At 50.7% G+C, this 70,294-nt stretch overlaps 1 protein-coding gene and 1 long non-coding RNA gene across 2 annotated transcripts; both read left to right on the top strand.

The window, feature by feature from the left end:
- The first annotated feature begins 11,216 nt into the window (after window positions 1–11,216).
- On the top strand, window positions 11,217–47,560 carry LOC125333120 (gamma-aminobutyric acid receptor subunit gamma-4). The gene is made up of 9 exons (XM_048318775.1): window positions 11,217–11,321; window positions 16,644–16,792; window positions 16,995–17,062; window positions 34,875–35,095; window positions 35,495–35,577; window positions 37,141–37,278; window positions 38,747–38,899; window positions 41,606–41,808; window positions 42,943–47,560. The coding sequence occupies exons 1-9, from the start codon at window positions 11,266–11,268 to the stop codon at window positions 43,234–43,236; spliced, it is 1,365 nt and encodes a 454-aa protein (XP_048174732.1). The 5' UTR covers window positions 11,217–11,265; the 3' UTR covers window positions 43,237–47,560.
- Window positions 47,561–63,792: 16,232 nt separating this feature from the next.
- LOC125333134 lies at window positions 63,793–65,489 on the top strand. Its single transcript, XR_007206779.1, has 2 exons — window positions 63,793–64,218; window positions 64,596–65,489. It is a non-coding gene; the product is annotated as an uncharacterized LOC125333134 (long non-coding RNA).
- The last annotated feature ends 4,805 nt before the right edge of the window (window positions 65,490–70,294 follow it).

Raw genomic sequence — 70,294 nt, 5'->3', positions numbered from 1 at the left:
GACCCCAGGAGACCCAGTGCCCTCATTGTCACGCAGCCATGGGCACAGCCACCAGCTGTCTCCCCTGGCAGAGGGATGCCAGGAGTGCTGCCGCTTCCAGCATTGTCCTCTCCACAGCGCTCTGGGGTTGGTTTATTTTCTCCCTCACAGATCCAGCCACCAAGATCCTAAAACGGGTCAGGCATATGGGATCGTGGCATGAGCAAATTCGGCTGGCTCGAGCTCAAATTTATAAGGAACTCAGTTGCCTTTTCATCTTTTTGTTGTTGTTGGTTTTTTTTACCCCCCCTCTCTCCCAACTCCAACCAAATCCCAAACATAAATTATGGCAACCAGGCGCTTCCTGGTGCCTGCAGCTGCTCAGCAAAATTGACTTTTCCGTCAGCGCTGCCGCTCGGAGCACAAACCTGGCAGCTGAGCACCGGACCCAGTTGGAGCCCTGCTTTTCCCATTCAACAAAAGTTCAGCCAACTCGGAGCATTTCAGACTCAGCGAATTATTTTCTGACAAAACCGTGGGTTTATTGGGAAATTTCCGGCTGGCTCTAATTGGGACAGCTGTTAAGGCGGCAGTTTTCACAAGAACTAAGAGTCGCTTTCAGATGAGCACAGCTCTTAAAACGGCTGCTGCTTTGATAGCTGCTCGTTGCCTTTCTTGTCTGATTATTGGGCTTAGTATCTCCCTGCAAGCTTAAAAAAAAATCCACTTTGCCTGTCTCATCTTTCTCTTCTCTTCACCCAATATTATCTCCTGCCTCTCCTCCTACTTCAAGGAGGCTCTGTCAGTTTGAATTTGACCCTAAATCTGAGCTTTGCAAAAATTAATGTGTAGAGCATTTCAGATTAAGAGAATTTCTCTCTCTCTTTAATTTTTAGCCCGCCCGGGGTCCACAAACACTGTTGAGAAGTCAAAGTAAACATTTGCCTTGTTGCTTTAAAATGGGAGATCCTGCCAAGAAAATTAACGGGGCCTATCTCCACAACGGGAGAAAACTCATCTCCTTCTGATGAGGATCCTGAGAGACTCGCTGGCGTTCTGTAATGACTTTGGTTTTCATTTAATTGTTTTTCTTTCCTAATCCCATATACATTTTTACCATTTAGCAAGGAAGCTGAATAAACCATATGAAGGTTCCTAAACAGCTAATTCAGTCCCAGAGTCTATGAGCTGGAAATTTTCTGTCCTTAGGGAGCTGTAAGGGCTTGAAGGAAGCCCTTGATAAAACAAGATTGAATCTTGCTCTGATCTGCTGGGAATTCCCACCAAACCCACCTTGCTCCCCACATGGCAATGGGAAGACCTGGAAGACCCAGGTATATCCTGCAATACACACTGCAGCTAGGAAAATTGCTTTGGAGCAAAGTGAGGAATGGATTAAATTTGGTTCATATTGAATAATTTTTTTTTTTTAATATGGTTTTCCAGTGGAAAAATGAAAAAAATTCATCTTGTCAATTCAGTATGTTGTTCAAACCAAAACAGTGGTTCTTTTTCTCCTCTTTTATTTAAAGAAAGGCAGGTTTTAAATGAACAATGGTGTGCTGAAGTGGAAGAGCTTGAAATATTTAATTTAGAACACGGATCGATGAAACATTTTGGCATTCTTAAGCAAAACATTTTATTTCAAAGCAGGTTGAAATAAAGTGCTTTGATTGCAGCTGTTTCTTCTTGGACTGTGGTTTTGTTTGTTTTTCTTCTCATTTAAACTAATTGCCAAATTCTGCCTATATTTGCCAGTTAATTTCCTGCCTCAGGACTGTGTTGTGCACCAGAATTGCGGTTTGTTTGAAACGAAAAATCTTTGCTCGCAAATCACGTGTGTCCAAGGAGCTAACGAAGGTCCCCTGACTTCTGGGTCCTGATGTGCAGGGTTTTTTTTTTTTTTTGCTTGTGCCTCCTGCCATTCCCCACGGGCAGTTCTGCTGCCGTTCATAACCAGGCTGCTGGAAAAAACACGCGATGCCAGTGCCAACGCAACGCCATCCCTCTGGGCTCTGTGCTGGTGCCTCGCGGCCCCTTCTCACCAGAAAAGGTGCCCAGACCCTTCTGCAGGCCCTGTGGAACTCAGGCCGTGCCTCCAGCTGCCAACCACAGCCCCACCCCTGGGTGGCAGAGGGAAGGAATTCAAATCGAGAGGAGCCAAGTTTATATTTAGAGCTGGAGGTTGCTCCTTCATCAGATTACGCCAGTTTTAAGTAGGTCAGGCGGGAGACCCGAGATATCCGAGTCCCCTTCAAAGGCATCCGTCCATCACTTATTATTCCAGGCATTTCCCTTTCACTCTGCCTTCCCTTCACAGCCCCTTTGTCGCTGCTGCTGGGCTGTGCTGGCTCTCGCTGTCCTTCCCAACACTTGCTCCTTTCATTGCCTTTCCCACTCCTCCTCCCTCCTGGCTCGGGTACAGCCCTGGGGACAGTGGTGGCCTCAGCTGTGTCACCAAGCCAAGGGGTGCTCAAGGCCACTGCTTTGGGGTGCAGCCAAGCAGCTGGAGGCCAGAGGGGAGGCTGCTGGTGTGGGGTGCTTCTCACAGCACCATGTCCTTCCACAGCTGGGTTTTTAACCTGAACACACATAGGGTTAGGGTAAAGCCAGCAATGATAGCGATAAAAACACCCAAAGTGCAAAAGAATTCCTCAAACCTCCCTGTTTAACCCTATTCTAGGAAAATAATTTCCTGCCCTGATCAGCCTGCTCTCCTCAGCAGCCCTGGCACTCAGGCACCCGTTCCAGCCAGTTTTGCCTGTAATCAATCCTAATAATAAAGGTTCTGGGCACATCCAGGGCTCTTCCTGCACGTTCCTGGGCTGCCACACAAACAAATGCACATGAGGAGAATGGCTCATGGGGTGCTGTCACAGGGCTCTGGGATGCAGCAGCCTGTCACCTTCATTACCCACCAAGGCTGAAATCCCCCTCCTTCAGCCCGGGCAGGTCCGACAGGGGCGAGGGGATCGCGCTGGAGCAGCCCCTGCGGCTGCTCCTCCAGCAAACACTTCACAACGCATTAAGTTGTGTTTTCCCAGCTGAATGGGGTCATTTGAGTGCTCATAATTACAGATTTTGCGGGGTGGTGGCAGGGACCTGGCACCTGGGAGAAGAAAGGCTTGGCTGATGATGGTCAGGTCAGCAGTGCCCCCTGGGTCACCCAGCCCAGCCTCCCAGTGGGTCCAGTACAAGCTGTACTGGGGCTAGAGATGGTCCAGACCCTCCTGTTGGTCATCCTAACATATTCACCAGCCAAAATCACCATCAAGTCATCCCCACTTGGGGTTTTTGGAGCCATATCCTTTGCTCATTCCCAGTCTATTACGTTTTTCGAGTCTCAGTGGAAATTTTTTTTTTTTTTAACTCAAGGCCTCCTTCAAGCTGATCACAAGGGAATGCTGAGTGCTTGTTTTTTAATATTCTGACAGGTGCTATTTTGCTATTTGCTTGTGATGATTCAGGACATTTGCATGTCTTTGTCCTTAATTAAAAAGCACTTCACCCTTGCTGCAGGGGTATGGAAGATTTCTCTTGATCTATTCATTTTGGGGGACTTTTAATCAACCTATCCACTCTGTAGATACGGGTGCCTTTCTGAGAGGAGGGTGAAGCAGTGTGAAAAGCTGCATGGGTGTAATTAAGGTTTACCCTTTATTTTTTTTTATTTTTGGTGGGGGGGGGAGAGGAGGGTGAATTTTACTGCAGTTGAAAGGCATTTTCTAACAGCCTCCTAGAAGACAGGAGTCCCCTGTCCACCAAGCACATGGGCAATGACAAAGGCAAAATTTGCTGCAAAGGCTGGAGCTGGCAGAGCTGCCTGGGGAGTCAGCGCTCTGCCTCCCTGACACAGGCTCTGGCCAAGAGCCTGCAGACAGACTGTCCCCCAGCCTGCAGGACCTTCTCTACACCCCACCCTGCTTGCACAGACAGGATCTGGCTCAGTTCACCTCCATCTCTGCAGTGCAAACCCCTCCTGCAAACCCCCAGGGCTGGGCACGTCCCTCTGCAGTGTGTGGGACAGAGGGGTGTGTGCCCCGTTTTCTGCACTGGGGTGCATTTGGAGCATGCCATGGATGATCCTTGGTCTCCTCCAAACCCCAGCATTTTTTGCAAGGTGAAAAGGCAGCACCTTTCACAGCAGGGCCTTTCTAAATGGCAGCACGTGTTGCCTGGGCAGTCAGGGAGGCTAAAAGTGAGTTTGGAGGAAGGGATTCAGCAGCAGCAGCTCGGCCAGCAGTGACAAGTGCAGCGCCTGAAAGCAGCTTCCACTGTAGGAACCTCCCAGGCCTTAGGGGAGGACATGAGGAGAGGGGAGACCCCACCATGGATGTCCCTTGTTTGGGGATGGGAGGGTGCTGGCACGGGACTTCAGGGATGCTGCGAGGCGAGGGGATGCAGAGGGGTGAGGCAGCCCCAGGCAGGGTGGCAGGAGCAAGGTGCTGTTCTGCCCTGGCTCCTTGCCCTGATGATGGGACCTAGGTAGAGGCCATCAGCCCAAGGAAACTCCTTCCATCTCCCTAGTACAGGTTATTTCTTTGCAGGTGTTCCCACCTGGCTGGATCTCTCTCATGGGTGGGGCAGTGGGAAGGGTCTGCGGATGCACCTGGAGGGTGTCACCCAGGAAAAAGCACCCAGCCCCTCCTGTGCTGCTGCTCTCTCTGGCCCTCACCCCCATGGGGAAATGGGAACCAGGCTCTGCCTGGGGGACCTGAGCCTGCCAAGCAGCAGAGACCTCAGGGGTGGGGCCCAAGGGAAGGTGGTCAAGCCCTGTGTGCTGAGATCCCAAACCTGCTCTCTGATACTCCAGCCTTAACGCTTCTGTCTCCTCCTAGAAAATACCAGACTGAAAAACAACTCCAGCAAGGCTCAGTGTTTATCTGTTCTGCTTTTCCAGGCTGGGGAGCACAGGCTCGTGGGAACCTTTGAAGATTATTTCTCTTCAGTTTTCTGAAGAGACTTCAGCCTCCTCTTGAATCTCTTTATTTTGCCTCCTTTCAACGCATCGGCCCGATTTCTCTGAGACTTAACAGCAATGAACAAGATTAAGATTGGAGCTTAGAGAGTATTAGGAGACGATCTCTCCTTCCCTGACGTGCTGGCAATTGCCAGATCCTAGTGGCAGCATCCCTCTCTTGGAGAGGCGCTCCGTGTGCAGGCGTTTCTGCTCCGATGGCTCTGGGAGTGCAGGAGCTGCAGGGCAGCTCGCAGTGTCTGCTCCTCTGCACTTCAGCTGCCACTGATTGCTTTCGGCAGAGGGGCTGGGATGGAGCAGGGAAAACCAGAGGGGACAGGGAAGGTGGGTGCTGGACCCAGCAGCACTGACTGCTGGCGGATGGGGTCTGGATTTCCACACGAGGAGGTGTGAAAGCAAAATCCCGGAGCAGGGGTACCTGGGTGAAGCTCGCTGTGCCCAGCAGCCACAGCAGCAGAGCCCTGTGCAGCAGAGGGTTGATCTAGGTCAGTGTTTCACGGGGGATCCTAGAGCTGAGGAACAGAGCAGTGCTGGCATTTCTCCATGAACTCCTGTGAGCATGGGCTGAGGAGCACCACGGACGTGCTGTGGGGGGAAAGGGTGCAAGCGGCAGTGCCAGCAGTGGAGAGCAGCTGGATGGGGTCTGGGCTGGGGAGTAGCTCTGCTCTGCCACGGACTCAGGGTGGGAGTGGGACAACACCCTGATGGCAGGAGCATGGGGGGCTCTCAGGGCTGCTGTGGGGTTCAGCTGTGCTGCTGTGTCCCACCTGGGCCAAGAGGGCGTGGAAGGTAAGGCAGTGCCGTTGATTCCCCCATCTGGGAGTGGATAACAGCGGCACAGCACGTGCTCCCTTCTCCCTGCATGAACGATGCTTTGGGGCAGGGGAGCAAGAGGATCTGCCAAGCTGCTCCAGGGAAGGAGCAGGCGCTGCCCCTGCCCTGAGCTGGGTGTGCTGGGGGGCCCACACAATTTGGGATGGGCAAAGTGCCTCTCGGGGTCTGCCAAGCCTGTTCTCAGCTGGCCGCCTCCCTGCTGAGCTCCTGTGGCACCCAGGTCCACAGTGACATAGTCCCAAGCACTGCCTCCCTAAAAAAATCAGCCCCTCCACAATGTGTCCCCGGAGTTCAGGCACTTGAAGGAGAAGGGCATCTCCCTCTTCGGCACAGGAGCTTCATGAGGAGGAAATTAAAGAGGCCTTGAAAATGTCTAACAGCTCCCAGGAATGAAAGAGGCGTGAAAAACTGGTCTTGCTGCAGGCATCACTCACAGAGCTTCAGAGTCAGTCCCATCACAGACAGCACAAAACAGCTCCTGGGACCCCAGATCAGGCAGCACCTGCAACAGGAGGGACTGTGCTCTGCCTCAGCTCGCCGAGAAAAGCTCCTTTCCCTGTTTTCTCCGCTTGTCAACAGTCCTGCATTATCCTCGGGCTGACGAAATGTCAAACTGCCAGGCAGACCGCAGAGCCGGGGCAGGGGAGGGCGGAGTGCAGGGCTCGGATCAGTGGCGGGAGAGGGCTGTAATTGAACATCCACACTCGGACACAGATGAGCGGTTCCCATTATTTACTGGTGTATAAACATTCCCGAGGCAGGGTAGAGAGGAGGCGTTGAAATCCCCGCGCCCCTGGGCAGAAATGCCTACGAGTATCAACAATAAAAGGCAAGTGCGCCTCCCTCTCTCCGTTTCTTAAATCCCGCGGGGTCAGCAGGTGCTGATGTGGCCTCAGCTGGGCCCTCAGGGCTGCAGCAGGGGAAGGGCCAGGCAGAGTCACTGCTGGCCACGGGGTTTGGATGGTCAGCACCACCTTCCACGTGTTGGCTCTGCTCTGAATCCCAGCCTGTCCTCTGGAGAGCCCCAAGTTCCTCCCAGCTGTTGAACAACCCTGTACCAAACACAGTTTGCATCCCAACGACAGTTCTCATTGGATCCATGACCTTCCTGGCTCCTTTTCCCCTTCCCTGACCCATTGTGGCATGGGGTGACAAGGAGTTGTGTACCTCCATGCAAAAGCAGCCAGATTTCTACAGTGAAGAGAAGCAGCTGTTCCTGCTCCTGCAGCTGCACGTCCCCAAAGTTTGTGTCAGCAGTGGCACAGTATTTAAAATAAGGATGGGAGTTATTCTGGGGTCTGAACTACCAGCTCATGGTCCTGTGCTGGATGCAGGACATCAGATGTACAGATGGCATAGCTGCAAATTCCACTTGAAAAAAGTACTGAAACACCTGCTCAATTTGCTGAGATTTTTCCCCTTTTTTGTCAAATGCTGCCTATTCTCTTCCCCTTCCCAACCTTTCCCATGTATATTTTCCCTTTTTACACGTCAGTCCCTAGGAGAAATGTAACATGTTCAGCCCTGGGCTGGGGAAGGTTTCAGAGCCATAAAAGCACAGGAAATGGCACCTTTCCCATCCCCAGGGTGACAGCAAGAACTCTTCTGACACACGGGATCAGATCACCTAGCATTTGGTGATCTCTTTCCACTAAAAAACTAATTCTGAAGAGGGGCTGCCTGCAATGGAAGGAAAGTAGAGACTCCTTCAGGCCTGACGCAGCAGCAGAGGATGAAGGTAAAGTTCTCACTCCCATCAACGCTCTCGTCACCCCCGGGACAGCTTGCACCAGCTCCTGCTACGGCCTGGGCTGTCCTCCCACACCCTTCACTCTCCTTGGAAAATATTCACGTCACATTTGTTCAGGCTCCAAACACATTTTTTTAATCTGTCAGCACTGCAAGTTCACTCCAGCACCTAAAAACCAAACTGTGCCCTGTCTGCTTCATCTATCATTGCTGTCCATAAAGGTGGGAAGGCAGAGCCCAGCTGAAGCTGTTATTGATGTCATGTGAGCCCAGATACAGCATCTGCTGCTGTGCCTGGTGAGCCTGAAAGAGACAAAACCTGGGTTATGTTGAACAAATGCCCTGGTAGAGTAAACAAATGTTTCTACCGTGCAGGACATGCCCCAAGTCAGAGAAAAGGGTCAAGCCTTACAGACGGTTTTTCATCCCCCAAGTTTTGCAAAGGGACCCTGTAGGCATCTTCTCCTCGGCTGTCCTTCCCCACTCTCATCCAGGTGTGTCAGTGCTCATCCTCATGGATGCTGCTGCAGGAGAGTGACCAGCCCCTGCCTTCTGCCTGGACACACGGCCCTGGCCATGGGGAGAGGGCTTGGCCTGACCCTGCGCTGCTCCCAGGGGATGCTCTGGCTCGGTGACAGCTCGAGGACCAGTTCATTACCAGGAGGACAGAGAGCATCAAGGACAGCGGCTCTAACTGTGCTCTGTCCTCAGCCTTATGACGTGGAGAGTGAGGGAGGAGGGGAAGGCAGGTTCACCTCCATGCAGCCCTTCAGAGCAGTCTGCTGCATGGCCCTGGCACTGCTGCCTGCAAATGCCCTGGCAGCTCCTTGTCCTGGAGTGCCCAGCTCTGCCAGCAGTGCTCTCAAACCTGACCTGCTCCTGCAGAGTCCCAGTGGGATCTGCCTCTGCCTGGGCTCCTCCGGTCCTGCTGCAGGAGCTCCTCCACCCTTGAGAGAGACATATCTGTCTGAGGGAGATTGTGCAAATGCCAAGAGCCTGAGCTTTCTCAGGAATGAGCTCCTGAACACCTTAGGATAATAATTTTCTCCACTTGTATCAGTTTTCCCTCTGATGCAGCCTGGAAGAAGAGCAGTCTCCTTGGAGAGAGACACCCCTTGAATCTGGCATTGCCTGAGGCAAGGAGTGCCCAGCCCTTTGCACGGGTAAGAGGCAGAAGAGCTTTGCCTTCTGCCTTCCCCCCTGCTCCAGCCCGAGCCACAAACACACTCGCAGTGCAGGAGCAGGCAGCACACAACCCGAGAAGGGGCTCTGAGAAAGCACAGAGGGGTTTGGAAAGGGCTGCAGATGTGCCCAGGCTCATCCCTCCGAGAGCACTGCCATCCTTTCAAGGCTTGGGATCCTTGGTCCAGGGCTGGAATTGTCTCCTTTTCTCCCAGACCTAAATCCTGCAGTGAGGACTGCACAACCAAACCCTCATTTGCTGTGGCAGCTTGGCCCCCCAGGCTCTGGGCTCATGAGGACTCTGTAAATAATAGGTTTTATTAGTTTGCTGGTTAAACTGAAATACCAGAAGGGATAAAAAACATCTTGAATAAAACATTGCCTCTCCTGTTTAAGTTCTGAATCCCATGACAGTAGACCTCAAAACAAATGTCTCTTCAAAGTGGAAAATAGGGCCTGCTTCCTGCCAAAACACAAGTGCAGGACATTTTGTCCATCTTAGCATTGGGACTGAGGGTGGTTTTCCTGGTCAGAACCATTCACTGTGAATTTGAAATGAGTTTCTCCCCAGCTAAGCCTGTGCTGCTGGTAAATAAGGTGTTTGCTTGAAAAGCAGTGCCCTGGCTCTCCAACTCCATCAACAGGCTTCATTCTTATCCTTGGCTGAAGGGAAAGACTCAGCACCAGTCACAAAATGAAACCCCTGCAAATGAAGAAGACCAGAGAGGAGAGCTGCTTGGAAGCTCCTGGTGCATGAAACTGCCTGCAGGGTGTCCCTGGAACAGCATCATGAGGGGATGCTGTGATTCCCTAACATTTCCCAGTCCACCTCCACCGCTCCAAGCACAGCCCTCGCCAGTTCTCTCAGTTCTCAGGCAACAGAACGGGGTGGTCAAAATAAATGAGTCCTGTGAATTTCCCCACATACCACTTCACATCCTGCGTCTTGAGGGGGAGCTGAGAGCACGTGCATGAACCCCTGGATTTTCTGTGGTCTGCTCATGACCAGAATCCTTGACAGCTGCATCTTCCCTGCAGCTATTCTTGCACCTTTCCCAACTTCAGCTTCATCTGGATCCCTGAAGAACTTCTGGAACAATCCAGTGGCTTGCTTTGAAGCTTAAAGAGCTCTTTCCACCTTCACTGCTGCTTTGATATTCATTATTTACTCTCTTGACATGTGCTTCCTGTAAACTCTGCCATCCAGAGCTGGCTTCTTTGCATGAAGTAAAGGCAACATAATCTGCAGCTGCTTCATTCCAGGGAAATGCCATCTCGGAGCCCTGATGCCTGGCTCTTGTGGCTTTGAGGCTGCCTCAGATCTCACGCTCAAGGGCTTGAGGTGATCATTGCAGCAATCAGCAAGGGAGAGAGCCTTGACAAACCACCCAGGTGTGCTGCTGTTACCGCCTGCTTGTGCTCCTGTGGCATCCCCACCACCACCGAGACTGCTCCTGGCTGTGGGGGGTGTGCCTGGGGAACGGGAATCTCCCTGCCCTGAACAGATGAGGCAGCAGCACCAGCACCCTGCAGATGGAGAGCAGAGCTGTGACAGGCCCAGGAGTGAGAGAGTCAACTCTCAGCACCAGGGATGGTCCCACTCTGGTCCAGAGGAGCTGGATTTGCCATCAGTATTACCAGACCTCCAGGAGATGCAGGACCAGGCCTCTCTGGGGACCAGCTCCCACACCTCAGCCTGTAACTACATCGGCACCTCGTGTAGGTCTGACAAAGTTTGTTCTGAGCAGCTCTCACCCAAAGCTCACCAAGAAGGAATCTGTTACTCCTTTTTGCCAGTCGGATGGCAGCAGAGTAAAGAAATGCCCGAGTGCAGCTTGGCAAACGGTGAAGGCAGAGAGCGACAGGCTGGGAGCCCACAGCCCACCCGCGACCCCCAGCTGTCCCACAGCTCCTCCCAAAGCACCCTCCTGGCTCTTTTTGCGAGACAGCAGCCCCAATAGGTGGGAAAGGACCCTCTCCCGGCTGCATCTCGCTGGCAGCTCAGCCCAGAGAGGCCTGACGCCTTGCGTAATTTAGCAATAATTACCCACTCTTTCTTTTTTTAGACAAACACCCCAACTGTCGTGCATGGGAAGAGGGAAAGAAAAAAAAAAAAAAAAAAAAGGCGAGTATTAAGAGAAATCAAACGCCTTATTACGCAGAGGGGGAGCGAGAGCTGCTCGCACCAGCTGACGATGCTCGCTCCCCGGCAGCGCGGCTCCGGCAGATGCGCGGGTGCCTCTCGGCGCGCCCCCCCGCCGGCGCTCAGCCCCGGGGGTGCGGGGGAGGCCGGCCCCTGCGCGGGGAGGTAGGAGCCGCTGCGAGCCCCTCCCCGCCGCGGACCGGAGAAGAGATGCTCAACTTTGCGGTCCGTGGCCGGCGGCGCGGAGCGCGGGGCCGCGCGGGCGGCGGCGGGGCCGGAGCGCGGCGCAGCGGGCAGCGGGGGGGCCCCGTCGCCGCCCCCGGCCCGGCCCCGCGCTGAGCCCCGCCGGGAGGGAGCACGGCCGCCGCCGCCCCCCGGGGCCGCCGCTCGCCTCGCAGAGATGCCCGGGACGGTGCTGCTGCTCTGCCTGGCCCTCGGGCCGGTCCTGCGCGCCAGGTGAGAGCCCCCTCCCCACCCCCCCACCCCTCCCCCCGACCACCGGGACGACCCTCCCCGCCTCAGTTTACCCGTCGGGGCAATAGGAGGGGAGGGGGTTGGAGTCGCAGCGCCTCTCCCCACGCTCGCCGCCCCGGCTCCAGCGGGGTTTTGGCAGCTCCGTGCCCCCAGCTGTTCCTTCCAGCGGGTCCCGTCGCGGCAGCACCGAGTGCCTGCATGTCCTCTGCACCCCGAGCTCCCCCTTCGCATGCCGGAATAGAAAGGACATCCCGTTTTCCACCCTGCCATCACCTCGCGGGCTAATCCTGCCGGGGGCCGAGCCCCTTCCGGGGGTGCCCGGAGCAGGACCAGAGGGAGCTCGGCACCTCCGGGCAGCTCCAACCATCACCGGGGCATTTCCACGTGGAGGCGGGCTGGGTGGGAAGGAGCTTGCGTCCCTTTCCCCGCACTCCATCCCCTGGCCCCCCGAAGCCCCCGCAGGGCGTGCAGCCGGGCAGGGGGGAGGGCAACGGGGGCTCCTGCCCTGCTCTACAGGTTGGCCCCAGGTCGCGGCTCTGGGTGCCGGCGGGGAGCCCGGTGCCAGCCCGGTGCCCCCAGCGCGCTGGGCGAGGAGGCGAGCGGAGGCAGGGGCGGCAGGTGACAGCTCTTTCCCAGGGCCAGCCGCTCGTAGCGCTTCTCTGTAAACAGCGATGAAAGGGCCCACGCACAAGGGGGTTTCAAGTTTCTTTTTTTTTTTAATTTTTTTTTTTCTACAATTCCTAGCCCTGCTGATGAGTTTAATGGCTAGATGGGGAAAGAACATGTTGTCAGCAGATTGTTACCCCCAGGGCTTGGGGGAACAGGGATTTTACTGGCTGAAGCTAATTGGCAGAATAAGCCGCCTTAAAGCCCATCAAATCCCATTACAGATGCAGTTAGGGACAGGGAGCATGAATCCTGCTACTAATGGTCTGCCCTGCCAGTGCTTCCCGACCCCGGGGGTGGGCACAGAGTCCATCCCTGCCATGGTCCTCCGTGCCTTGGCCTTCCCAGGGTCGAGGAGCAAGAGCTGCCCCACGACTCGTGCCCTGACACCCAGCCTCTTCTGTGCCCTGACACAAAACCTCCCGGCAGGAGACCCATGCAGGGGCCAGGGGGCATTGGAGGGCTGAGAGGGGGATGGATCCCTGGTAGTCCTGGTTCCTGTGCCCAGCCGTCCCTGCGGCACATTGCCACAAGCCCTGCATTTTGAGAGGGTGAGTTGTAAGCTGCAAGATGACACAGAGAAGCAATTAAATCATGTATTCACATACCCTTGAGCAGGAATGTTCACCCCATAGCTGGCTCGGCCTCTCTTCTGCCCAGTCCCTCAAGTCTGCCTCTACCCTGAGCCCTGCTTTGCCAGGAGTGGTGGCTGTGGACATTGCAGGGTGGGCATGATGGAGTGGGAGAGGAATCCTGTGAGAGGAGAAAAAGAGCAAGTTATAGCAGGGTCTTGCTCTGCATCCACTGCATTTCTCCTGGATGCAGCTGTGGAGGGTGAATCTCCTGTTCCCTGCTCCTCGTGGTAGGTGCTGGGGTGAGGAGCTCTGTTCCGGTGCTGTGTGTGCGAGTTCTTCTCCCGGTACAAGCAGCAAGACCCTTCCCCTGGTGCTTTGTGCCAGGTGATTCAGCACTCCCCAGACAGTCCCCCCAGCACAGAGCCTTATTCAGCAGCATTTCCCAGGGCACTGCCTCGCCTGGAACCAAGGCACCCAACTTTGAGCCCTGAAGGCAGGATCGCTGCACAGCATCACACCAGATGCTGGGCTTGGCAGGTGCTTGAAACTGTGCAGACTTGACCACCGGGGCTCCGTGGAGTGTGTTGTCAGAGGTAGGAACATGTGTGAAATGGGTGGTAGGGGGCAGTTATAGCTCCCTGTCCTTCAATCCTCTGTCTGCTTCTAATTTAGATTCATCTGCCTGAACATCCCTGTGCCTACAACCCTAAGAGGCATCGGGATGGATGACTAGAAGGACACATTAGCATGTGGAAATTGGAATTGACCACAGTGCTTTTTAACCAGGGGAAATGTTGTTCTTGCATTTTGCTGCTCTCTTTTCCTTGGGAGCAGGGAAGGCTTTCAGCTGTGTTTGCAGCAGGGCTGGATACAGCCCCGGGATCTGCATCTGCGCTGGGAGGTTCCTGCCTCAGGGCCACCACGAGCTTGTGAATAATAGTGGGTGTGCATCCCAGTCAGGCACCACCAGCTGCCCCACCAGGCAAGGAGCAGGAGTGTCTTCAACAGCTCGTGGCACGTGTTGCTCTTCCCCTCCTCCTGCCAAGGGAAAACCTTGTCAGACAGCTTGGGCACTGGGGGAGGGAGCCAGCCAGCAGCTCTTCAGGTGACTTTCCCCAACCACAGGGTGTGTTTGGAAGCCTCAGCCAAACAGGTGTCTGCTTGAGTGAAAGGGAATTAGGGAGCCGAGGCACGGCACCGTCCTGCTGTAATGCCACGGGTTGCCCAGGGAGGATTGTCCAACCTCATCCATATTTGTGAGCACATCCGAAAGGACACCTCCCTGCCGTGCCAGCCTCCTGCTCTGGGCACCAGCAGGAGCTGCCATGCCCCCAACTCATCTGTCAAGACCAGAGATTTCCTTTCAACGCCCCCAGTTCTGCCCTGCTGACACCCCCCTGCCCACCTCCTGCCCACGCTGTGGCTGTGTCTCGGCCCCACAGCCCGGCCCTGAGGAGGGTGTTCTGACGTCTCAACAAGCAGAGGTGAGGAAACATGGCTCTGCCTTTCCCCCTGGCTGCACAGAGGCGTATGAGAACTGGCTGTCCCCTGTCACCAAGCCACTCACTGTGTGCCTGGAGATGGAGCCGCCAGGCCAGCGAGTGTTCACAGCGCGTTGGGGATCTCTGCAGGTCTGCAGTGTGACATTTCCATTAGCAGCTGGAGGGGGGATGCACATGTCACCTTAATACCTCTCTTCTGCAATAGATCTTGGGCCCTTCCCTTCTCAATTTTAAAGTGGGGCCACTGAGAAGAGAGACTGGGGAGGAGGCAGGAGCTTGCATAGGGTGGCATGAGAGTCACATTCTTCACCAGCAAAGGCTGGTGTGTGTCTGTGTGTGCATGTACACTCGGAAAAAGCACATTTTCTCCAGCAAAAGCTGGCTTGCTTATGCTAAGATGGCTTAGTATGGTTTAGTCGGCTGGGATTAGCTGCATTAGCAAAAAGCATATTTTTGGTAGTGTCCTTGCATCTGTAATAGGGATGTGACTCTCTGGAAATGCTACCCCAAGCCTTGGGGTGTTAACCAGTGACACTAAATGGGGGGAAACCAGAAGACTGAGAGCAGAGGAAGCAGCCAGGGTTTGTTCAGCCCCCAAAGGGATGTTTCAGACTCTAGTGCAGCCTTACATCCTGGAGGAACGGGATTTTTGGCAGGGCAGGGGGGTGTGCAGAGTTCAGTGCCGGCAGGGCAGGTGACTTCAAGTAAGGTCAGGGGAACACGGAGAAAAGGTTTCGGTGTTGCTGTTCCCACTTTCCAGAGGCAGCCTCCGTCCCCCAAAGCACCGGCAGCGAGGGACAGCAGTTAGTTAGGATTGCTTTCCCTTGCCCTGAGCTGCGCTGCCGGCACACGTCCCTCCTTGCTTCTCGCAGGAGCGGGGCCAGCCCCCGATTTCAGCCCCGTGCAGCTCTGGGGTGGGCTCTCGGTGGTCCCCTGTGCCTCCCGCAGCTGCTGGGTGATGCAGAGCTCCCTGCTCGGCTGCGCTTGGGAGGCAACGCCACAGCGAGAGCCCGGCGGGAGCGCTGGCTGGCGCTGCTCGGATGGGGAAGCGCATCCTGACAGCGTTGCTTAACACTCCTTAAGCATGGTTAGAAAGTGCAGCGCAATCAGACAGGAAACAATGAGCTGATGTACCAACACCTAATGTGCGGCGGCAGGCAGCCAGCTGCGCGCAGCCCAGCCCTTGGCGGGGGACACGTCCCGGCGCCTGAGAGCCGAGAAGATGCAAAGAGTTTTAAAGCGATTGTGAAAGCGAGTTTTGTCTGGGGTTTTGAAAGAGGAGCGTCTGATAAATCGGCCGCAACGTGTCGATTTAATGCTTTTTCGCCCTCTCCAAGCGGCTCGGCCAGGCTGTGCCTCCCCGGGCGCTGGAGGGAGATGCGCATCCGTGGTGCCTGACTGCACCTCGGAGCTGCGAGGCTCCAGCTGGGAAGTGTCAACACGGTGGCAGCTCCCGCTGCGAGACCCTTGCTGTCGCTGGAGCAGGTGACACGCTGCCACGGCAGACGTCGAGGGGGGTGTGCCGGCGGTGGGAGCGCTCGGCATCCTCTCCCACATACGGCTGTGTCATTCCGGGGACAGCCGTGTGAATGAGCTGCCCAGAGCAGCGGCAGGTGGTTAGAATTTCCCGGGTGGCCGCGTGGACCTAATCTAATTAGACGGCTTAGGAAAACTCCTTTAGGAAAAGGGAGGAGTACCAAAGGTTTAGAGAGGGCAGATATGAAAGGCAGTGAGAGAAGCTGTTGCTAAGTGGATCATGTCCAAAGGAGGACGGATAGGAGCTTTCCTTGCCTGCCTTGGAACTGGGAGATTGGGAAGATGGGACATCTTTAAATGGGAGCTCACGCCACAGGCTGGGGAGGAAGGGTTGGTGAGTGCAGGGAATGGGTTGTGGCAGGTCTTGGCCTGGAGACAGAGGAGTTTGCATAAGGCTTTTATTTCCAAGGATCTGTGCAGGGCAGATGGCTGGGCTCCTGGCACACCAGACGTGCAGGATGCCTGTAAGGTTGTGTTAGGACCTCTTTTCTCTGAAATGCATTTACTGCAAATGCCTTGCTCCCCAAAAACACTGTTTCGTCACTGTCTCCTTCCTCAGAGGAAGCCTGCTTCAGGTGTCAGCAGCAGGCAGAGTAGTGGAAGTATTTGGGGTTAACTTTTTAATTTGGGGTTAATTAGCTCTGGGGGCAGGAGCTGCTGGCAGAGGGAGTGGGATGAGCAGGAAGGCAGGGAAAGCAGGGACTGGCTCCCACACCTCGGGGATGAGCAGTGTGTCGCCAAAGGAAGCTAAGGAGGAGGTGGAACACCCCATGGCTGCTGGTCTTTCCCACTGGTGGCAAAGCCCCTGCATGCCTGGTGACCCTGAAGTGAGCAAAGGTGCCAGGTGAGTTGTGGCTTCTTAGCAGTGTGGCTGCAAGGAGATCCCCGAGCTCCTTATGCTCTGCCTTTTATCCGAGCTGCATCCTCCTCCTTTGGTATCTCTGAAACACAGCTGTGCCCCTGCTCCCAGGCAGTGCCAGAGAGCTGCCACAGCCATGTCTCTGCCCTTTGTCTCTCCTCTCCAGGTGTGAGAGCACAGAGGAATACGATTACGATTACCTCAGCATCAACAAAACCTGGGTCCTCACCCCCAAGGCACAGGAGACTGATGCCACGCAGATCCTCAACTCGCTGCTCAAGAACTATGACAACAAGCTGAGGCCTGACATTGGCAGTAAGTGTCCCCTGAAGCTCCCTGCGGCCACGGGTGGGGACCTGGCCTGGCTGTGTTTGTGTTTTCCGTGCTTTGGTGGCTGCTGTAGTTGGGAGTTTTGTTGCAATAGAGCCGTGCTCATCCCAGATGTTCCCCTTGTCTTCATCCCTCCACAAATGCTCCTGGCCCCAGCTTATTGGTCCCTGTTTCCTTGTCTTTGCAGTCAAGCCCACGTTCATTGATGTGGATATCTACGTGAACAGCATCGGGCCAGTGTCTGTCATCCAGATGGTGAGTGCTCGCGTGGCTGCAGGGTGTCCCCTCCCCGTGGCAGGGGCTGGCCCAGCGCTGGTGGCAGGTTGTCATGCTGGCTAGATGTGGTGTGAAGGTGGTGTTGGCATGACAGGAGGTCTCCTTTCCCTTGACAAGAGGTGCTCTGACCTGCTGGGAGCTGGAAAGGCTTGACCACCATCCCTGGTTAGGAGCAAGGTGTTCAAGTGCCCTCGGTGAGCTCAGCAACCCTTCCATGCTCGAGGGCTCAGGAGTGGGGTGATGGTGCTCTTTGGTCTCTACTGACAGTGGGTGGGCAGACACTTCTGCCTGGTGGCTTTGCCCTCTCCTCCCTGGGAAGTCTGTGGGCACCAGGATACTTGAAGCAGGGTTGAACCAGGGCAACATGTCCCAGGAGGACTGAGAGAGGTACCTGGAGATGGTTTCCATGGCAGTGTGCAACTTGGGCGCCCAGGCCTGGCCTGTGGTGGTGCTGAGCAAGGGGAAAGCAGGGGGGCCTCAGGTCCAATGTTTCTTCTTCATAATGTAGCACCTTAGAGAGATGCCACCAGCACTTGACAATTTCTCCTCAGCACCCAGCAGTACCCAGATGTACCACGAGCTGTGAAAACACTTAACAGAGACACTCTTTGATCTGGAGAGCAACTGTTGACTACTTATTTTTCACAGGAAACTTCCACTAGGATTATTTTTTTTTTTTCCCCTGAAAGGTCATCTTTTTTCTCTTTTCTAGCAAGGAACAAACCTGACTGCTGTCAGGTTTTGAAAGACTTCTCCAGTCCACTGGGCAGTGGGGTGGAGAGGACAAAGGCGAGGTACAGCCAGGATTATTTGGCTTTTCTTGTTTCTGTCAATGCGAAACAGAGCAGGAACAACACCAGCCCCCTTAAACTGAAAAAAACCCAAGTTCCCAGGATGGGCACATTATTTTTAGTTTCCAAAGTACAAAATTTCCAAGGGACAAACCCCTCTGGGGATGGAGGGATGGTACAGTAGCTGTAGTACCAGTTCCACTCCAAGGAGCATTTTGAAGCAGCCCTTCTGGCCGGCCACCACCGAGGATGTGCCCCCAAGCAGCTCCTGCTCACGAGCCACCAGATGGGCACCAGACCGGGCACTCGCTCGCACGATGAGGGCACCATCAGGAGGCCCAGCAGGGACAGCCTCGAGGCTCAAAATTTCCTTGCATTGTTCCAGCGTGCCCGGTCTCGAGGAGAAGAACCCCAGCCCGAGCCATGTGGATGGCACCCCTGGCTGCCAGCACCTGCCACAAGCCCCTCCAGCCCATGGGGGTGTGCGGCCGTGAAGCCAAAGTGACACAAGAGCAGCAGTGCAGGGGCTGGGTGTGCTGTGCCTGCAGGTAGAGCACAAGGGTCATGTTATAGCTGGTTGTTCTACCCGCTTTGCACTGCCCAAGGACGTGCCAAGAAACCCACACAAAACCCAGAGCACATCCTCGCTCCTTCTCTTTCCCTCTCATCCGTTTCCTTCACACCTTTCCAGCCCTGCTGGAAGCTCTGCTCCCCTCGCTGTCGTGGGAGCACTGCAGAACCGTGCAGGTGGTAGCAGCAGAGAGTGGTTTCTAAAATCCAGTCTGCATCCAGAGTTCATCTTTCCTCCTAAGCAGGGATGCTGCTGCTAGGCTGGTTTCCTAAGAAACACAGCTTATGCCATGGTGATGGGGATGTGAGAACGTCCATCCCAGTCTTTCAGGATTTCGGATCTACTGGGCTGACACTGGCCATAAATGGCTGCAGGTACAGGAGCTTCGGGCATGTTCAGCATCTTCAGTATTTTTGGTAAAAAGATGCCAGGCAGTGACAACAGCCACCCCCACCGAGGGGAAAAGCTGTTGTGTGAACTCAGCCCTTACTAGAGACCAGGGAATCACGTGGGAGAGCTCAACCCATGTGTTCAGCTCTTTCTAAGAGTCAGCAGAAGCTTTTTCTCCTCATGAAATGGGGCTCCACCAGTGCACAGGACCCCCAGGGGTCCCAGCACACAGGGGTGTGAAGGCAGCTGGCACTTGGAATTGCCAACACCTGCAGGGCTGTGCTGGGGAAGCTGCTGCCATGGGGCTGATCCACCCATCTGCAGCCTTCCCACCTGAGGAAGGGATTGTTGTTTGTGGGAATGGCACGGCCAGGAGCTGCTCAGGCAGGGAGGAAACTGCTCAGTGTGGACAATTTTGTGGGGTTTTGTTGCATCAGTCACAACTGGCTGTCCCTCTGAAGTGCCTTGGTGCTGCCAGTCCAGGGGTCCCTGCAGGGTCCCAACAGTCACCTGTGATCTGGAGACACCTCCATATGACACCCCAAGTAGACTCTCTAGGGATATCTCTCCTTCCTTTTTCCCCTTAGGTAACTTCTTAAGCTTGAATCTGTGATGCCCTTGAACTTTAAAACCTTCTCCCATGAGATTCTGAGGTGATATTAAAGGTACTGAGGGCAGCTAGACCCAGGTCTCAAAGCCTCAGATTTCTGCTATCTGTACCCTGAATACTTCCCCCTGCTCATGGGAGAGGCTGCATCCTGCTATGTTGTCTCCTGAAGCAAGAGGAAAGGGCAGTGACAAAGCTGCCACAGTGTCACCTCTAGACTTGGCTGCTTCCCCCAGTTGTTTCGTGTTCATTTGCTTTTCCATGCTGATGCAGTGAATTAAGTTATTCTGTGGGTCGTGCCAGCCCCTGGCAGGCTGGCATCAAACCTGTGATAGATGGTCTTTGCTGAGGGCATGTTATTCCCACTCTGTCCCTGTCAATACAGCTTCTCCCAGCCTGAGAACCTCTGCCCTCTCCCACCTGCCAGGCCCATCCCTGAGGCCATATCTTGCCTTTTTTCCCCACACACAACCTGAGGAAATGCACATTTCTGAAGGAGGGGAACTCAAATTTGTCTCAGAGCCAGATCTCTCTTGAGCCCATGGTGACATTTCGCTCTGCCACAGACGGAGAAGCTTGTATAGGCTGGAAGGTCCACTGGAGGGGAAATGTCCCATTGATCTCTTTTAGGTGCATTGCCATGACAGCGTCTTACGCAAATATTTCTCTCACATAGGCTGTGCAGAAGACAAAAAACCAAGTTCTGCTTTTAGGAGATACAGCAGCATTACTGTGGCTGTTAGCTTGGACCACTGTGGCCCATAAATCTGCAGCTGAACGCTGACATGCTGCTGGAGTAGAAGTCTCCAACTTCAGCAATCTGGCTTAAGTGCTGGTCTCCTGTGATCTTCTGCTCACCCTCAAAGGGTTAATGACTCACTGCTGTCTTCATCCTGCTATTGCTCTGTCAGGGATTGGAAGCTGGCCCTGCGTAGCCACCGCTCAGCCTCCAAATCATAAATCATGTCAGCATACAAAACCGATTCCGGTCCTTAAAAATGAATAGGTGATTCAAAAATGCCCTGTGCTGGGTGTGAATTCTGCGTCTCCCTCATCAATCACTTGTCATAAGTAACATTAACATTCAGCAGTCAGCAGAAGGTGGGCAGGTTTGGAGCGGGAAGAAATGTAAAGTGATTTCCTGATATCTTTTGTACACCAGAATGGCAGTCTTGTTTCCCGTTTAGGTGGCTGAGCAGGTTTTTCATCCTCTCCTCCCTGGGGAAAGGACCCTCTGTGCTCTCCAAGCCAAAGTTCTGGCAGTGACCAGAAACAGAGCTAGAAGATGGTTCAGTGATGAGAAGTGGGACAGGGCTTGGCTGAGAGGGAAAAGTGGGACCATCATGTCCCACAGTCGTTTACTCCAGTCACTGCATGGACTGGGATTTCCTCCCCAACCCCATGAATCTTTGGGTGGGATTGGGGCACTTGGCGCTCCTCAGGGTGGTGGGAAGCTGTGTTTACACCATCAGGGGAAGGATGCACTGGGCCATGAGCCCCTCCAGAGCTCGGGCTGCCGCTGAGTGCTGGCCAGCAGCCCCTGGAGCCAAATGAGTTACCACCCATAGTGCTGCAGCTTTCCAAGCTGTCTTGTGGAGCTGGATGCCCAGTCAGATTCCCATTAACACAGTGTTGAGGTGTCCTTGGCTTATCAGAAGCTCAGCCTGGTGCAAAGACCCACCTTGGTTCTCCAGGCATGTTTGTGGGAAGAGGTGCCAGGGCGGGCTGCAGCAGCGTGGAGCAAGGGGGAGGCTTTGGGTTCAAATTTTTCACTGACTGGTTGTTTGCTGGAGGGATTTGCTCCTGGTTTTGTTTTGTAATGGCTTTATTGCTATAGATTACAGCTTTAACTGGTGTCAAGGGCACCTAGAGCTCTGGATCACCTTCCTTTAGGCATGCTTAACTCTCAGGAAGTGATGCTGTAGAAGTAAAGCAGGTGCCAGCTATTGGGGCTGAGTGTCTTTCAGTCCTGAGGATGTCCCTGAAGTGTCCATGAGGGACAGCATGGCTGAGAGGGGGAAAAGTGCTTCTGTTCTGAGCTTGGGGATGGAGCAAGTCTTGCCCAGAGCTTCTCAGATTCCTCCCAGAGGACAGAGCTGAATGTCCTTTTCTTCCTTTCTTACACAAAACCAAGTGTGAGGCTCGAGGAGCCAAAGACTGAGAGCATGGTCCAGACACTGCGGTAGCCTCCTGGCAAAGGTGAATGGAGATGTTTCAGTCATCCAGGGACCTGCCTTAGTTACCTGCTTCAGGTGTCTGGGATCAGAGGCACTGCAGTAAGGGCTGGTTTAGATGCTGAAGACTCCTGCATTTGCTGTGTGTGAGGAGATGCCCTTGTGTGCCAAATTTTGTAGCAAAACAGGATGACAGCTCTTCTGCTGGAGCTGTACACCACCTCAATCTCATTACTTAATGATAATAAAGATGGAAAGAGCAAAATTGGCCTCCATCATTCACCAGGGGCCAGATTCTGCTGTCTCGGAACTGCCTGTGATTTCCAGCAGGATTTCTAAGCTCCTATATCAGTTGTTACAGCAAATTGTTTTCTTATCTCTGCCTGTGAGTGGGGGGGCTGGAACCTGAAGAGGGTGATATGTCCAAATACAAGTGTTGACTACTCATCCCCCCCTTCCCTCTCTAGGAAGGAGATGTTGCACACTATTAAATTCATAATGCTCTGCTTGGCTACATTAGTTACCATGCAACACACTCGCGAAATTGAGGGTGAAGAACGTATTTTCCCACATCTGGAGTACCGCAGAAAACACTTAATAGATTTGCATGTATGGTGCATTTGTGAAAACACCGGGAAAAAAAAAAACGGGGAGGGAGGGAAGAGGGAAATGTTTATTCGTTATCAGCTGATGAATAATTAATTTACAAACATTGTCTTGTTAAATATAAATTAAATCCTCATTTGACACACTTTATAATTTAGAAGTATAAGCCCAGCATGAATGAAGAGAACTCCCCACTGACTTCTTTCATGTTAATCCCGAGGAGGCAAGCAGGGAGGCTTGGCTTTCAAAGTTAAAGCCGACAAGGGGTGATGGTTAGGAACGGGGCTGATGTGCCACAGAGAGCTTGGGGACCTCGAGCACTTCATCTGTGCTCGTGGGGAGATGGCAGAGCGGGGCAGGGAGGCAGTGGGTGTCTTGCAGAGCCCTCTGCCAAGGATCGCTCGGAGCTGCGGGTGGCTGAGCTGCAGGATGGTGGCACTTGGGAGTGAAACCCCCGCCGGTGCCGCCTCATCAGAGAGCGCAGCGAGGCAGCAGCTGCTTGCGAGCGGCTGAGCCACCCCAGCAGCAGGGGCAGAGACCCCCGAGAGGGGAGCAGGGCTCTGCGGGAGCCATCCAAGGGTGGCTCTGCTCAGCCACCCTTGCGGAGAGCCCCGAGGCGGCTGAGGCTGGGGAAGCGGAGCCGCATCCCGGGCGGTGGCGGCTGCGCTGCGCTGGGAGCAGCTCGTGTGGCAGCCCTGGGTTACAGCCCCGCTGTCCCGCTGCAAGGCTTGGGTTAATTCCTTCGTTCCCTCCTGATAGACGGGGAAACCAAGACCGGGAATAATTGTCTGGCTCTGAGGAACACTTAAGTCTTGATTATACTTAGCTTTGGCTGCTTTGGAATAAGTAGGAAGGAAATGAATTGAAAATGGCACGCTGTTTAAAATGCTTGACTATGTTCCTCTGGAGCACAAGATAAGCCTATAGGTAAAGGAAATTTGCTACCTCCCCCTTCCTTTCCTGATAATAATAGACTCCAGCGGTTGCACAGCACTTCTCAACTGAAAGAACTTAAAAATCCTTCACAAATCATCTGTCTGGGAGGCAATAGCCCAGATGCACCCACTTTAGGGTGGATTGCAATGCCTAAAGCACACTGCAGTGCTCTGCCAAGGATTCGACACTCTCCTTGGCCTGCCTGGTGTGCAGCGAGAGTTGGTCATCAGCATAAATTCAGCGAGGTTCTGCAGGACACCCTCATGTAATGGGCTAGGTTGGGTTTTGGTCCCCGAGAACGATGTATATCACAGAAATTTAGAGTGTTGGGAAATGGGTATTGCTCACTAACGGCCCCAGTGCTTTTTCTGGCTGTTATTTTCCGTGCCTGAGTGATGGCTCGGTGCTGCCGGAGCGGGTGCCGCATTCATCACATCTTCACAAATACTCATGTGCTTGGAGAGTGCTCACATCTCCTGATTCCGTGATGTTCAGGAGCGGTCACTGTCCCTCACGCTGGTGTTCACACAGCAGTGAGGTCAGGTACAGGAAGGGCAGCAGCTCTCCTTACAGAAAGTTTGTCCTTCCTTATGAAAACCACCCCCTCGAGGCCACTGAGGAATGACACCAATCACGTGGGACTTGTGGGACAAACCATGGGCTGCAGCAAAAGGTCTAATGAAATAAATAATTTGCTCCCATCCTAAACATATCCCAAGAGCTTCCAGAAGTGTCAAAGTTTGCTTCCAAAATGGAAAAGAGCTGATATAGTCACTATGAATAATTCAGCCAGCTCCTTTTATTATCCAGAACATACACTAATCCCCTCCAGATATTTTCTGTGTGATATCCATGTTGGTATTTTATTTACAGGCTGTGCAGAAAACTCAAGGAGTCTGTTATCAGGGAAGACGAGTGAAAAGCTGCAGGTTTGCATCTGAAATTTGGAGCTAAATAAAATATGAAAATTTGGACAGTGGCCTCCTGGGGGCAGGGAAAGTGCTTTTCCTCAGAGACATTTCTGGAGAGCAAAGCCCTAAAGTTAATTAACATCTGCGCTCGCAGCCTGGTGCTAAATGGGGAATGTGGCTGTACTTAAAGATTTCCTAAACTGCAGCATCAGTCCTGGCACACAGGTGCCTCCCGCAGCCCACAGCTCGGGCAGCCTCTGGCCCTCGGGCAACACGGGATAAATCAACATCCATAATGAAGTCAGCGGCTCTTGTAAATTCTTTCACGGATCCCATTTCCGCCCTTCTGCTGGCAGGAATGACTCAATCTCTCATTCATTTTGTGCCAGCCTTTGGAGAAAACTCGCATTTCTTCAGCTGGGCTGAATGCAGACGGGATTTGTTTGCCCTGAACCTTTGCAGGCAGCCTGGGATGGATGCTTCCAGTAGGTGCTTCCCTAGGAGCTGCTGTGCTCGCTGTACCTGACCCAAGAGCATTAATTCCTCACCCTTACCCACAGAAAACCTTTCCTACAGTCTGGGGTCACAGCAGCTGCACCTGGTCCCCCTTTCCAGAGCCAGCAACAGGGCTTCCTGCTTGTTGAAGGGCCACAGTGACACTTTTCCAGTGACCAGGGGAGCCTCCTTACTGGGGTCTGGCCCAGGCTGGAGGGATGTCTCTGCCCTGGCCACCCTGGCTGCTGGCTCTCAGTTTGGCAGGGCATTAAAAGAAGCTTTGCTGTGATCCAGAGGCTGCATTGCTGGGTGGTGGAGATGCAAAGCACGGCTGGTTCCACCACAATCACCTAAAGGAGCTGCCCTGAAGAGCCCCAGCGTGTGCTCATGGACAGGCCAGGAGGCCTGTGTGTGATCCAGGTACTGCTCTGTGCTCTGACCCTCATTAAATCGATTCCTCCAAGTCAAAGGGAGAGCACTGCTGTGTCAGATTGGAAAGATATAGAGACTCTGAGCTGTTCCAATAGTTGTCACTCGGTGGGCTGAATTATTTTTAAGGCAGAGTTGATTTATCTGGACTGAAGGCTTTAGATGTCACTGCAGGAGAGGATGGGAAATTTCAGGTTTCTGACAACCAAGTCAAAGAGCTGGTCAGAGGCCAGGGTTTGAGGCCAAGGTTTCTGGTGTAGGGCAAACAGCAGCATCACAGGGGAGGTAGGCTCATTCTCCCCTCCCACTTGGGACAAATAGCCAGAATTCTTCAGCATTTCCGAGGAGAAATGGGTTCAGGGACAATCAAAACATTTACATTTAGTTTCATCAGATTGTTTTGATTTGCTCTTCATATGGTGATAAATTCTGTCCTGTGTAAGTAAAGCAAGAAAATGAGTATTTGAAAATAAACGTCAAAATGAAGTGCATCAACAAGATAAGGGTAAAACGAAATATTTTGTTAGCTTACTGAAGAAAAAGAAGTTTTTGAATGAAATTATAAGGTTGAAGTAATTCATTTTAGGGTTTGACAATTTTAATTTATTTTGAGCAAAACTTCACTTTTTTTCCCCGGTAGAAATCAGTTCTATTTATTTCCTGCATTCCCAGATGAAGCCATCCTACCATTTCCCTTAAAAGGCTGTTGTGAAATCTGCCTGCTATAAATGTGCTACAAAATGGAGACCATTTCTCAGAATTCAGTGGTTGTGGGTGACCACAATCGATATGCTTCAAGGGCCTCTTCATGCCTCGGTGCTAAAGGCAGAATATTCAGATTACTGCATCCCATCTCCGTGCACAGGAAGGATTTAATTGCCCATGGTACAAATTGGATGAGAGCAGCCAGCAGGAACCCTCCTGTGGCTTTTGCTTCTCCTCACATCTCCTCCAAGCCTCCACGCACTGCCTTGGTGCCTCTGTGGCTCCAGCTTGGTGTCCTTTGTAGGAGATACGGTCTTATGGTCAGTGAGTGGGCAGGCGGACACTGCAGCCATTTCACACCAGCGCTGCTGACCACACCACCAACTCCCAGTTCCCAGTTCCCAGCTTTTCAAAGCCCCAGAGGCATCATGCTGGCTGCTTGGGGCACTGTGGGTGGGGGAAGAAGGGGGCATGATAGCTGGGCACCCTGGCATAAGCTTTGTGTGTCCATCTCCGTGTCCGGAGCACTTGGAGGTGAGGATTTGTGTGCTTGTTCCCTGCCCTGCAGCTGGCCAGGAATGGCTCCAACCATCTGATCAGCCTTTCTCAACAGGGGAATTGCAGGTGGTGGCAGTGGCTCCCCCCAGGCAGATGCACGTGGGAGGTGTGAACCAAAACACTCGGGAGCGTGGGCGGGAGAACACCTTGTCTCCATGTGGCTGGGGAACAGGGGAGGTCAGAGCAGGGATCCTCCAAATGTTGGGAGCTTTGTTTCTGACAGTTCCCCTCAATCAGCTTCTCTCTCCCTCCAGCTTTGCCACCTGTGATGCCTCCCACACCAGACTGTGGCCCTTAGTCTGTCATTCTCCGCCACAGACACCCAAAGCCACCTTAGTAGTGTAATGAAGACAAGGAGAGGAAGCAGAGCAGCAGGGTAGAGGAGTGGGAAAAACTTGAGGGGGTTAGGTTAGTTGTTCCTCTGGCCACAGGGGTGAAGTTAAGGTGATAACTGGCTGATCTTCTCTTCATTTAGCTCTTGAAAAGAAAAGCTGAAGGCAGAGACACCTGTAACATTCAAGACAAACCATTTCCTTCCATGATCTGGCATGTCCAGGGCTTGCAGCCTTAGTTTGTCATATGAAACTGCACCTTGTGAGAAGGCACAATGGACCCTGGTTCCTCTCTCTGGATCAGCAACAGGAGGGATGAAAATACCTCGGCATTGTTGCTCTCTCAAAAACCCAAAGCCAAGTCCAAGTGCTGGAATTTGGTAAGGAGCAGTTAAAGATGTGCTGTCCAGCTCCCGGGAACTTTGGACTAAGCTGAAGAGCCAAAATTGTTTGGTTTCTTTCAGGGTATGATTCTGGGATCTACAAGCTCTGCTAGTGTATTTCTTACCCCACTGTGTAGAAAACAGAGCCTATATCTTCTTCACCACTTCCCAAAGATGTTCTAAAGTCATCGAGGGGAGCTGGGGAAGGTTGAGGCGGCATCTTCAGTAGGCAGAGACTGTACAAAACAGTCGGGAGCTGGAAAAAAAAGACTGGGAATATCGATCCCTTGCTTTGAGGAGAGTCCTTTGCACCCACCAGGTGCCATGGGAAGTGAGCAGCCCACAGGAGCAGAGCTCAGCAGGTCCTGCTTGCCCTGGGGCTGGTGACCTGCCTGCCAAATGACCTCCACACTTGGCCTGAAGTGTGGATGTCTGCCTGGAGAGGAGAATCACCCGGCCTGGTAACCCTTCTGCAGCTGCACTCCAGCTGCTTTGCCCTCCCAGTACCCAACAGGGGAGGCAGAGAGCAATTGTTCTTTTTCTGTAACCTGATTAGCTTCTCCCAGCTGCTTTCCACAGCCTGGTGCTCCCTTGAAATCTCATTAGGGCTGGGCTGTGATTGTGGGGTGGCTTGAAAAGAGGAACCGTGAAAGGAAAAACAAAATGAGGCAGGGAGAAGGAATATCAAGGAACTGGCAGGGCAGGAAGAGAGAGGTGGTAAGCACAGCAAGGGGGCATGAGAGACAGCATGAAACAGATTTCCTTGAAAGAGTTGGTGAAGCAGACTGTTCCCATCTCCTTCTTCATCCGGGGCCAGGAGAGAACAGGGTCAGGAGTGAGGATCTCTGCAGAGGGCACAAACTGCTCCCCTTTTGTGAAACCAGAAGTTTCTCAGATGATTTGAATGTCCTTTTTATGATAATTAGAAAGGGATTTTTATACAGATGGTTTTTCTCCTGGCCAGTGCAGGCATTTCCATACAATGGGTGCATCCCAGGGACTTCAGTGCTTCCTCAGACCCACTTCTGGGCTCTGCTGGCTCCTCCACCCTCTCAACGTGCTGCCACCAAAGGTGGTTTGACAGAGCTCAGTGCTTGTTGGTAGTGAGTGGTTCTCATGGAGCAGGGCTGCAGCAGCTGCTTCCCCAGGCCTGGGCAGTACTGGACTGCCCATCCCAGTGTTTCATTTTAGTCACACTGGGTGGCACAGGAATGGGAAATGCAATTAAAGAGATTTCAGCTTCTCATCTGAATCTTGTCCAGCCGTTCTGGAGGAGCGATCCCAGGGAGTTAATCGTATGCAGTGAGAAGGTCTGTCTTCCAGCCCTTCCAAAGGAAATTTCCTTTTGTCTCCTCAAACACCCCATGAGCCAGAAGGATAAACGAACAAGAGCACCTGCCTGAAGTGTTAAATCTTCTCCTCCAGTTATCCTGTATGCTTCTGTCCTCACCTCTTCTCTTTCCCCACCTTTCTTCTTCCTGCACAAAGTTCCTTCAATCCCAAACATTGTAGGGAGCAGTTAAGCATTTAGCAGCGAGGTGTGACATGAAACCAAGGCTTTGGACAAGCGTGGCTTTGCTCTGCCCAGGTATTTTCCAGAGATTGTGGTAACTGGGCTGCACCTTTGCATCAGAAGGTGCTTCCATGACTTTACATCCAGAGCATGTCCTGCCCTGAGAGTGGAGGAAAAAAAATCAAGCTAAAAGGATGCGGCTCCTTCCCTGAGGTACTTTGCATAATGCTTCAGTGAAGTGTTCAGTACCTTTCTCTTTAATCAGTTCTGCCCCACCTGCATAGAGCATCCTGTGCCCACAGCTCTGCCTTTCAGTAACAGCCTCGTCAGGGACAGCGCAGACAGACTTGTGCTCCGGCAAAGCAGAGTCTGGCTGATGTCATGTCTCGCCTCAAGGACTTTTGCTGGTCCTCTGGGTAATGGTTGTTAACAGCTGCTAAAATACACACGTGTAGGTCTTGTGCCCCTCGGGCTCGCAGGGAGAGGCTCCCTGTGCCAGACCGTGTTGCTATAGAAAGAGGAACGGGCACCCTGGGGCTGCATGGGAGGAGATAACATCACTGAAGGGCAGGAAGTGATGGTACAAGGGAACATCTCGGAAGAAAGGGTTTGGGGAGAAAGAAACAGTCTGGGGTGGTTGGCTGTCAGGAGTGTAAAAGCTGCCTTTTAGGTGTCCCCACTTGCACATCCATGGCAGCAGGAACGAGCAGAGGGGTGGAGGAACAGGCAGGTAGGGATCTCAGAAGCCAGCAGCGTTTTGAAAGTCCTGTCCAGCTCCTATCTGCCGGCTCCAGGGGTGAGCAAGCCGTGGCTGGGGGAGTTTGCAATCAACAGAGCAGCATTTATAGCATGACTTGTTTGACAGCTCCTGGCACGAGCACAGGACATGGAGATGGTTTTTAATAGCATGTTTGTATTATAAAAAGAACAGTTTCAGCTGAGATTCCCTGGACAGAGGCGAAAGGCATTCAGACAAGGACAGCGCTGCCGGTGCTGCTGCAGAAGTGAAACAGATGGGAAGTTCAGTGTGTCACCTTGAAAACACAGATCATCACAGCTCTGCCCCTGCTGTCCTTGAGAGCTCCCCTAGTCACTCCAGCATCATGTCCAGAAATCTCTCTAGGGTCTGATTTGGAGGGAGGAGGACCTTGGAAACGGAATTAAACTTACATTCGCGTTCTTTTGGTCTTTGTGTTGGAGAGACAGAACTCACCCAGAGCAGGGACATGGAGGTGACCACAAATGAGGTGTCCCACACCACTAATGGGAGAGCTGGGAGAAGCCTGACACTGCCCAGGCAGCCCCTGAAGTGGTCAGTGCCAAGCACAGCCTGTGTGTGTTGTTGGTACCTGTCCCCTCTGCTGGCTGCCTTCGGAGAGAGCTGGCACATGTCATGCTTAGAAGCACATTCCTGCCCACCAGCTGTGGGGACAAGGAGCTGTGCATTCAGATGTCAAGATTAGTCTAAAACACAGTTATTTTATTGAGGTTTATTCAGTCTTGAAGGTATCTCCAGGCTTTTCACTATTGCTGAGTGTGTTCCTTGGGACGTGGGGACAGATGTGGGGTGCAACGCAGGATCTGTCTGAGAGGTTTGCAGGCTGGGAGGGTGAGTGGGGTGTCATGGAGAGGAAAATGCTCACCTGGGCAGGGCTGTGGGAGTGTGGACATGTTGAGCACAGCTGTGTCTGAAGGGAGGACCCTGTTTTGCCAAAGAGGGAGACTGAAGGAGAGGCTTCCTGCCTTGCCTTGACCTGCACAGAGTGTCCCACCAGCCCTTGAAAGAAAAACACCTCATTCCTGGGTCTCTTTCAAGAAAGAACTTCTGAGAATTTCCTGAATTGCAGCATCCCTAAGAGTTTGCCTGTGATGTTTGCTTTGCTTGGCTGCGGGATTGACAGCATGGACACATCATATTCACGTCAGACCACCTGAAATGCTGTCCATGCTTGCCAGGAAAGCAGCCTGCTTTATTGGACTGCAGTGAGGCATTTGCTCGGAGGTGAAGAGGGAAGGGAGCTCTATGAGTAAAAACAAATATCAGAACAATAAAAGCTAGAAAGTGACTGTCTAGGATATTAATCTCTCAGCCACATTGTTATTTAGGATTTTTCACAGCGTATTCTGAGCTGGAAGAGACTAAACTATCTCTCCAGCAGAGGAAAATTGAGGAACGTGTTTCCAGGTCTCTGAGCCCTCTGTTCAGAGGTTTTCTTGTAGCTGTTGAATACAAGTGGTTGCAAAACCCACATTTAAATCTTTCATTTTATCCTAATTTAGGAGGCCATCTAAGACATGTTCCTCTCATGGCTCTGCTCCTCTCTTTGGCATTTGGCAGAAAGCTGAGCTCTTAACTCAGAGAAAGAAGCTCGTAGATGGAACAGAGGAACCATGGGGACCCAGCCCCTCTGGATCCCACTAATTGCACCCTTGAGAGGGGTCAGCTGGACTGAACACACAAACTTGATTATAACCATTTGAAAAGGCTGTTTTGGCAAGGCCCAGCTGTGTTTATTTGGTGTCTAAGGTAACCTGAAAACACACTGTTCATTTCAAGTCATGTCATGAAAACCCTGTGAGTTTAGTCTGAAAGCCAGTAGCCCTAACTCGTATCTGCTGGGAAGCCAGGGTGGAACTTGGTCCAGAGCAGAGTTCCTAGAGCCAGATCTGACTGGAAATATGGACTGATTCCCCATCTGTGAGGGCAGAGCAGCAGAGATAACCCAAGGAGCAGGCCTCAGGGTAGCACACAAGGTCAGCTCCCAGCTCTCCTGTGCTGGGGAGAGGCTGATTTCTGAACAAGTCTCTTTTCTTTTGGATTGAAAACGTTTGGGTTTTTCTCAGAAATTACTTTTCACGCAGCAAACTCGTAGCTTTTGAAAAATGAAAGAATTTGAGAGTGCAGTAAAATCTTGTTATTTTTTTCTTCCTATGTGAAATACCCCTGCCAGCCCCCCATCCTTTTATTTCTCACAAATGCTCTTTTACTGAGCACCACTCTTTCCACTAAATGCTTTCAGGTTACGCCGTTCTGTGTTTCCACCAGCATCTGTGCTGCCCACATGAGGAAAACCAGGGCTGATCAGGGATGTGCTGCAGTGCTTGGTGATGACAGTGACCCAGGGCCAGGAGGGACAGGCTGAAAGGCTGGGTTGGACATGAGCACGCTCAGCCAGCAGAGGCAACGCTGCAGGGCATCCCTCAGCATGGGATAAACTCATGTGACAGTGTTTCGGGTAGGCAGCCCTCAGGGTTTGCCTCATGGGGAGTTTGATTTATCATTTTGTGACTGAAATTCGATGTCATATTGCATGCATGCCAACATGTGTGTGCTACCCCACGTGTGATCCAAATGGTGTGGCCAAACTGTTAAAGCAATTCCTCCTTACTGCGTTAGCTCCTTCTGTTAAAAACACTAAAAATGCCTGTGCTTTCACAGAGAAGTTAACAACCTCCATGTGCTGCACAGCAGATGGTACAGTAATGGTGGAGGCGTATTTTACAATAACCCTTTTCCACATGGGGAAATCGAGGCACTGAGAAGTCTCTTTCTGACGGCTGAGAATGAGTCAGGGACAGAGAAAAACTACAGGGGTGCAGGAGATCAAGAAACAGTGCCCTGAGTTTTAGGGGCTGAGCTCATCCTGCCAAACTTCAGCTACTCAGTTTTGATCAGGGGACTCTTCCAAGGTCAGGAAGAGCAAGAAGTATTTCCAGAAGACAACCTGGACTGCTTCATATTGAGATCTCCCTCCAGAAGTCCCTACCCTTTCTAAGGGCTGTAGGAAACCCATGGTCAATCACCTCCTGGTTTAATCACCTTGGCACATGCCTCCAGCTAAGTGGGATTTGAATAATGCCCAGGGAAGGGTCTGAGCTCTGTCCCAGTGCAGAACCCCAGCCATACAAGGTTCCTCAGCATCAGGGTGGGGATTCTTGATGGGAGTAGGAGCTGAAGTCTTCAGGAGCTGTTGTGGTTTAGCCCCACTCAGCAGCTCAGCCAGGCACAGCTGCTCGCTCACTCAGCAGGGTGGGGGAGGAAATTGGAAGGGTAAAAGTCCTCCCAAAGGCCAGAGCACTTTTGTATAAATCTTGCCTCAGGTAATTCTGAAAGAAAATACATTTGTAAATGCCAAAATTTCCCAACGGGCTCCCTACAGAGAGGCAAGGGAGCCAGCTCAGCTACTAAGGTCTGCCTCGTGAATAGTTGTGCTAATAATAGCCACTGAAATTAGATCAAACCACGGGACAGTGACAATAACAGCTCGGATTTTTTCTGAAGAGCTGAATGACTCGTGCACCACACCTTTTGCACAGGCTGGCTATGAATGGCACAAGAGGAGCTCTTTAAAGCTGATCCCTCCTGAAAATCTGGGCTTGACAACAAGTGCTAAGCCCGTGGGACAGCTGACCCTCCACTCTTCCAAAGCATTAGCATTGATTATCCCAGACTTGAGTGTTGAACTTTACAGCAGGACATAACTGAGCAGCCAGCCCAGAAGCGAGATGTCACCAGTGACTCCAGTTGGGAGTTAAACACTCATATTGGCACCTAATGTGAATTTATCACTGCGGTTTTGGTTGCTTTCTCCTACAGCAGAGATATTGCTTAGGAGGAGCTATGTAAACTCACATGAACTCAAACGGGGTGTGCAGTGATGGGGGAGAATATGTCAAATATTGTGCTATTTTGGCCCCAACACTGTGCCAATGCTGCTTTTATTTCACAGTTTCACAGCCTGATCCATGTCTCCATCACCACATACTCTATATCCAAGCAATACCCAGTGAGATCCAGAACACTCGGGTGCTGGGATGGGCCCTCCCAACCCCCTGGGTTTGGGCAGTGGCCACGCCTGTGCACTTGGCTGTGAGGGCTGCTGCTGTCCCAGCTCCATTAGGACCCTGTCCCTGTCACCTTTGCTCATCCCCGTGTCTGACCAGGGTGAAGCATCAGCCCGGAGAGTGACTCGGCCGCCTGATGCCAAAAGCTCTTCCCTCATGATCTCATTCCTATGCAAGGGGCATGTTGGGGACCCATCACTCCTCACCGTGGGCTGCCAGGGGAGCAAGGGCGAGGAAGATGGAGTGGGCCCTGTGCTCTGCCCTGCTCTGCCCGCCCCCAGCAGGACACGCTGTCCGAGGGAGGGCACCGGGAGCTGCAGCTATTTTAGCAGCACGGCTGGAGGAGCCGGCTCTGAACCAGCAGCGAGGGCAGCGTGGGGAGGATGTGCTGCAGTCATAAAAATTCCACCGAGATAAATCGATAGAGGGAGGAGGAGAATGGGAGGGAGGGATGGCAAAGTCAGACTTTCTTCATCTCTGCACACAAAAGAGAGGGGGACAATGGGGATCGTGCTGGTTCAACAGGAGTGAAAGGGACCAAAGGTCACGTCAGGAGCTATCGGGAGCAGGGGACTGAGTGTAGTATGGACTGGTGGAACTGGATTTGGGGTCTGGTTCAGACAGCTGCTGAGTGCCAGACTTGTTCCTGCATGGCATTAATTAGCATCTTCTCAGGGAGGCTGAAAAAGAGTTTAAGGAGCAAATTGACTTGCAGCAGCGAGCAGCAGAGTGGTGGGCTAATGGCGTGGGCTACTGCCAGTCCAATCCAGGCAGGAGCTGCCTCCCAGAACTGCCAGTTATCTGTGAGCTAGGACATACTCTCTCACCAAAACTGAAGGTCCTTATTATGGTGGAAAATCTCTTTTCTGCTGGCAAAAGACTCAGGATTTTTAACTGGTTGCACCCAGAGCTGGGACCATGCAGCCCCAGCTTTCTTTTCTAATCTCCAGCAAGAGATATCTGCCCAAGGACCCAGAGTGCTCTTGGTTTTCATATGAACCATTTGCAGTGTAAGTGCTGTAGCAGGGGGTGGATTCTCACTAGATTTATGCACAGCACTATTATTGCTCTATGTACAAATTAGGTGTGTGGAACAGGGCTGGGCTGTATCCAAATAAAAACCAGAAAGAGCTGTCTGCCTGCCTTCTCTGCTAAGCTGGTGAGCAGCTTTCCCTGCCTATGACTGAAAGGTACAGCTGAACTTAGGGCTGGATTCAGCCAACATCCACCCTGCCCCTTCATGCCTGTGCTTAAAAGAGTATTGAGTTGTCTGCCAAGAGGAAGCCCAAGGTCTTGTTTGTATGGTCCTGGTTTTCCAGGCTCAGCCCACCAGTGAACACAGAGTCTTTGGCTCCCTCTGAGTGTGCCATGGATGTCCTGGCCACGAGCTAAAAGTGAGCCTGGAAAGGCATCACTGGCCACCAACACCTGCTCCCAGGCTGAGAAAATAAACGTTCTGGCTGTGACTGCCTGCAGACCAGAGGAGCAGGCTCTGCTTGGCCTGAATCCTTCTCAGAACATCCCATTCTTCCTTGTCTTTCCCAGGAATACACCATTGACATCTTCTTTGCTCAGACGTGGTACGACCGGCGCCTGCGGTTCAACAGCACCTTGAAGGCGCTCACGCTGAACACCAACATGGTGAGCCGCATCTGGATCCCTGACACCTTCTTTAGGAACTCCAAACGGGCTGACTCCCACTGGATAACCACTCCCAATCAGCTTCTCCGCATCTGGAATGACGGAAAGGTGCTCTACACTCTCAGGTACATCCAGCAGGCTCTTAGCTCTGCTGAGGGGAGAGAACAAGGAGACGGACAAGTGGTTTCCTAAACTAAAATCCTTTAGAATGTTCTCTTGCTCAGCCCAGCTTTTTTATTCTGTCAATAAACATTTAGCTTTTTGTTCCCATAACTTGTCACTTCCATAAACGAATCCAAAAATTTGACTAAACAGAAGGGCTTTTTGAAGGTGAAACTTAGATGTTTTTTCCTCACCTTGAAAAATATCCAAACATATATTTTTGGTTTGGAATGTTCCAGCAAACAGACTGATCTTCAGCAAATTAGTTCTCAAGGAAGTGAGAATGCCTCTGTCACATTTAGGTGTTGGAATCAAACCATCTTCACCAGCTCAAAATCTCTTTCTCTCTCTTCCTGTCTCAGGCTGACAATCGAGGCTGAATGTCTGCTCCAGCTGCAGAATTTCCCAATGGACACTCACTCCTGCCCTTTGGTTTTTTCCAGTTGTGAGTATACATGTTTTTATGATAGCTTTAGAAGGCAAGCAGAGAAACCTCAGTGGAGCAATACTTTTCTGGGGAAACCATGCTCCCTTTTAGGTACATTTTTTCACCTGATTTCTATGGCACCCTTCCTGAGCCATTACCCTTCATGGCCTGAAGCATTCTCCCACTCCTGGGCTAGCAGAGGTCATCAGGGACAGATTCACAGCATCTCTGAGTTTCCCTTTAATTTGGATGGATGGTTGGAGGAGATTGTTTCACTGACCTTCCGGTCACTCCAGACAGAACATGGATATATTCTGCTGGACAAATAGCACCCGTCCTGCCTTGAATCTTCCCCCTTCTCCCACTCTCTGAGTGAGGTCTAGAAACTTTCTGCTCCAAAGAAGGGTTACTCAGACCTCCCCTCTCAGACTCTTCAGTAGAGAGGGCTGCTGATGTTATCACATGTCCTCTGGTAATTTTGCAGGGAGCCTTTCTGCACCAAGAGATCCCTGTCCTTGTGCGTGGGTGGGAAATCTGATTTAATCATCTGAGCTCGGGTTCTCCTGCTCCCCCTGCCACTGAAGAGCTGTAGCTCAGAGCTCTGAGGTGCTTCAGAGGGAGGCAGCATGCTGAGGAGATCTCATCCCTTCATCTCCCACCACCCCTCACTTTTTGCTAATTAACGGTGCATGCCATACACGCTTGATAATTAGAAACACACTGTTAGTTTGCTGCCAAGCTCTTACTCCATCCTCCTCTGAGAGACTTTCTCCTAGGTCCCTGCTTCACAGTGGGCTTGTTTCTTTGTCAAGAAAGCCAGAGGCAGGAGAAGCCGTGCTGCAGCCTGCAGGGCCAGATTTTCTTCTCCATGGAGAGTGCACCCCTTCTTTTCCATAGATCAGCTGCCAGGATAAGAGGTACAGGGAGCACACAGAGCAGCCAGAACCACGCTGGCAGCTTTGTATTCCCGGTGTACTCATGCCTGGCGTGGCACTCATGGGGTGCCAGCTGCCCCAGGGAGATAAAACCCTTAAAGATTTCAGGCTGGTGGACTCACAATGACAACAGTCTGGGTTGGAAGGGGCCTTTGGACAGGCCCACTGACAAAGCAGGATCACCTACAGCAGGTTACACAGGAATGCAGCCAGGTGGGGTTTGGAATCCACAGTTTCGAATCCAGCATTGTGGAAGGGAGACTCCACAACCTCCCTGGGCAGACTATTCCGTTGCTCTGCCACCCTCAAAGAAGTTCTTCCTCAAACCAGCAGAGTCCTCTAGGACCAAGCCACGTCTCGTTGGCAGCAGTGCAGTCCTTAGAAAGGCTCTGTTTCTGGCAGTGCTTTGTTTCTGGCAGTGCTTTCCCCATCCCCAGAATCTGAAACAGCCCACGAAGGGGGATGCAGTCCCTACTCCCATTCCATGTGGGAATGCCTCAGGGAATCTAAACAAAAGGCACCTGCCTGAAGGGCTCCTGTTTGCAGAACAGCTCTGGTGAGAGGACAGTGCTTTTGCAGTCAGGCTGGTTGCCAAGAAGGGGGTACATGGCACACTCTTCCACTGATGTCCGTGCCCCTTTCCCAGATGGATACCCTCGGGAGGAGATCGTCTATCGCTGGAGACGCTACTCCATCGAGGTCTCTGACCAGCGCACCTGGAGGCTCTACCAGTTCGACTTCACAGGGCTGAGGAACACCTCGGAAGTGCTCAGGACTGGGGCAGGTGAGGCAAAGGAAGGCAGCCCACAGGAGCAGCACTGTGCTGGAGGCCTGGGGGGAGACAAAGGAGTCATCAGACTGCTCCACAGGGGTGGGGAAGGAAGGTCACAACAGCACAGTCAGAGAAAGAAGCTAAAAATGAAAGGATGGACCTTGGCTAGAGGGAGCAGAAGTGATGGAGATGAGTGGTGAGGAGAAGACAAAGCAGGGAGAGGCCAGAACCACTGACATCTGTGAACTGTGGGGTGACAATGCTGATGTGAATGAAGCTATCCCTAATTGGAGGGTCAGGAGGGAGAGGAGAAGGAGCTTAAATCCCCTCTTGTGTGCACTCTGTGTGATCTCTGGGTGATGCTTATGACTGGGACAGGGGTGGAGAAATCAGAACTTGCATGTCTTGATCTGTCTTTCTGTAAACTCATGTCAGGCTGATGAACCCCTGAACTGTGCTGTAAGAGACAGGGACAAGGCTGCCTGTGTGAAGAAACTAAGTAATGGAAGCTCCTCAGCTCCTCCTCCTCCTCATAATAGCTCACATCCCCTTTCCTTCCCACAGACAACAGAGGAAAGCCTCTGGATTCCTGAAGGTGGGGTGAGCTCATACTTCTAAGCCCCCTGAAACAGCAAGGAGCAGTGCTTCTCGCACTCTGCAGGAAGCTGCTGCTCTCAACAGTGGCAGCCAGGGTAGAAAGGCAGCACAAACTGGGACAAGAAGTGAAAGTGTCTTGAATGCACCAGTGCCCCTCTGATGTTTGTAATTCTCTTTTTTTGGTAATTGCTTGCAAGCTCCGTCTTAACCCCAGAGCTGTCAGGTTCTTCCAATACTCACTGTGAGCCTGTGAAAAGAAAGAAAGAACCTCCACCGTAAGTTGCCAAATGAGCAATTAGGATGTGCAGCACCACACGCCTTTTCCAGAGGCAGAACCGACTCTCAGCGGAAGCGATTGAAGGACACCTCCCTTGTCCCAGCTCAGGTGGCTCGTTAGCAAGCCAGGCCATGCAGCCTGTTACAGCCAAAGAGCTTCTATAGAAAAGAAACCCTTGCAGCAATCAGCTGAAGATAAATGCTCTCTGCAGTTTCTTCCCTGAAACTTTTCCAAACCGTGTGCTTTTCAGTGTCCTTAGCCAGGCCAGTACAAACACAGCCTGGTGGCCGTATGGACAGCCAGGCAAGCAGCCAGTTGGGCAACCACAAAGTCAGCTCTTCAATTAGTCACAAAGACATCCAGCAGGACAGCAGCAGAGCCAGCCAGGTAGGCACAGAGTCCATTAGCCACAAACCCAGCGAGTCTCCAAACCTACTCAGCCAGCCACGTGAAGTTAACAATCTGGGCAGCGACAACAGCAGATGGACAGGCACTTAAAACAACAAGAGAATCTCATCAGAAACTCTGAATTCTGAACCTTTGCTGATTTTTCTGCTTTAAGAAGCCCCATGTTATGATTCCAATGTCTCTGTTGCTCTTTCCTAGGGGAGTACATGGTGATGACAGTTTCTTTTGACCTAAGTAGACGTATGGGTTACTTTGCCATTCAGACCTACATTCCCTGCATCCTGACTGTTGTTCTTTCCTGGGTTTCCTTCTGGATCAAGAGAGACTCTACGCCAGCCAGGACATCTCTGGGTAAGAGACAGGATGATGCATGTCTGATGCTTGTCAAACTCTGCCAGGTAGGCAGACTGGCAGTGTTGGAGTACAAAATCTCCTGAAGAACTTTGCCATTTTCTGGCATTTTTGAGCTTACCAGAGAATATTCTCCTCCTTCAGCTTCCTGTGTGTAACACTCCACAGCTCAACCAAATCTCCAGCTGCGCTGGCTTGGGCTGCTGGATTATCTCAGGAGAATATCTCACTCTCCTGTCTTGATCTGAAACCCAAGCACAGCCTTTTCCAAGCTGAGTGGGGTATTCTCATGCACCAAAAGGGAGAGGGAGGGGCTGAGCTGTGGCATTGCAGTGCTGCCCAAAGGCCTCCTGTCACATCCATGTTTTCTACGTTTCCTCACGACTTTTCAAGGCCTCTGTGTAGGGCTGGTGACAGGAAGGTTGTAGGGTTAATGGGCAGAGTTGCTTGGCTGCATCCACAGAGCCCCAGGCTCTGGCAGGAGCTGGAAGCCCTGTGGGTACAACCTTTTTCTGTTGGTCACCCCATAGGATCCAGAGAGTGACAAGAGCTCTGCCTATTGTTTAGATTTTCTCAGCAAACTGCAGTGGCTCCTTGAGGCAGGAGAAAAGCTTCTGTTGATTGAATGCTGCTCTGATAGGTGCTGGGGAGATCTTTGTGAGTCTTTAATACGCTTTGGCTGTATCTACATTTTGCAGCAAGCTGTGATTCCCAGCTCTGTCCTTCCTATCAGCCCCGCCGACTTTGCCTTTAATTGGAGGTAGCATTCTCAGCCCTGCCTGCAGGTCTCTGTGGGGATGGGGAGGAGAGGAGGGCCCATCAGCTGTTCAGAGCCCATCCATGATGGCCATGTCTCCCCACCTCCCTATCAAAATTAATTTGTCTGGTGCCTGTGGAGAGAGGAGGAGGAGGAGGGTGTCATTTGCAATGAAGGTGAGGGTGTGCCGTAGTCTGTGGCTGGTAAGGGAATGAACAGCAAGAGGAAAATATGCACAGCTCTAGTGACTGTCTCAAAAAACAAAGGCAAGTTCCCCCAGGAGAGGGGCCCCTCTCTATGGGAAGGGACCTCAGCACGTGAAGAATAATGTATTCTCTGCACAGCCCCTGTTGTACTTAATACAAATGATCCCCAGCACATTTTGAGCCTGCCAACCTACATTAGGGGCATTTAAACTGGACCAGTTCCACCAGCACTTCAGAAATACGGGAAGTCACATCACATCTGCTAATGCAAGTACAGCAGCAAAACATGAAAATCTTCACCATGCTCACCCCCAGAGCTGCTGGGGTGACCCCAGGAGAGGGTGGCAGGTGGATTTAGATGGATTCTAGAGAAGGAGAAACAAGTGGACTTGCTGCTTCTTCCCCACATCCTCAAAACCAGTGGATGAGATCACAATACCAGCTCCTGCAGCTGATCCTTTGTTGACTCCTGACACTTCATCTCTGGAAGCAGAAACGTGGGCATTGCTGCTCCTGCAAAAACAACTCCAAGCCCCACTCAAGTCAAAAGAAATTCCTTATCACCTCCCACGCGCTTGCCCTCTGCATCAAGGAATGGATACATTGTGAAGAGCTGTCTCCAAAGAGCAGCCACGAGCAGACTGAAAATTTATGGGTAGGAACCGGACCAAGGAAATAAAGGGAACCTTGAGATTGGTGTCTACAACAGAGAAACCCCTTGACCAGGGAGCAAAAGAGCACTGGGAGATCTTTCAGGACATTTTGCAAAGAGCACAAGAGCTCTCAACGCCCAGGTGTAAGAAATCAGGAAAGCAAGGCAAGAGACCAGCGTGGATGAGTCAAGAGCTCCTGGTCAGACTAAAGGGAAAGAAGGAAACGCACAGGCAGTGGAAGCAGGGACAGGTATCCTGGGAGGAGCATAGGGACACTGCCCAGTTATGTAGGGAGGGGGTTAGGGATGCATGGGATACCAACAGGGGCTTCCCCAGGTTTGTCAGACAGAAAGAGAAGGTCAAAGGAAGTTGAATACAACTGGCAAATGGGGAAAAATGGATGAGAAGGAGGCTGAGGTAATTTTTTGTCTCAGTCTTCACTGGCAGCCTCTCTCTCCACATTCCACAGTGGATGGACTGCAAGACGGACTGGGGCAGTGAAGTCCCTCTCACTGCAAGAGAAGATCAGATTTGAGACCACCTGAAGAACCTGAACATCCATAAGTCTGTGGGAGCTGACAAGATGCACCCCAGAGCATGGCTGATGTGGTTTCCAAGCCACTCTCCACGATACTTGAAAAGTCTCATGGAAATATTGCACCCATTTTTTCAAAGGGTAGAAAGGAGGACCCCAGGGACTAGAGACCTGTCAGTTTCCCCTCTCTGCCTGGGAGGATCATGGAACAGATCCTTCTAGAAGCTGTGCTGAGGCACATGGAGGACAGGAGGTACCAACACAGCCAGCACGTCTGCACCAAGGGCAAGCCCTGCCCGACCAACTCAGCCTCACGCAGAGTCTGAGCTTCCTGCTCCTTTACCGGTCCACATTGTGCAATACCCGAGTTTTGAACACCTCTCTTTCTCATAGAGAATTGTTAGAGGGTTCCTCAAGACCAGAGTCTGGCTGAGCAGAGCAAAAATGGAACCAGACAACCAGAGTAGAAGGAAAATGGGTGTTTTGAGGGCTGGATGTGTGGAGAAGACAGAAATGCTCCCTGTCAGTACTTAAGCCAGCTCTTTTCTCTCTTAGGTATCACGACTGTGCTCACCATGACCACCCTGAGCACCATCTCCCGCAAGCACCTCCCCCGTGTTTCCTACATCACAGCCATGGACCTCTTTGTCTCTGTGTGCTTCATCTTCGTCTTTGCCGCTCTCATGGAGTACGCCACGCTCAACTACCTGGTGGGAAACAAGAAACCACTGGAGCACAGCCACAGGAAAGCGAGGCTGGTAGGTCAGAGGGGCCAGCAGAGTGGATGCTGTTACAACCCCAAGTTATTTAAAAATATCTTCCTGAGCTGCACTGGAAACTGCTGGTGTGGTTTAGTGCCTGACCCGTACTGCGTTCATCCAGTCCTCAGACCACTCTGTGTGCTGGGTCTGAGAGGTGAGACACAACCAGAAAAAGCAGCTGAGGCTGCCTTAAAACAAGGAAGCCCCTGTCAGAGCCAGGCACCCTGTGCTCTCCTCAGAACCCCTGGAGAGCTCATCAGAACAGTTTAGAATGACTCACATGACTGAACGTGAATGCCACTTTAAGACACCTGTATCGGTTTGATCTCTGGATTACAGAGATATCTTGGTTCACAGAGATGCAGAAACCTGCTTTCTTTTGTGGTCTTCCATCAGAAGACCTCCTGAGTGTGAGGATAGTGAACCCAGGGTGATTGTCATTGTCTTCATCCTCATCCTCTATCATGAGATCTCCCCAAGCTCATGGCAGGTACTTCTGTCACATGAGCTGAAAGAGGCCTCTGAACTGGGACAGAACTGAAACAGAAAAAGACGAATCTCATCTGCGCCAGGCTCATTTCCCAGCACATCCCCCATATCCCTCATATCCCCCATATCCCTCATATCCCCCTGCCCTCCTATCCCAGGGCGGACAGAGCTCTTCCATGAGGCTTGCGATGGGCCAAGAGGAGCCACACGCAGCCTTTCCCCAGCTTCTCTCCAGTAACCTGCAGCAACCAGCAGACACATCTGGGCTGTGTGCTGCGTCTTCAGAGACAGCTGAGCTCAGGGGAATGAGGGAAGAGGCTAGAACAGCTCGAACAGGTCGTGTTTCTGCACTATTACTGGCACAGATGGGGAACCAGAGCAATCAGACCTTTGCTGAGTAGGGCTGTGCCCTGGGGTGCCAGGAAGGACGCTCACAGCCATGCAGGAGCTGCCAGTTCCCCAGTATGCAAACGTGGTGATTCACAACCAGGTGCAGAGAGACTGGGGATGATCAGTCACCCCTCTCCATCAAAGTGCACCCATGATGATCTGATCTGTTGCCAGCTGGGTGGGGGTTGGTGTCTAGAACAGGTTTGGTTGCTTTTTCCTCCCCTTTAACCTGCCCACCTCTCCCCCTTCCAGCCACCTGCCGGTGCACAGGTGATGCCAACCTTCACCACCATCAACATCAACCACATCATGCACTGGCCCCCAGAGATCGAGGAGGATGAGGATGACGACCCTGGCTCCCCGTGCCTGGAGGGAAAGGAATGCGAGAGGTTCTTTTGCTGCATCGAGGACTGTCAGACGGGAATGTGGCGGGAGGGGAGGGTCCGCATCCACATATCCCGCCTGGACTCCTACTCCCGCGTCTTCTTCCCCACCGCCTTCCTGCTCTTCAACATCGTCTACTGGATTGCCTATCTCTATCTCTAGCCCTTCTTTGTCCTCAGCTGGAACGGACTGGACACCAGCCAGAGGGGCTTCTCAAGGAGCATAGATAACAGCGTCTCTTCTGTTGTAGTCAGCTGTCAGTCTGAACAACCCAACCTGGTGATTCCCTCTTCCTGCTCTCTCATCTCTTCTGAGAAGAACCAAACAGCTTTTTTTTAGCCTTCTAACATATCTTTTTAGAGAATCTACCCTTCCCCAGACAACCCTCTCTCCAACACCACCAGCATTGTACTCCTTGTAAGATTACCCAAAAACATCCTATTGCCATCTCAAGCATTAGGGATTTTGTCAAAAACAAAAACCTTAATGCATTTCATTTTTCCATCTAATCCTACTCCAAAATTTCAAGGAAGTGATGGCAAGTGGAGTTTTCTGCACAGTTATTAAGACTGCAAAGGAAATAAAATTCATCTTATGACTTCTGCACCACTTCCACCAGAACAGACTTTGTGGGGTGCTAGAAGCTCAGAAAGGTCAGAAGAAAATAGCGTGGAAAAGGACAGCAGTGCAGCTTTCCCACAGTAGCTGGGCTTGGCTAAAATGTTTTGGGCCTGCCCAGACATCTGATGGCGGCACTGATGAGGATGGAGTTGCTGCAAGCCTCCCCCAGCTCCCCGCAGAGTCTCTGTGAAGCATTCCTCACGGATCACTCCAGGACACCCACCCACTGAGGCGCTGCTGATTCCCATCAGACAGTGGTGAAAAGCACTTCACAAGTTGGAAGGGCCCACCTGCCTTACTGAAGCAGACTCTTCAGGGCCCACGGTGACATTTCTGCTGTGTGACCAGGACTCGGAGCAGGCTCTGCAGTTGGGCATAGCCAAAAAAGGGAGGAAGTCCTTGTGAGAAAGGCCAGAAGGAGCCTCCTGAGCCTGTTGTGAGGTAGTTTTCCTTGGCCTGTCTCACGTGGGGCAGTGCTGTCCCACACAGTGACACTCCTTGATGCCATCAGATCTGTGCTGGTTAGTAGGTGCCAACCCGAGGAAGGGGCACAGGAAAGGGAAAACAGCTACCAGTGCACTCCCACAGCTCAGATGTGTTCCCCTTCTTTATTTCTTTCATAATTGCATAAAACAAGAGTTTTCCCTCTAACTGGATGACCCCTCCCCGTTGCCATCAGTACTTGGCCTGTTTCCTCACAAAATTGGGAAATGGAGTGAGTTGTCCTTGATGGGTTTCAAGGAGGACAAACGTAGTGAGATGGTTCCGTCTTAAAGGTATGGAGAAATGCAAAACACAGCTTCAGCTGGGGAGAAACTGCATAAGATAGAGGAGGAAACTCAGGCCCAAGGTCCATAATGTGTCAACTGGCTGCCTCCCCATCTACACCAACCGCTGATGTGGCCCACAGCATGGTTCTGAAAAGCAGTGGGCTGTTGATAGTTACTCACTGTGTAAATTAGAAACAAAAAAGATCTTTTTTTAAAAACAGCATGTTTTAGAAAAAAATTAGAACTTAAAAGGCTTGTCAGGAGAAGAAAGCCAGCATGGCTGCAGAGGGAAAGTTAGGAAAGGTTGGCTCACAGGACAGCTAACGGGGGCAGGAGGTTTTACATATTCTTGGAGAGCAATTTGATCTGGTTTAAAGACGGATTTTGACACTGTTAAATCTGATCTGAATAATGAAGTGTCATGTTTAATTCATTCACAAATACAGCCTTACCTGGGTTCCAGATGAACAGCTAGAGCATCTTATTAAGTATACAATAGTACAACACTCAACTAAGTATAACCTAATGGGGTCAGACCAGCAGAGCTCTGAAAGGGGAAATTGCGCCTGTCTAACCTGTTACAGTTCTTTTAAAATACCAAGTAAAAGATAAAGGTTACTCAGAAGCATAATTTTCTTAGCTACTCCGACAGCTTTTGAAAGGGTGGAAAGAAATTGTGGCGGGCGGTTCTAACTGAGGAAATTGATTTAGCAAAAGAATTATTAAGGAGGTTCTAATTAGAGGAAATTAACTGAGGGGGGGGGAAAGAATTGTTAAGGAGGCTCTAATTAGAGGAAATTAATGTTTTAGAGAGAAAGACACAGAGAGGGAGAAGTCTAAGAAAAGAATCAAAACAACTTGCAGACAAGGGAAGCTGCTGGGTGACAGTGCTGACTCCCAGCCAAGCTGGTTGATGTTCTGCTCCCAGTAGCAAAGCGTTATTAGATGTAGCAACAGAAAAACCTCCTATGACTCAGCCCTACACCGACAGGGAGCTGGATTAAACAGGGTCCTGTGATCTCTGTGGGGAGCCAAAAGGAAAGAGCATCCTAGATTAAATCTGGCTCACACGACAGACTCTGAGTGAAGCACGTCCTCACATTTGGGAAGGCAGCTGTCGGGGGGATGTGTGGGAGGGGACGCCCCGGTGGCAAACCAAGGTCTGTGCCAAATATCTCCTCAACAGGATGGTGGCTTGAAAGGTGTGCAGGCAGTGGAGGCTGCACTGAACACAGGGAGCAAAATGTGGAAGGGGAGCAGCTGAGAAAGGGAGGGTGGAAGGGAAAATTGAACAGCCCTGTGCAAAGGAGCCCAAACAGCTGCAATTTGCTGGAGCTTCGAAGCTCTTGGTGAACACATATGATTATCATGGGCACTGGAGAACAGACTTCAGCCCTGAAAGCAGCAACTTGTTGAAATTGGACTTTTTACAAAATCAGCCAGGAGAGAAAGAGGGTGCACAAAAACCTAAGAGGACGACAGGGACTCGGACAAATTAGACTCGAAAGATTATAAGGTTTCACCAAAAAAAGATAAAGCCAACACACACCCAGGTAATTTAACCAATGATGGAGGATTTGACAGAGGAAAATAGTCTAGCGTGGGCTGGAGCCCAAGGAAGCTGATTACTAAGGCTGGGGAAGGAGGAGGGAGGGGGCTTTTTGGCTTAGGGAAATCTGTGCCCATCATCCATAGCACAATAAATAAAGGCATGCACAAATTCAATCATGCTTTTAAGTTCCTGTAGTACCTCAAAAAAAAAAAAAAAAAACAACAAAAAACCAGAAAGCTAAGAAAAGCCAAAAAGAAAAATCTGCCATTCTTTTGGAATTACTTTGCAAGGCTCCAGTTTCCTTATAAAAAGGTTTTCCAGCTATCAGGAGGGAACTCAGGGCTCAGAGCCATCCAGCAGCTGTGAGTTGCCCTGCTCAGAATGGCCCTGGGAGTCAAGCCCCTCCGTGCCCTCCTAGGCTGGCATTAAACACAGCCCAAAACCATGGGGCTGAGCTGTGCTGCTCTGGGCAGGGAGGACAGAGGCACCAGGGCTGCTGCAAGGCACTTGGGTTGCTTCAAACACCTGTGCTGCCTCCTCCTCTCATGGAGGTTTCAACGTTCTCCCAGGAATTTGGTGGAGGAGCTTCAACCTGCCAGCCTCAGCAGCCAGGTGGGCACTGGGCTTCCCTCACCTCCTGCCTCCCCTTCCCAAGGACCAGCAAGTCACATTCCCACCCCTGCACATCCCCCTGCCATGGTGAAGATGAATGCAGCCAAGGCCAGCAGGACCAGGGCAGTGACCTGTCCATCTGTGCTGGGCGCTGGTGAGGCCACACCGCAACTCCTGGGGTCAGTTTTGGAACAGAGCTGGGGAAGGGTCTGAGCACAAGCCTGATGAGGGGAAGCTGAGGGAGCTGGGGGGACTCAGCCTGGAGAAAAGGAGGCTCAGGGGAGACTTTATCACTCTCTACAACTCCCTGACAGGAGGGTGTGGTGAGGGGTGGGTTGGTCTCTTCTCCCAGATAACAAGGAACAGAGAAAACAAATTCAAGATGTGCCAGGGCAGGTTTAGGTTGGATATTGGGGGAAATTTCCTCGCTGGAAGGGTGGTCAGGCTGTGGAACAGGCTGCCCAGGGAATGGTGGAGTCACCATCCCTGGAGGTGTTTAAAAGACGTGGAGATGTGGCACTTGGGGACATGGTTTAGTGGAGTGCTTGGCAGGGTTGGATTTACATTTGGACTCAATGATCAGAAAAGGTCTTTTCCAACCTAAATGATTCCATGATTCTATCACTCTACTATCCTAGTACCTAATGATGGGGACTGGAAATTATGATCTCAGCATTTATGTCTTATGGCCTTTGTTTGGAATATAAAAGGAAATCAGGGAAAAGGTTGATTTTTCATTTCTCTGCCTCCAATTCCTATTCTTCCCCTCCAAATTATGCCGCATAAGGAACCATTTTTAGCCTCTGTGCTCTTCAGGGCAGGGACTCTGTTACTGTGTGTTTGTACAGGGACTGGCACTCTGGCGCTTGGTCCTTAACTGAGATTTCTGGATGCTACTTATTATACATAATAAACAACATTATTCACTGCCCATCCTTGCCACTGTCTGTCTACACCTTGTAAGAAGGGTAAAAATTGCCCCCTGTCCCCCTCCTGATGGGGGTTACTGGAGCTGGTAAATTTATTTATTTCCCCAGGGAAAAACTATCTTGTTGGAAAGTAGGGGGAAATGTCACTCTGATATTTTTGATGGGTGGTGGGTATTTTTCGGTTTGTTGTTTTCCTTTAAGAAAGGCAGAAGTTGTTTTCCTTAAGAAAGGCTCCAAATCAGCACTGCTCAGAAGCAGTCTCAGCCATTTAAAGTCATTATTTGTAATGCAAGAGAAGCCCTTTCTTGTTCCCCTCAGCCCGTTGCCATTGTAAATAAAATAACTGATGTTTCCCCCAGTGTTTTGGGGTGGAGGGGGTTTGGCAGTAATATTTGGTGGACTTTATTTCAGCCTTTCTGTTCCCTTTCTGTACCCCTACTCATGCTGCTGACTTTTGGAGTGATCATAACCCAAAGGACAAGCCCAGCTCGGGAGAAGACACCTCCACCTCTCCCTGGCACACTGTGTATCCCTCCAGGATTTAGCACTTCCCAAAATGTTAAAAATATGAGGTCATGAAGAGGAAGAGAGGGGAGAGAAGAGAAAGTTATATTAAGTCGTTACTTTTTATATTCCAAATATACATTCATTACAATTTGTCTTCCTCTTAATGCCTCAGATTTGCAGGCTCTGGGAAGATTGAATTGAAGGAGAACGAGAGTGGCCAAAAATGCTTCGAGCTGTGTGCGCCAGGGCAAGGGGGGAGACCCAAACACTCCTGCCTGCATGGGATGGGAGCTGCTTCCCCTCGTGGGGAAATGGCTCCATCACCCAACAGCTCCACACAACCTCTGGCAGCTCATGAGGGGCAGGAGGCACCTGCTGTGAAGGGCTGGGGTAGAAAAGGGCTTGGCTCCCAGTGTTCAGACTGGGTGAGGAAACCCAGGAACCCAGAGGAAATGCCCTATTGCCTGCAGACCTTCAATTAAAAAAAAAAAAAAAAACAGGGGAAAAAATTTATTTCTTTTACTTTTTTTTAAAGGATTGCGCATGAGAAAATTGACTCAATTTTCTGTTGGAAGGACTCTCAGGTCTTTCAGGTTGTTTTTTGTTGCTGTCGATGCTTTACATGATTTTAACCCTCTCTACTTGTTTTCTCCCCTTCTCCTCACACCTTGCAAATAAAGTAAATAATAGAGTCTGGGCCCTATCTGTCCCAGCCACCCTTCTGGCACCGTCTGAGCCTCTGCGACAGAAAGAACAATGCAGGATGGAGGAGAGCTGGGAAGCCTCAGTGGTTGCTCTGAGCAGGTCGGCATAGCAACATCTCCAGGGAGAGCGCTCCATGGGGTAATTTCCATTCACTTTAAAGCCCACTTGGGCTGCTGGAGTGGTATAAAAGGGACTCAGAAAGCCTGTTAATTAGGATTAGCATAGCAGCTTCAGGAACATCAAGCCACAGTGCTCTGAGCTGAGCCATTTACCTGAGAGAACTCAGGGCTCTTGACCACCTCCTGAAGAGGCACAGACAAATTTGAAATCAGATGGCAGAGCCATCCATGAGGGAAGGGTCCTACCCTGGCTGCTCAGTGGCACTGCAGCCCCTCTCCTGTGCTCACACCACCCTTTGCTGGGCTCAGGAGGCACAGACCCATCTTAGCAACACAAGCTGCGTGGTGTGAGACCCACAGGGCATGTGCTGGGTGCCCCTAGGTGAGGTTTTGGGATGATGCCCATGCCATTGATGCCTTGATGGGGCTGCCTAAAAACAGAGGCTAGATAAAATGAGGAGAATAAAAGTATGTTTATTGAAGGGCCTTCAAGTACTCTTTGGATAGCCAAAACCCCAGGGGCTACACCCAAAATGGACACCCGGGTCAGGGGTTTTCATACTTTTATAAATTTGGTCCATTTGCATATCGGGGTTAATTTTCCAATTTACAGCTGCAGGTAATGAAGTCATTACCCCAAATTTGCTCTCCCTGAACTCACTAGTGCTTACATTTCTCAGGGCCTGAGACAGGAAGGTATCCTTGAGTTTCAGGCCTAGAGAGGAATTGTTTTGTCTGACCGAAATGGGAGAAGAGCAGCTAACAGGCTATATGGAGCTTAGAGTTATACGCTATAGAATTACAGGATATGAAAAATAGAAAAGCTCAAATCCTAAGGCATCACCATGAATGTCTGAAAAACCCCAAGAGAAAGCAGCCACTGTGAACAGGAGGTGGCAGCCATGGGTGTCACCATGCTTTCTCAAGGCCAGACATGGGCTCCCTGGAAAAACGAGGCAGGGACATTTTCTCAGCTGCTGGGATACGACTTTTATTCCTCTGCCATAAGGTTCCTGCCTTTCACCAGCCTGCTGTACGAAAGGCCCGAGGAAGGTGATAAGTCTGTAAAAATGAAACCCATCCTTGCAGCAGCTTTATCACACACATGGGCAAAACCAGGCTGCAGGGAAAGGTTGAGTCATTGCCAGGCTGCCATTGGGCTGATTTGCATCTCTCGAGTGTTGCTGACCCTGACAAACCTCCTCAGGAACCTTTGCTGACACCTCCCCTTGCCAAATGTGTGGTGAAACACAGATGTCTCCCTCACATTATTCTGCTTCTCCGGGTGTTTTCGCCTCCTCAGGGTAAAACACTACCTGAATCAGAGATGAGCTGAAGGCAAAGCTTCCCATCTGGGACTGGAGTACCAGTTTCCCGGTATACTTCACTCTTCCTGGAGAAATAACGTTAGGTCTGGTCAAAAAATACCCGTGGCAGCAATTCAGTCCTTCACACTGCAGTCTGTTTTCCAAGATCATGCAGTCCAGGGCTGCTGGCAGCCATGCTCTCAGCTGTGCCCATCACAAAGGAAAAAGGCCTTTGCCATATTGGCAGCTGGACCAGGTTCAGGCAGCTCTGAAATACATTTTAAGGCAGAGAGGGCCCTATGCTCTCCTCCCATTTTAGCCACAGAAACTCAAACAAAATATATATAGCAGTAGAAACTCACCAGGCTGGAAAAAACAAGAATCCCTGCTCACATGTTTATAGTCAGCATCTTCAAAATGCCCGGTACCTGCTGTGGTCCTTGCCATGAGGGCATTCCATGAGGAAAATCCTTCACCAACCAACCCTTCTGTCACAGCCAGGCCCCCTCAGCATCCAACAGAGATCAGGAGCTCAGGGGAGGAAGTCAAGACAATGTGTGAGAAGGAAAAGCTGTAGTAAGGATGTTTAGTCAGCCGGGACTGTGACACCTCAAAATAACAGGTACAATAACAATTCCAGGCGACTGAATTTCGGAGTAAGACCACACACTGGCCAACCAGGCAGAATCATAGAATTGAAGAATAGTTTGGGCTAGGAGGAATCTTTAAATTCCATCTAGTCCAGCCCCCCTGCAATGAGATCAGGTTGCTCAGAGCCTCAGAACCTGACCTTGGATGTTTTCAGGAATGGGGCTTCTACCTGAGCAACCTGTGCCAGGTTTTCACCACTCTCTTTATAAAATAAAATTGTCCTTTTATCTAGTCTGAATTTACCATCTTTAAGTTTAAAATCATTATCCCTTGTCCCATTTTGGCACTGAACCAGAGAGCAAAAGGAACTGCAGAGCCCCTGTACCCTCCCTCTGCTCAGCACCACTGGGATATTAAAGCCTAAGAGCCAAGTGGAGGAACATGCTGAGCTCATTCAGGCATTTCTCATTAGTTTCTCATGATTTCTCAATATCCTGCTACTCAACATATTCATCTGGCAGCAAATTAGAGATGAGGGAAAAGCGTCTCTCCCTAAATCATCCAGAGAACACAAAGCGACGAAGCAAAATCGTAACAGACAGGGAAACTTCTTGTGAGTCATCATCTTCCCTCCTTCCCCTGTCCCTTTGCAGCATTGCTGATAGCCCCAGGATTGTTCCATGAAGCCTGGAACCAGAAGGTACCAATTCCTGCCTTTTTTTTTTTTGCTTTCATTTCACATAAGTAAAGGAAGAAATCAGCAATTACATCTTTGTGTCTCTCTACTTCAGGCACCTTGTACCTCTTCAGGCACCTCTATCTCAGGCACCTCTGCTGAGATTGATGGCCCAGTTATGCCAAATCCATGACATAAATCACCCATCCCTTTCCCACCATGCCCAATAAAATCCAACACACCCACCACCCCCAAAAAAGAAACACCAAACAAACAAACAAAAAAAAAAAAGCCCAACAAAACATACCAAACAAGTGGATTCATCAAAGAGAACACCAGAGCAGTTGTGATCAGTGCAAAACAATCCAGGGGTGCTACATATATGAGGAAGGGAAATGGTCTCATCTCTGTAGAACAAAGAAAATGTTTTTGTCAAATCTTCAGATCCGTGTGTTCAAACTGCAAGGCAATTTCAGTGGCACTGGTTTTGCTGAATCCTACCACATATTTCAAATTATGGCTTGATCATCAACTTTCGCTGCTCAAAAAGGAAGATAAAAACTTGCTCTAGGCTGCTGTATTTTTAAAGAACCCTTTCTGATTTCTTTGGCCAAATTTTCAGAACAAATGCATTTGTCCTTGAGATACATTTTATTTGATCTGCATTGATACTCACAAAGTAACCCACTTCTCCCTGGCTGAAGGGACTGAAATGTTTGCTACAGAGACTTCAGATAAGCCATTAATAAATGTTGCTGGGTTTAGGGGTTATAGGGTCACCATTCCATGTGGACCTATAGGTAGCCAACATTCCTACAGTGTTTAGGACCTGAATTCAAATTCAGGACCAGTATATATGTATATATTAGGGAAAAACTTGGCAGGTTGAAACCATCCCCATCTTTCATCAGCTAAAGCAACAGAAATATCTAGTTTGGAACTCTTGGGATCCAAAAGTGCAGAAAACTGAGTCTGCATCCACCATCCCACTTGTGAAAGGAGGGATGAAAAGCAGGGAGGTCTTGGCATGGCACTCCAGAAAGGGAACGCTGTGAACTCAGCTCATCCCTGGTGTCTGCCACCTCCTTTCTGCTCTGTGACTCCTTACACTGAGGCTACTGCCCTTGCAAACTGGAAAATCTATATTAAGTGATGTGCAAAAACCATCCAAAGACACAGGAGGTTGCTCACTCTGTTTGCTCCCTCACATACAGAAACAGTTTTTGACACCAAGTACCTCTTGCAGTGACAGCTTCCACCTGCTGATTGTCCCAGCTCCTCTCCAGGGAAGAGTTTGTCTCAGTGTCTCTTGAAAATACCAAGTCAGGAGGCGATACCTGGAGTGCTGGAGCTCTGGAGTGTATGGACCATGCTGCCTTTACCAATGATTTTACCATCCTGGGCCAGCCAGAGGTCCAGGCTCTCCAGGAACAGGGTCCCAAGGGAGCAGAAATTCATCTGGCTGATACCTGCACTTACAGAAAGAAGGAAGAAAAGCAGGATGTGACTTTAGAAGAGGTTTTACTCCAAAAGGCAGCTGATGAATGCAGGTAAGTCAACTGCCCTCACATGGAGTTCAGGACTTTGGATGGAACAAGCACAGAAGGGAAAATTTAAAAAAATGAAAAAAAAAAAAATCCAAAAATAATATAGATTTTTGGCCACCTAAAAATGTGTCGGAACAGAAACAACTTCTCACTGTGATCAGATTCTAGAGCAAAGCCAGAGCTCTCCTCAGAAGAGCAGATTCTTTGTTGGTGGCCTGAAACAGCCTCTGTGAGGATAAAGCACAAGGACCTCACTTTCAAGCAATTAAAAAGCCTCCTGACCCCAAGCCACCCATAACAGCTTGCTGTAACATTTCCCAGACCCAGGCCTGGCCCTACATGGCCCCACTGCATGCAGAGAGTTGCAAATTGCTCCAGAAACCTCCAGTACCTGGGAGCAGGTCTCCTTCTCCAGCAATCCTACTGTTCTCCCTCCCTGGGCCCCAGGAAATGACATTGTACCTATGTTCACTCAGATATCCTGCTACAGATGACCCTAAAGGGTCACAAGTGAAGAGGGAATAAATAGACTGAGGCACTGAGACCCTGCATTAGAACAGCACTCCCCTTTCCTCCATCCAATCCAGGGCAGCCAGGACACAGCCAAGCTTTTCCTGCATCCTGGAATGGGAGGGAGTCCCTAGCAGGATCTGCTCCCTGCCTCATCTCCTCATCTCAGGGAGTGCTCATTGCACAGGCAGATTATTATACGGCAAATTTTATTTTAGCTATAACTCGAAAAAGTAATCAAAGCAAATGCAACAGCTCGGAAGGAATCAGAGTAGGATTAGACATTCATGTGAGTAAGAATAGCTTCTGCACTTTGACTTGCTGTGATAAAAATAATAAGAACCTCAGTTTTCACACTCCAGGGCAGAAAACTGATCTCTGAACAAGGTGTTAGAAATAGATTTCCTCTCACAACAGTAGTCCTCAACTGCCCAGGCCACAGCACAGGGTCTAGAGATGTCGAGTAGCCACTGCTAGAGACAAAGCTGCCTGGAAACCTGTGGGCTTGTTCAGGATCTGCCACAGCCAGGAGAGCATGAGATGGGTTGCAGTGTATCAGACCTAAATGAAATGAGCCCGTCACTCCCTTTTCTCTTTGCATTTCCTTGCTAACTCCCTAGTCCACGCCAAATGAAGATCAGTGAGTTTGTGTACTGGATTCCAGGGATCTCCTCCTCGCTTTCCTCTGGCTTGTTTCTCTGCAGAGATGGATCACTGCCATCCCTCGCCTCCTCTTCCCCCCCAAGATGAGCCTTTAAGTGGTAATGGCCTTAGGCCCAGCTGATTAATAAACTGGCTTGAGACTGCTGATCTCTTTGGACCATTAAACCCTTCCCCAGCGACTAGTCATTAATCCCTCCAAAAGCCCTCCTGGATGAGGTTGTTGTTAGCACCATCAATCCTTTTTAAGGCCTCAATTTGCAGTGGGAAGGAGCAGGGAAGTGCAGGAAAAGGTGCATTTGTCAGGCGGTGCCATCTGTTCCCTGGGTTACAGGCACCTGAGGCAGAGCTCAGTGCTTGTACCCAGGTGAGGGCTGTCCCTGTGCAGCACAGACCATCCACCACAGGGCAGGACAGCACTGCACCAGGCAGCTGGGGGATTAAGGAAGGCCAGGAGAAAAAGCTGACATTTTTTTCCTTAGTTGCAGCACCTTTGGCTGGGGCCAGAAGGCTCCAGCACGTGTGGTTACCGATGAATACCTGCTGGTATCTGCAGAGAAGTTTTCAAATAAACAGGTCTGGGACATGAACCACCCACAGCTTTGTTGCCTGTAGACCCCAGCAAGTCCCCTTGTCTTAGCTCCTCTTCCTAATTCAAATGTCTGCGTTATTAAAACCGCCACATCTTCAGACAGAAGACTTGATTTGCCTTAATGTTGACTCTGGGAAGTGGAATTTCAGCCGCCCAGTCTGGTCATTTTCAGCCTCTTTCCCCACTCTCAGCACACTAGCCCTGATTATCTTTCCTTAGCTCTTCCAGGACTTTCTCACATCCTTAAATCTCATTACCTTGAGCCATGCTCAAGGGCTTGGAAGGAGGATGGTGGCAGCAGAGGTGCTGAACTGTACCTGCCACTGATGGTGGCGGCACAGAAATCACATCTGCAAAACCACAGTCCAATGTTCCTGCATTTTAACCTAAAACCTCACAGCTATTTTTTCCCTCCCCTGTGTCTGAAAAGTTGCAGCTTTTGAACTCTGGGTTTTACATCCATGTGAGGTTTTCAAATGAATGTTTAAGATCAGGTTTTATAGATATGAGGTCATATAGGCCTGTCAGCTGGAATCAAGCTACAATTGTGGCTGCACACAGAGCAAACTGTGCCCCAGTCTGGTCTGTGCTCCTGCATATTGCACTGCTGTTAAAGATCTACTGGAGTGGTCATAGAAGGGAAGAGAGTGAGGGATGATGCTGGTACACAGCTTAGGGACAGCAGTTTCCTTCTGCTGTCAGTTGTGTGAGGGATGGCTGCCCAGTGTTCAGGCAACAGCAGAGAAAACAGCTTCAAAGTTTAAAGTTGGCAGCTTGACTTAACCATGATGTCATTGCTCCCAAAGCATGTCCAAGAGGGGCAATGAGAGGGAAAACCCCTGGCACTAGCACAGCTTGGAAAAGGATATCTGAATGCTTGGCCAAAGAGCAGATCAGTGCTATGCTCTTGATTAGACTTCCCATGTCGCTGTGACGCCTAGGTTTTAACTTTTCTGTTTTCCTGATTCTGTACTGCCTAGAGTGTAACTCTGAGGGGTTTTGTAGCTTGCTCATTTCTGCTCTCTCGTGCTAGGTAGACATAACAAAGCCTCTCTGGGCCTGCTCTCCAGGGTCACCCAGATTGTCCTAGGCCCAAAAGTATAATCCAAAGAGCTTCTAAGGGGGGCCAGCGGAGGGGAAATTACATCATTGAACTGAAGCTTTAATTGGAGAATTAACCCTGATATGCAAATGAACCAAACCTACAGAGGTGTGAAGGACTCGTGACCTGTGGTCCATCTTGGGGTCCATTTTTGGCAATAGCCTGTGGCTCCCAGGGGGTACCTTTGAAGGCCTTTCAAACAAATACCTATTTCATTCTTTTACTCCTGTCCAGTCTCTGTGTCTAGAAGGCCTCTTAAGGCATCAGCTGTGCTTCATTTGGCAGCTGTAATTTGGAAATGACGGTGTCAATTCTGTCCTTTCAGACTGAGACTTCTTCTGCCATGGAACACGTCTTACCATTAACAAGCAAAACTTCTCCACATCCTCATCAGAGGTCCTGGTGTGTTTCTTCACTACCAGCACAGCCCAGGTCCTGCATGAAAGAATCACCAGATTAATGTGGACAGGAGTTTTCAGAAGTCACTGTGGCTTTGGCAATGGTTTGGTTGGTGCTGAGCACACCACATACAGGCAGCAACAGCTGGACTCCGCAGGGAGACAGGGAAAAAGAAAACAACCACACACACATGCAAAAATCATCAGTCAGGCTCGTTCTAAATGATTAATGCAGTGCACAGAGAAAGGCTTTTCAGCTCTTAAATCTTCACACGATTATATAAACCTTAACTCATTGCAGCTACCGAGGACCTGTGCTTGTTTGTGGGCATTAACAGCTGCTGCGGTGTTATAATTAGAGCAGAGAGTGAGGAGTCCCATGGAGAGACAGAGGAAACCCCAAATTGCTCAAGTCATTTAAACATTCAGGGAGATAAAACACTGCAGAGAGGTTCTGGAGTGAGCAGTGCTCGAGGGATGGAGGGGTTACAGCCACCACAAAAGTTGTTTCTGCTCTCTTGGGTCCATACAATTAATTATGGTTATTAATTATTTAGGATGCTACAGTAATAATTAGTGCAATAATCACCTCAGCCACTGAAATCACAGAATCACAGAGTTATTTGGGTTGCGAGGGACCCTTAAGATGACCTAGTCCAACCCTCCTGCTGTGGGCAGGGACACCTTCCACTACCCCAGGTTGCTCCAAGCCCCATCCAACCTGGTCTTGGACACTCCAGGGCTAGGGCAGCCACAGCTTCTCTGGACAACCTGTGCCAGGGCCTCACCACCCTCACAGGGGAGAATTTCTTCCTAAGATCTAATCTAAACCTGCCCTCTGTCAGTTTAAAGCCATTACCTCTTGTCCCATCACTAAATATCCTTGTCCAAAGTCCCTCTCCAGCTCTTTTGGAGACCCTTTAGTCTCCCTTGAGCCTTCCCTTCTCCAGGCTGAACAGCGTGGTCCTACTTCCCCATTCCCCAGCCCTCTCTTGGACATCTGTCCAGGAGGAACTTCCATGTGACCCCAAATTCATCCCTAGAGAACGGCTTTTCCCAAATCCATCGCCCCTTTCTGTGCTGGTGACTTGCATGGCCTGTCCCAGGAGTGCTCACATTTGCAGCACGATGCTGTGATTTCTGCCTCTGTTCTCCCTGTCCATGGATATCACAGCCCAAGAGACATCTGAGAGTGGAGGACAGTGCATGGATCTGAGAGGTTTTGCTTCATCTTAGGGCGTTGCAAACAATTACCTTCCTCAGTGAGGAGTGACCACAGAGAGGTCACTTCCCATCCCACAGCCTGCCAACTCCATCCACCCATCAGGTGACTCAGGAGGACAGGAATGCCCCAACTCCCCTCCAGCCCCTCTCTTATCCATCTCCTCAACTGCCACCTCATCCATGAGGATTCAACTCAACCAAAAATTAACACATTTTGCAATGCCCACACCCTGAAGAAACACCAGCTGACTCACAGCATCAAAGAAATTACACTGGAACCCAAGAGTCAGCTCTTCTTCTCCACATCCAGCCTCTCCTCCCCCCCACCAGGCAGATCCCAACTGCTGCTCTCAACATCCAGGCCCTGGTGGTGACCCAGCAGGTGACATCGCCCAGCCTCCTGGGGACTTGCGTAATGGGGAAGTGTCAGAGATTAGAGACAGGAGAGCAGCGGCTGCAATATAAAAGCAAACTGAATAATTAAAGAGAGGAGCTGTTCCTTGCAGAGAACAAAATGAAAGAGTTGTGTGATTTGAGCAGAAGTGACCTTTACACTTCATTACAAGGAGGTGGCGTCCTTATAGGGTTATTAATATTTCCAGCTGAATTAGCCTGGGTTAAAAATGGCTCAAAGGAATGAAGAAGGAGAGAGAGAGAGTGAACAAAAATATATCATTCTGTCTTTTTTTCCTCCTCTCTGCTTTTTTTTTTTTTTTTTTTTTTTTGGTGATTTGTTGACTTGAAAGCAGAAGGGGCTGAGTGGCCATCAGGAACGAGGCTTCATTAGAAACAGGGAGAGCTGCAGGGTGACCTGGCTGAGGGATCTTCCCTCCACCCTGGCTGTGCTTCAGAAGAAGCCTGTGGTGCCTCTGTGGCTGTTTCCACATTCTCATGCAGGGCATAGAGGGAGTTGTCACTCACCAAGCTGCAGAGACATCATGGGACTGACGTTCAGGTGGTTCTGAGCCAGTAGTGGAGCTCAGTGTTGCTGCTGCTGGGCCCACATGGAGTCAGTAGGATCTCCTAGGGCAGACATGCTCCTGTGGTTGCTGTTCACCACCCTGTGGGCCAACTGATTCCCCTTCCCACAAAACATCAGTGTGGAAATGGACAACCATGCTCAGCATGTTTTAACCCCCCCTGACACGAGGGACAAACACCCTCCCTCCCAAACAGACACAAAGCCAAGGCCTTCACTAAGGCTATTTTAGCAGAGGGCAGACCACAGAAACCCTACAGAAAATAGAGCTGCTCCAGTTCTGTAGTTTCATCCTGAAATTCATACACACACACAGGAAAGGACCTTCACCTCAGCACGTCCCAGCAGGTGCAGCCCCACACAGCTCCACAAAACCATGACTGCCAATAAAGTCCCAAAGCACCGGGTAAATTAAATGAGCAAAGTTGAGCTCAGTGACCTAAACCTAAATCCAAGCTGCAATTTTGCTGCTCAGAGCCTCGAGGTGAACACAGTTGTGCTTTTTGCTCTGATCACTCAGTCTCATACTAGTCCCATCTCTGACTCAGAGACACAGAAGCGTTGCTACCTTGATAACACAGCCAGACACCTGCTTGCTTCCCCACAAGCCTGACCTGAACAATTTCTTTTACTGCCTCTCTCTGCCCAGCAGTAACAGGCATCAGAAAAACCCACCAGAGCAAATAGAAGAGGAGAGAAACATAAAAGCAGGTGCACATCAATAAGGAAGGAGGGTGCTGCAGTGGAGCCTGCAATCACTCCCAGGGGCTGCATTGTTACCACAGTGCTTCCTTCCACACTGTCCTTCCTATCCTCCCAGAGGCACAGCAGGTCGCCTTCCCCTGCTCCACTTGTGGAGGGGCCTCTTGCAAATTTAATGCTAAAACACAAATCAAATAAAGGCTCGAGGCTTTTGAAGTGATCATGAAATGGACACGGTGGCAGCTGTCTCTCCTCCAGTGGCTGCTGAATCACAGCCCCTCACTTATTTATAGGCCTCCCCAGGGTGCTTGCAGGCGAGTCGATGACAAATGCCAATGAACATCCACCCTCACCCCCACAAGGTGTTGTTACCCTGGCTGCAAAGGAGATGCAGAGCGAGGAAACAACACCCTGTCAGCTGTGCCAGACGGGTGAAGCGGAGGCAGGCAGAGCACCCAAGACACCTCACCCACCAGCCAGTGCCTCCAGCAGCATCACCTGAGTGCTGCTCCCAGCAGATGCTCTCACCCTCCAAGATGGAGCTCATGTCCATTACTAATTCCCACAGTTTTTGATGCCATCTTCACTTTGACAAAGGGCAACGCTCTTGTGGCCACAATGAAGAGGACGCTGGTGCGCAGAGCAGGGTTCTGAACCGATTCCAGGGATGGAGGCCAAGACGCTGATGCTCCAGAGGGAGAAGCAGAAGTAGATGCTGAGACCCAAAGTTTTCCCCTTATTGCTGGAGGCTATTGCACATGGGCCAGGCATTGAACAGCTCCAAGGGCAAGAGAGGGGAAAATTCAGACTTAATATGGCCTTGGTGCTGGGAGAAGGCATGAATGTGAAGGGAGAGGAAGGAAAAGGCTGAATCTTCCCCAGACTGGGTCAGGGAGGTAGGAACACCTCTCAGGGAAAGAAAAGGTGAAGAGTACCACCCTGTTCTGTTGTGAGGAGCATCCCTCCCAGGTGATGTCCACTGGAGCTGTGCTCCAGAGGGAGGACATCATCTCCCTTGCCATAGTGCCAGGGAGCTCTCTCTGGGTGCATCCGCAAACTCTGGTGCTGTACACCTGACAAAAGTAGGAGTCAGGCAGCAGGATCTCCATTATCAGAGATGATTCACAGGCCAGAGAGATCACAGCTTGCCTCATACATGTCACTGGGACCTGGCACTCCAGGAAAAGCATTTATAAACTGGGACAAATTACGACTGCTGAGGTATAGCCCACATGGGAGCTGCTGCCTGCTTTCTGGAATAGAGTGACTCTTTAAATGATACATGAGGCTGCAGGGCTCCTCCCCAGGGCTCTGTAACTGGGAAAGGGCCACCTGGGCAGGTGTGTAGAGAGCCCTGTCACTCACAGCCAGACCAGGGTTTCCATAGGCTTCCTGGTGTTAGTGGCACTGGGCTGCTGTAGCTGGTCTTTAATTCAAGCCATCATTCATAGATTAAATCTGAAGTGGCTGTTTGAACTAGACTTGTTTTCTGTGGAAACTGTCACATGGGCTGAGAAAGCAATGGGATTTACAGGGAACACCCAGGGACTTGTTCTGGTGCAATTCCAGGTGGCCCCAGGAAAGGCAGCGAGCTGCTCTGCTAGGGAAGCTGGGATTGCTGTGGAGTTTTTAGGCTGAAAATCTCTGAGGTTTGATTTAGGGCTGAGCTCACAGTGAGGCCAACAAGACCACTGATAAAGCCTCTCCCTCGACTCTTCGGTTTCATGACCACTGGTAAAGCCTCTCCCTCAACTCTTCAGTTTCACGATGTTTTTAAGTACACAGTTCCAGGTCTAGGTGGAGTTAGCTGATGGCATAAAACGTTATTGAAGCATGAGCTGGAGTCAGGGAGATATAAAGGTCATCTACGATTTGTTTTCTTTGTTTCAACTTCCTTTAGCCAAACCCATGACTGATCTGAAAGGAGTGGAGGCAGCAGCAGTCCCACACACCTGGCCAAGATCTGCTGGGAAATGCAACTGTAGAGCCGTGGGGAGAAAAAGAGGGAAGAGTAAGGAAGAGGAGAGAAGAGGTGCGGAAGACTCCCTGCTAATCTCAACAAGCAAGTCCCACTTTAACTCCACTAACACAGAAAGCAGTAACAGCAGTAGCTCATCATCTGAAGACTGTGACATGAAATTTATCTTTTTTCATTGCTTTCACAGCAATTTTGCACTGTGTTTGATAGCTGATGTGCATATCCAAATTCATGCAGCCCTACCACCCCTCTCCCTCTGCCTACTCACACTCACCCACGCTCTTCTGCGTGTGACTCAGGATGAAAAGGGGTTTAGAAAGATGCAGGGAACGTTTACAAGCCACCCACCGTTTCACCCCCAGCCTGGATGGCCACGTTAGCACGTCCAGGTTGCATTCTGAGGCGAATCCCTGGGACAGGCTTTTTTTTGTCCTCTGCCCAGCCAGGCACAGAGCAAAGCTGCACCAGCTCTGCTTCACTGTTTACTGCTGGCTGAGCATTGCAAGGCTGGGTTTGCTTTAATTTGGTGAATTTCCCAACTTCTTGCTCGATGCTTTGTCCACGTCTCAGTGCAAGAGTGGTCACTGCAGCAGACCCCAGAGACCTCCTGCATATGGCCTCACAATAAGGAGGTCACTCAGTCACACTGGGCAGTGTAGGAGGGTGGGAGACGTTTGCAAAACAGCCACAGCCTGTCCCATTCAGCAGCACCAGCAAAAACATGGTTGTGTGAAAGTCTGTGGCTTTTTCTGGGCTGGTTTGAGTTCGGTATGGAGGCTTGAGCCTGTGAATTCTCCAGCAAAATCTCTGCGGCATGGGGGCACAAAATGAGCAGCACAAAAATCCCCCAGCAGCAGCTGCCAGGGACTGACAGGGGACAAACTAAGCAGGTTTGGGTGACAAACCAAAGCCAGTCTCCCCCCTTAACACGGCTGCTGAAAAGCCATTTAGGGGAGTGTGTCACCACTAACATCATCCTGTTTCCATGGAGACCAGATTAACAGAGTCGTCGAGAGGAGCTGCACTCCTAATCTCTCCTGGAGAAAAGAGCTTGCTGATACAAGAGACTTTTAAACATCTTTAATCCAAATTCAGGGTTTTCCTTTCCATGTTCTCTCTAATCCTTCTAGAGGTTACCAGCCCCTCTCAGGCCCGAGCCCAGCACAATAACATCAAACAGTGCAGTCACCCACAGCCTCTGCAGTCCCTCGCTAATATAAAATTTTCTATCTCTCTCTCTCCAAAAGTTTGGCTGTCTTAAAAATAACAATTTTCCCAGCCCATCATGTGCAAGGGTCCTGAAAAATGATGTCTTCATTGGTGCACTCAGCCTGTTTTCTGGAGAGGGAATTAGGCCCTGAGGACAGAGATGGAGGCACCTTCCTCCATCAACAAAAAGATGCAGGTCCTGCTTTCTGCATTGCAGGAGTCACTTTCCATTGGCTTTTTTCTCCTGAGCTTTTGCCTTTCCTGTGTTACATCCCAGATAAGAGCAGATCCCACAAGAACACTGGATAATTTGCCCAGTGGAATGGTGCACTGCAATTGCACAGCTTAACCTAAGGATTTATGGAATCACAAACTGGTTTGGCTTGGAAGGAACCTTAAAGACCATCTGGTCTACCCCACCTGCCATGGGCAGGGACACCTTCCACTACCCCAGGTTGCTCCAAGTCCTGTTCAACCTGGCCTTGGGCACTTCCAGGGATCCAGGGGCAGCCACAGCTTCTCTGGACAACCTGTGCCAGGCCCTCCCCACCCTCACAGGGAAGGATTTCTTCCCAATATCTGATCTAAATCTACCCTCCTTCAGTTTAATGTTATTCCTTGTCAAAAATCCCCCTCCAGCTCTCTTTCTCTCTCCCTCCAGACCCCAGATTTACTTCTATTTTGGGAGGTAGGACCATAGTTACCCTGCTCTCTACTTCTACCAGCCCTGCAGATTTAAGTGCAGCAGAACGAGGTCGGCTTCCCCTCCAGATCTTTTGGGCTTGGTCTGTCCTTTTCCTGATGGGCAATTCATATCTCCAAATGCTCCAGGAGTTCCCATGCCCTCCCTGCCCATCCAAAGCAGGCATCCACATTTTCAATCCACCAGGCAGGGCCTTTGCCAAACAGCTTTTGTTGATTTTTTGTTTTTTCCAGTGGGATTCTCCCTGATTAAGCCTCGTGTACCTCTCCAAGCCTCCAGGCAGGTGGGACACTGCACACAGCCCTTTGTGCTCTCCATTGAGGGCCACACTGAGCACTCCACACTGTGGCTCATAAAGCACTCCAGCTGTGCTGAGTCAGAGCCATTTGGAACATCTCTGCCTGCTAAGCTGAACAAGGCATCAAAGGCTCTGCCACCTTCCTGTTGCTTCCAGAAGTCAAAAGAAATTTCACTATTTGCTTTTCCTTGCCTTTGCTTTACCCCAGAAGCTTGTCAGGGGGATCGTGATAAGGTTTGACAGTGCCAGAATGATGGAGAAGGAGTCAGTGTGACTGGGAAAGTACAACTCAGTCTCAATTTCGTTCCTGTTCCCCTTGCCAGAGGGGCTGGTGATGTTCTGCACATCTGGAGGCATAGCTGTGGCTTTGCACAGCCTTGCCCCAGAGGCCTGAGCTTGTAAATCAGCTCTACTACAACATCTCACCTCCATCAGCCCTCTGGCCCTTCCCTGGGATCCTGCATGTGCTGTTGCCTTGGCACACAACACACATGCAAGCCTGAAGCTTCCCAGAAGCTCTGAAAGAGGCACAACATGGATCTGGGAAAGGCCAGGCTGAGGCACATCTGTGTCCTACAGCTGTGGGCAATGAAGGGTTAGTTTCTCTCCAGGCTCTGAAGGCACATCTCTGAAGCATCAGGCTATTTCTGCTCAGCATGTCTGATTTCAGATGAGAGCTCTGCTGTGGGATAGAGCTGGCATGTGGGATAAGAGGGAATAAAATTATGCACAGGATATTTTGGTGCAGGGTTTCCTACACCTACTTCTATTGTCCTTCTCTGACTGAAGGCTCCATCTGGTACATTCATGGCTGGGCACAGTGGCTGGAGGGCAGCAGAAGGCGGAGCAAGAGGTAAGTTAAAGCAGGGTGCTGCAAAGGCTCTGTTTATAATACCTGCAGCTACAAATGACTGATTGGGGGGGGGGGGGGGGGGGTTATTATTTTTTTTTTTGGTTGGGTTTGGGGATTTTTTGTTGGGGTTTTGGGAGGATTTTTGGGGGGTTTTTGTTTGATTGGTTGGTTTGATTCTTTTTTGGGGGGTTTGCTTGGTTGGTTTTGTTTTGGGGTGGTTTTTTGGTTTGGCGGTTTGGGGGGTTTTTTTGTTTGATTTTTGGGTTTTTTTGGTGGTGGGGGTGGTTTGGGGGATTTGTTTATTTGTTTTGGGGGATTGTTGTTGTTGCTGTTGGTTGTCCAGATATCAGCCCCTGGGCTCTGCCTTGTATCCACAGCCACGCTGGGCCAGGACTTTCATCTCCTCCATCCTACCCCTTGGGCCAGTCCCTCTGAACACCTGATGCCCAAAACAGGCGACAAAACTGAGGAATGCTATTACTGTTGTTGTTATTATTAATAATAATAATTAATGTTTGGAGCAAACAGGCTGTTCTGTCCCCACCAAGGCCATGTGTAGAGGCCCAGTGACCACAACCAGGGACTTTCAGGAAGGATGACCTGTGGTGTCTGTTGAGGCCAGCACTGCCGTGGGGGTGTCAGAGGAGCGAGGGTGGCAGGAAGGGGTTGGGCAGGAGCTGTCCTGAGCACGTCATAGGTTACAAGGTAAGATGTAACCAAAAGTATGTATTCTATCACCATCTTCATAAGATGTTAAAACCAGGTGAGGCAGTGCTCTTTATCCCTTCCATGACTCATCCCTGATAACTCCCTCCGGAGAGATATCTTCTGTTAATGAGCCAGCTGTTAAACACAGGTGGGGCAGTGTTCTTTATCTGATACCTCCCTCCAGGAGATATCTTCTGTTAATGGGCCATCAAGGCCTCATTGCATGACTCATAAAATGACACCATCCCATTATGAGACGCTCCGCCCAGGGGGAGGAACCAAGCATTCCTAGCCGGATATAATCCGAGGTTTGGAACACCACTAGCCTTGCCTACTGGATTCCCAGAGGACAAGAGCTGCATAACCACTGCTGGACCTTCAGAGGAGCATCAGACCCTTCCACACGATCACCACATCAACGGGATTGCAGCCACCATTTAATGGGACTGCTACCACCACCCTGCCCGGCAGGGTGGCACATTGCATCCTGACTCTGGCAGTTTAAGCCAGTGTTTCTGTATTTTTGCCTTTATCTTAATTTTCCTATTAAACTGTAATTGTGACTTGGGATCGCCCACTGGTTTGCTTTCTACAGCACACCACACGGGTGAAGGGGATGGCACCGCCCTCCTCCCCGCGCCTTTCGGAGCCGGCAGAGCAGGAGCAGCGCTGTCCAAGGTGCTCGGGCACCTTCCTGCCACAGCCGGGCTGGGTGCAGGGGACAGCGAGTGGGGACTCTGCTGAGTCGGCCCCGGCTGTCGGGATGATGTGGCTCCAGCGGGATCTGTCACGCTCTGCCACCATGCCTTGTTTTTGCTGGCGGGCAGGAGCTCAGCCACGGACAGGCAAACCAGGGGGAGGGAAGCGGGGAGGAGAGGGGCCAGACAAGATAAATAGGTAGCGTGAGGATAATAAAGGAGGACAGCTGGCCTAGAAAACTCGAGAGATAAATCGGCAAGGGGGGGGGGGGGGGGGGGGGGGGGGGGGCCGGAAGTCCTGAAACTAATTCCAAAGCCTGAGGGTCCTGCTGAGCCCGCAGGAGAGAGGCTCTTGGTGGCAGCCACTCCCTCTGTGACTCCTTGGTGCCTAGCATTCCTGTGGCCAGCACAGCCACGGTGGACACCTGCCACAGCCCTTCACATCAGCAGGGTTAAAGCCATGGAAAAGCAGGGGGCTTTCCCCAGGAGCAGGGGACCTGCTGGGCAGGACAGGGGTGGCTGCTCAACCCGCAGCACAGACCATCAACCCGGGCCATGCCGACGCTCTGCCTGCCTGGGGGATGCAAACAGGGCTGAAGGGACCAGCAGGGACTTGTCTTTGCCTCCATATTCCAGTCCTTTCCTTACCTTGTCTTTTATCTGAGACTCTGAACCCCGCCAAAGGAGCTGGGCAAGCGTCCCTGTACTGCCTTAGTGCAGTACTAAACCCCACAGAGCTCTGTGGAGGCCAGAGATGAGGGCTTGCCACCCTCTCGGTTGGGCCAGTGTGTGTCCACACAAAGCACCAGAAGTCCCCAAAGCAACTGAGGCTGAAGGATCTTTTGTCATTCAGGTCCTGTGATGCACCACAGCACAAGACGTAGGAAGGTTCATTAACCTCTTCAGTAGCAAAAACACCAAAAAATGCACCCTGCTGACCTGAGCAGGATCTCACAGGAGGTCCAATGGCCCGGGCAGAGACACAAATCTCTCTCTCAGCTCAGCGTTTTCCCCGTGCAAATGAAGCTGGCACATAAACACTGGTGCGTTCACAAATGGCATCAGCAAGCAAAGTGGCCCAAAGTCGCAAAGAAAGATGGAAGGCAAGTTAGAACAGGGTGAAACAAGGGACCAGTGAGCAGCTCATGCTTTCCAGATTGACAGAAGAAAGGAACTACGAAAGAAAACAGAGCCCAGCCTTTATTCCTTTCCAGCCACCCTGTCCACAAGCCTGTCTCCCAGCATGGGAAAGGCAGCTCACCCTTAATCCTCCCCACAGATACTCACAGCCCTCCCTCCAGCGCCTGGAGCCCGGCTCGGGGAAGTGCAAACAGCCGCTGCAAAGTCAGAGCTAAGTGGCAGCTTCCCATTTCCCCAGCTCTAATTGCCAGCTGAGCAGACGGTTAATCTCCCAGAACGTGCTGTGATAAGGGTGCTGCTGAGTCCCCGTAATTGCTTAAGAGCTGCCATCGAGGATGCCGGGAATTGCCCAATTATTCTCTCCCCGGTTTCTCCACACCCCACGTTCCCTCCCTCCCCCCCTTTAAGTTTTGTAAATTAGAAAAGAGCCGCTTTTTTTTTTTTTTTTTTTCCCCTCTCAAAAACAGCTGGCACAGGATTTCTCAGCAGTTCAGTAGGGATGAAGAGATTATATCTGGGCTGCCTAATCCTGTGTGGGCAGGGAGAAGAAAATGGGGGGAGCAGCAGTGGGGATCCCAGTGGAAGCAAAGGGGAGGGAAGGTTGCACTCACAGGTGATGCCTTGAACAGAATTCATCCCAGCAAGCCAGCACTGGCCCTGAGTATAAATCACATCCCATTTCCAGCTCCTCAGTGGCTCTATTGAGCAATAAATCAGCTCCTCGTCCAAGCTGGCTGAAACATTCACACTCTCACAGTTACCTTACTCAGGGCTGAAAAGTTAAAACCTTCCTGCCAAGGCCAGCAGGCTGGGGAGAGTCAAATATCCAAATCCCCTCAGAGCTCAGCAGTGAAAAACACAACAAAAAAATAAAAGCCAAAACCCACAAGACAGAAAACAACTGAACTGCAGATCACCTGCGCATCTCCATTTGTTCAGCTGTTTTTCTCCAGCTGATGCAGCGGGCCAAGAAGTCATCTGGTATCATCAGCGAGGCAAACAAGCCAGGCCACTATCTAATCCAATGCTAATATACACACAGAGGCAGCAGGACTCAGCTCCCAGCCCTTGGCTATCTTTGCAGCTGTTTAAAGCTCGGTTTGCTCCCTAAATGCTTCGTGACTGTCCCTTAGATGCCACTTTTAAGCCCCAGAATGGCAGCTCTTTGAAATTACAACACAGGCAGAAGTCTGCAATGCCAGCAGAAGGATTGAGGGATTTAAAGTCCTTTAATTTTAATGGGATCAGGTTTGTTCTTATGTAAAGAGTTCCTAGAAGTTTGGACATAGACACATTAAAGATGCAGCACCTCCAGTCTGGGTCACTCAGGTGGGTTTTGGCTCCTTTTTGTGCTCTGCACTGTCAGCTCGTGTCCTAACCCAGCTGCAAACCACAACAACCACAGCATCTCTACCTCCAGCACATCTGCAAGTGGCTCTCCATTCCACAGCCCATTCCTCCTATTCCACCCATTCCAGACCCAGATGGCACGAGGCAGAACAACTGTAATACCAGTTCCCACACTGGTTTAGCTTTGGAAACCCCTCAGTGTCCCCTCTCAGCTGGGGAAAAAGCCACTGAGCACAAATCCACCCCACCCCACTCATGGCAAGCTGGAAAGTGAGATGAACCAACAGAGGACGGAGATTCTCAACAAGGGGGGGAAAATTGGAGCACAACAGGAGAAAAGATGACTTAAAATCCCACAGTGCACCTTCAACTCAATGAATGTCCCCCACCATGTCACAGGAGAAGAGTCAGGGATTACTCAGGCAGATCTGAGCTGGAAGTTAATTTAGTGAGTGGGCAATAGGCTGGTAAATAAGATATCAGATTTGCTGATTCCTTAATACCCACACATTCACTCATAGCTTTGATATAAGATGTAACTTGACATATAAACAAAGGTATAACCATGAACACAAAACAACGATTAACAAGACTACAATTAGGTGGAACATCTAATTCATAGCTCCCGTGACTGTTGGTGACCACCTGAGCAGATTTTCTCACCAGTGATGTTTTCCAGCTTTCTTCACTCCGGCTGGGACATGGTGGGTTGTGACTGCATAGTTAAAGTTGCACCCCATGATTTTAATGAAGTTACAGATACAGATATTTGAGGGATTGTGTATATCCTCTATAAATAAAGAATAGCAAAAGGCTCTCTTGCAAACACATCCATTCCCAACACATCCAAGTACAGTGTCAGAGGTCTCCCTGGGATGTATTTCAAAATTACAAACATTTTGTTCAGTGTCAGGACAAATGTCTTGGGTCTTAACAGTATTACATTCACAAATAAATCCTTGTTATTTCTGCACTACCCACGTGGCAGCAGTGGCAGTTTGCCATTTGTTCCCATTTTGCTAGGCCCATTCTCCAGCTTCTAACAGAGTACAATTCCATGCTGATTCAATCCCAGCACAACGATTTGGTTTATAGAATCATTTACGTTGGAAATCACCTCTAAAATCATTGAGTCCAACCATTAAACATTGCATATGGTTAAGACAAAAGCTGGGGCCCTACTGCTGGTGGGGTCATAAGTGACATTTACTAGATACCACCAAGACTGGAAATACTTTTTGAATTAAAATAAATGTTTTTTGAAAACTTTTTAATTGAAATTTTTTTCCCAAATTACCTTTTGAATCTCCGTGGGTAAGGTGCCCTCATCATCCTCCCTTATAGCTATTGCTGTAGTGGATTGCACCTGCAACTGAGCTTGGATACGGCTGAGAGCTGTGGAAACATTATTCTGGGTGATGCCAAGTGCATCTACAATTAGGTGGGTGTCCTTTTTCCTTAATTCTTTGCCATTTAGACAATATACCAGCCAAGAGCCATTGACTAGCCCCTAATGTCAACAAAAGATTTTAAAGGGTGTTCTTGCTCATACAAATCACTTGTTGCCAAGCTTAATTTGTTTTCCAAAACATCAGCATCCATGCTGTTTATTGAATGCTCCTAATCCTGTCCCTGGGATGCCAGTCACACCTCTCCTGGCTCATTTTGGAGAGGTGAGGGCTCACCTGCCCAGCTCTGTGAGCAGCCTGTACAGATGTATTTAGGAACGATAAGCAGGAAGGTTTAAGTGCAGAGATATTAACCTGCAGTGACAGTTCCACTTGCCTGAGGCTCCATAATGGATTAAGTATCACTTGTTGCTGGCCTGTCATTTTAATGCCATTGGGCTCAATTTCAGAAATCTGTGTTCCAATCAAGGTTCCAACAGGGTCCAAGGGGTAGTAGGATACAGTGTGGGGGGTAAGGTAATTTTTGCTGTGCTGATATAAACAATCCCAGTTTCAATTCAATTATATCTCCAACATAAATAGATACATTATGTCTGATAATATTTCTCTTTTCATGTATTCCTCTGATGTAGCACTCCTTGAACAGCCACCAGCCTGCTTAGATCTATACCCCTTTTCAAAGGAACCACACTGAAAACTAAGCAAGTACATTTCCACTTCAGTTTTTGGGTTTTGTCTTTCAGATATTCTGCTTACAGCTCCCTCTGCCAA

This window comes from Corvus hawaiiensis, chromosome 14 (assembly GCF_020740725.1).
Source record: "Corvus hawaiiensis isolate bCorHaw1 chromosome 14, bCorHaw1.pri.cur, whole genome shotgun sequence".
NCBI lineage: Eukaryota > Metazoa > Chordata > Aves > Passeriformes > Corvidae > Corvus > Corvus hawaiiensis.
This window is presented reverse-complemented; position numbering and strand designations above follow the sequence as displayed.

Coding starts and splice junctions, on each gene's coding strand:
- LOC125333120 (XM_048318775.1), top strand. CDS start 11,266: ATGCCCGGGACGGTGCTGCTGCTCTGCCTGGCCCTCGGGCCGGTCCTG. Junction 11,322..16,643: donor GGGCCGGTCCTGCGCGCCAG/GTGAGAGCCCCC, acceptor TCTCCTCTCCAG/GTGTGAGAGCACAGAGGAAT. Junction 37,279..38,746: donor AGTGCTCAGGACTGGGGCAG/GTGAGGCAAAGG, acceptor GCTCTTTCCTAG/GGGAGTACATGGTGATGACA.